At 36.2% G+C, this 62942-nt stretch overlaps 16 protein-coding genes and 1 non-coding gene across 24 annotated transcripts in view; 8 read left to right on the top strand and 9 right to left on the bottom strand.

Annotated features, from left to right (window-relative positions):
- The window catches only part of LOC123308638 (resistance to inhibitors of cholinesterase protein 3), a 13140-nt gene extending 201 nt beyond the window's left edge, over positions 1 to 12939 (top strand). The window contains exons 1-11 of one of the 5 annotated variants that reach the window (XM_044891392.1): positions 1 to 334; positions 501 to 830; positions 1435 to 1559; positions 6443 to 6592; positions 6720 to 6849; positions 7008 to 7028; positions 8236 to 8336; positions 9387 to 9572; positions 10681 to 10828; positions 11663 to 12414; positions 12576 to 12939. The exon at positions 1 to 334 is cut by the window's left edge and continues 201 nt beyond it. In XM_044891392.1, the coding sequence (XP_044747327.1) occupies positions 124 to 334; positions 501 to 830; positions 1435 to 1559; positions 6443 to 6592; positions 6720 to 6849; positions 7008 to 7028; positions 8236 to 8336; positions 9387 to 9572; positions 10681 to 10828; positions 11663 to 12414; positions 12576 to 12665 (2244 nt within the window). In that variant the 5' untranslated portion in view covers positions 1 to 123 and the 3' untranslated portion in view covers positions 12666 to 12939. Of the gene's footprint in view, positions 335 to 500; positions 831 to 1434; positions 1560 to 6442; positions 6593 to 6719; positions 6850 to 7007; positions 7029 to 8235; positions 8337 to 9018; positions 9099 to 9386; positions 9573 to 10680; positions 10829 to 11659; positions 12415 to 12575 lie in introns of all 5 variants that reach the window. The other 4 variants (XM_044891391.1, XM_044891396.1, XM_044891393.1 and 1 more) reach the window with 4 other exon arrangements.
- On the bottom strand, positions 3090 to 6253 carry LOC123308640 (major facilitator superfamily domain-containing protein 9-like). Its single transcript, XM_044891398.1, has 6 exons — positions 6106 to 6253; positions 5390 to 5584; positions 5024 to 5155; positions 4834 to 4963; positions 4565 to 4774; positions 3090 to 3803 (listed from the first exon to the last, which is right to left on the bottom strand). The coding sequence occupies exons 2-6, from the start codon at positions 5429 to 5431 to the stop codon at positions 3133 to 3135; spliced, it is 1185 nt and encodes a 394-aa protein (XP_044747333.1). The 5' UTR covers positions 5432 to 5584; positions 6106 to 6253; the 3' UTR covers positions 3090 to 3132.
- A 194-nt stretch (positions 12940 to 13133) lies between the features above and the next one.
- LOC123308643 lies at positions 13134 to 13861 on the bottom strand. The gene has a single exon (XM_044891402.1). It carries the CDS (start codon positions 13775 to 13777, stop codon positions 13241 to 13243), a length of 537 nt encoding a protein of 178 aa, XP_044747337.1. The 5' UTR covers positions 13778 to 13861; the 3' UTR covers positions 13134 to 13240.
- A 221-nt stretch (positions 13862 to 14082) lies between these two features.
- On the top strand, positions 14083 to 16375 carry LOC123308639 (beclin-1-like protein). The gene is made up of 7 exons (XM_044891397.1): positions 14083 to 14306; positions 14361 to 14524; positions 14576 to 14727; positions 14814 to 15059; positions 15113 to 15386; positions 15556 to 15770; positions 16006 to 16375. The coding sequence occupies exons 1-7, from the start codon at positions 14195 to 14197 to the stop codon at positions 16127 to 16129; spliced, it is 1287 nt and encodes a 428-aa protein (XP_044747332.1). The 5' UTR covers positions 14083 to 14194; the 3' UTR covers positions 16130 to 16375.
- Positions 16376 to 16583: 208 nt separating this feature from the next.
- Positions 16584 to 16656, bottom strand: Trnaa-agc. The gene has a single exon. It is a non-coding gene; the product is annotated as a tRNA-Ala (tRNA).
- A 335-nt stretch (positions 16657 to 16991) lies between these two features.
- LOC123307206 (cyclin-Q) lies at positions 16992 to 18155 on the bottom strand. Its single transcript, XM_044889427.1, has 3 exons — positions 18068 to 18155; positions 17685 to 17914; positions 16992 to 17616 (listed from the first exon to the last, which is right to left on the bottom strand). Exons 2-3 carry the CDS (start codon positions 17904 to 17906, stop codon positions 17080 to 17082), a joined length of 759 nt encoding a protein of 252 aa, XP_044745362.1. The 5' UTR covers positions 17907 to 17914; positions 18068 to 18155; the 3' UTR covers positions 16992 to 17079.
- Positions 18156 to 19641: 1486 nt separating this feature from the next.
- Positions 19642 to 27964, top strand: LOC123306435 (cAMP-dependent protein kinase type II regulatory subunit). Its single transcript, XM_044888432.1, has 6 exons — positions 19642 to 20111; positions 20167 to 20412; positions 22578 to 22857; positions 23392 to 23721; positions 23789 to 23979; positions 24721 to 27964. Exons 2-6 carry the CDS (start codon positions 20199 to 20201, stop codon positions 24849 to 24851), a joined length of 1146 nt encoding a protein of 381 aa, XP_044744367.1. The 5' UTR covers positions 19642 to 20111; positions 20167 to 20198; the 3' UTR covers positions 24852 to 27964.
- Positions 27965 to 29300: 1336 nt separating this feature from the next.
- LOC123308030 (CCR4-NOT transcription complex subunit 2) lies at positions 29301 to 32240 on the bottom strand. Of its 2 annotated transcripts, XM_044890553.1 has the most exons (6): positions 31776 to 32240; positions 30808 to 31187; positions 30400 to 30682; positions 30210 to 30317; positions 29816 to 29991; positions 29301 to 29518 (listed from the first exon to the last, which is right to left on the bottom strand). In XM_044890553.1, exons 1-6 carry the CDS (start codon positions 31925 to 31927, stop codon positions 29499 to 29501), a joined length of 1119 nt encoding a protein of 372 aa, XP_044746488.1. In that variant the 5' UTR covers positions 31928 to 32240; the 3' UTR covers positions 29301 to 29498. The 2 variants fall into 2 exon arrangements, with proteins under 2 accessions (XP_044746488.1, XP_044746486.1); XM_044890551.1 differs by lacking the exon at positions 29301 to 29518 and having other exon boundaries at positions 29537 to 29991.
- Positions 32241 to 33165: 925 nt separating this feature from the next.
- On the top strand, positions 33166 to 34795 carry LOC123308174 (arrestin homolog). The gene has a single exon (XM_044890739.1). The coding sequence runs from the start codon at positions 33253 to 33255 to the stop codon at positions 34462 to 34464; it is 1212 nt and encodes a 403-aa protein (XP_044746674.1). The 5' UTR covers positions 33166 to 33252; the 3' UTR covers positions 34465 to 34795.
- Positions 34796 to 35432: 637 nt separating this feature from the next.
- Positions 35433 to 38032, bottom strand: LOC123307993 (farnesyl pyrophosphate synthase-like). Its single transcript, XM_044890509.1, has 4 exons — positions 37603 to 38032; positions 37249 to 37549; positions 36019 to 36447; positions 35433 to 35957 (listed from the first exon to the last, which is right to left on the bottom strand). Exons 1-4 carry the CDS (start codon positions 37737 to 37739, stop codon positions 35622 to 35624), a joined length of 1203 nt encoding a protein of 400 aa, XP_044746444.1. The 5' UTR covers positions 37740 to 38032; the 3' UTR covers positions 35433 to 35621.
- A 484-nt stretch (positions 38033 to 38516) lies between these two features.
- LOC123308675 (RNA 3'-terminal phosphate cyclase) lies at positions 38517 to 40040 on the bottom strand. The gene is made up of 6 exons (XM_044891441.1): positions 39877 to 40040; positions 39701 to 39818; positions 39496 to 39644; positions 39024 to 39445; positions 38693 to 38954; positions 38517 to 38633 (listed from the first exon to the last, which is right to left on the bottom strand). The coding sequence occupies exons 1-6, from the start codon at positions 39916 to 39918 to the stop codon at positions 38577 to 38579; spliced, it is 1050 nt and encodes a 349-aa protein (XP_044747376.1). The 5' UTR covers positions 39919 to 40040; the 3' UTR covers positions 38517 to 38576.
- A 368-nt stretch (positions 40041 to 40408) lies between these two features.
- On the top strand, positions 40409 to 44919 carry LOC123308671 (RNA polymerase II subunit A C-terminal domain phosphatase). Its single transcript, XM_044891437.1, has 7 exons — positions 40409 to 40727; positions 40796 to 40949; positions 41002 to 41372; positions 41485 to 42593; positions 42841 to 43118; positions 43447 to 43856; positions 44308 to 44919. Exons 1-6 carry the CDS (start codon positions 40510 to 40512, stop codon positions 43831 to 43833), a joined length of 2517 nt encoding a protein of 838 aa, XP_044747372.1. The 5' UTR covers positions 40409 to 40509; the 3' UTR covers positions 43834 to 43856; positions 44308 to 44919.
- A 168-nt stretch (positions 44920 to 45087) lies between these two features.
- On the bottom strand, positions 45088 to 46818 carry LOC123308676 (ras-related protein Rab-2). Its single transcript, XM_044891442.1, has 4 exons — positions 46657 to 46818; positions 45993 to 46308; positions 45757 to 45937; positions 45088 to 45627 (listed from the first exon to the last, which is right to left on the bottom strand). The coding sequence occupies exons 1-4, from the start codon at positions 46700 to 46702 to the stop codon at positions 45529 to 45531; spliced, it is 642 nt and encodes a 213-aa protein (XP_044747377.1). The 5' UTR covers positions 46703 to 46818; the 3' UTR covers positions 45088 to 45528.
- Positions 46819 to 47082: 264 nt separating this feature from the next.
- LOC123308673 (testis-specific serine/threonine-protein kinase 3-like) lies at positions 47083 to 49732 on the top strand. Of its 2 annotated transcripts, none has more exons than XM_044891439.1 (7): positions 47083 to 47352; positions 47495 to 47664; positions 48049 to 48198; positions 48862 to 49135; positions 49186 to 49359; positions 49412 to 49529; positions 49617 to 49732. In XM_044891439.1, the coding sequence occupies exons 1-7, from the start codon at positions 47191 to 47193 to the stop codon at positions 49649 to 49651; spliced, it is 1083 nt and encodes a 360-aa protein (XP_044747374.1). In that variant the 5' UTR covers positions 47083 to 47190; the 3' UTR covers positions 49652 to 49732. The 2 variants fall into 2 exon arrangements, with proteins under 2 accessions (XP_044747374.1, XP_044747375.1); XM_044891440.1 differs by having other exon boundaries at positions 47134 to 47352; positions 47499 to 47664.
- An 87-nt stretch (positions 49733 to 49819) lies between these two features.
- On the bottom strand, positions 49820 to 52275 carry LOC123308672. Its single transcript, XM_044891438.1, has 3 exons — positions 51639 to 52275; positions 50552 to 51583; positions 49820 to 50265 (listed from the first exon to the last, which is right to left on the bottom strand). Exons 1-3 carry the CDS (start codon positions 52138 to 52140, stop codon positions 50072 to 50074), a joined length of 1728 nt encoding a protein of 575 aa, XP_044747373.1. The 5' UTR covers positions 52141 to 52275; the 3' UTR covers positions 49820 to 50071.
- A 422-nt stretch (positions 52276 to 52697) lies between these two features.
- On the top strand, positions 52698 to 55999 carry LOC123306675 (bromodomain-containing protein 8). Of its 2 annotated transcripts, XM_044888780.1 has the most exons (3): positions 52698 to 53184; positions 53450 to 55033; positions 55100 to 55999. In XM_044888780.1, the coding sequence occupies exons 1-3, from the start codon at positions 52788 to 52790 to the stop codon at positions 55786 to 55788; spliced, it is 2670 nt and encodes an 889-aa protein (XP_044744715.1). In that variant the 5' UTR covers positions 52698 to 52787; the 3' UTR covers positions 55789 to 55999. The 2 variants fall into 2 exon arrangements, with proteins under 2 accessions (XP_044744715.1, XP_044744714.1); XM_044888779.1 differs by having other exon boundaries at positions 52699 to 53184; positions 53450 to 55999.
- Positions 56000 to 57353: 1354 nt separating this feature from the next.
- On the top strand, positions 57354 to 58643 carry LOC123306677 (ejaculatory bulb-specific protein 3-like). Its single transcript, XM_044888781.1, has 2 exons — positions 57354 to 57582; positions 58318 to 58643. The coding sequence occupies exons 1-2, from the start codon at positions 57393 to 57395 to the stop codon at positions 58524 to 58526; spliced, it is 399 nt and encodes a 132-aa protein (XP_044744716.1). The 5' UTR covers positions 57354 to 57392; the 3' UTR covers positions 58527 to 58643.
- The last annotated feature ends 4299 nt before the right edge of the window (positions 58644 to 62942 follow it).

Below are 62942 nucleotides of genomic sequence, written 5' to 3'. Positions count from 1 at the left end.
TGCTATTTCTGTATTTTGCTGTCCTCTTACGTCAATAACTTCGTAATTTCAGTTCGAGTGTGTTTTTGTTAGTGTTAGGTTGTGTGGTGTGTCTTGTTTATTTGAACGTTTTAAAATTTCATAATGACTGAGCGATACCATCGATCGAGTGTAGTGAGTGATTCCTACATGAATCCAACGAAAATGGAAAACGATTTCACTCCTAAGAAAACGATGATCATCATGGTGATAGTGGTAGCATGCTTTGCAGTGTTATGGCCCAAGATATTTTATCCGATGCTTGTTGGCTCAGCAAACCAACAAATAAAACCTAGTGCCATCGACAAGACAACAGGTGAATGTACATCTAGTATCTAGTATATCACTAGATATCTAATGTCACATATTATATTTTTACGTGTGAATGGGTATAAAAAATGTGTCATATTACACTGTTTATATAAGGAAAAGTTTAATTGCTGCAGAGATATGTCTTTTCATGCACGATTCTGCACCTCCAGGTTGCTGCTACGTCCTATCCGAAACCGATGTAGACACCATCAAAATAATGTCGGAACTCTGTGGAGAAATCATAAGACAACAGGTGGGGGTCACAGCACCCCTTACCGGTCGGCAGATAATAAACATCTGCCAGGATGAAGTATACAGGACTTGTGGCATAGACGTGTCCATGGTCCTGCAGGAGCAGGTCCGTCTAGGACACACAACCAAGCAGATTTTGGACGAGATCCGATCTCTGAACGGCTCTCTCTGCCTCAAGTATAATTTTGGAGTGCAACCTTGGCGCTTGGGAGTTCCCCATATGGTCACCCTTAGGAATGTGTCTGACAGTAAGGGAGGGGTGGTGTTTTAAGTGATTAACATTTGTGCTTTTTTTTCTACTAACCTCGGCTTGTGTTGCTCAGATGAGATTTTCTGTATGTTGAACATTCTCTTCAGTGATACATGAAAATTTCTTCAGGTCACGGTGTTGACAATGATTGGGCAAAGGGTTGAACTCACAGAAAAGAACAGAAGCATTTTTAGCTGATACAGACTATTTTTTCCTTCTGTGTCCAATGATTCCATGTGTCATATTACTTTAAATTTACCTAAACTTACCTACACTCCTTTATCAGGAAAAAACTAATAAGAAATTTTTTAATATAAAATAAGTTATTCTTCGATTCTTTTCATGTTTTGTATCAAGCCACTCTTACGCCATTTTTCATCTGATTTCGGATGAAAAGCTGATTGATTTGGTCATATACACATACAGTGTAAACCTAAAAGTTCCATATCATCCAAATATTTTTAACACTCTGTGGATGTGTCTTTGAATTTAATTTTTCAAGTGTCCTCTCTTCTAAACCACCTAAACATGTTGTTTTTCTCTTGCATGTTTATCTCCATCCCAAACATAATCTCAGAACTGAACATATTTTCCTATTGTAGGTGTTCGTCAAGAGAGATCTCCCTTAGTGCGGTCTGAGATGATCCATCCAGCTTTCAGAGAAAGAGGAAGGGCAATACCTCAGGCAAAGCCTACTCGTCCACATCCGAAAATAATCGACGGAACGGTGAGTTTCATCTCTGTGGAAATTGTTTTTTTAACCGTCAAAATAAGTCGATCGGGTCAAGGGTTGATCGTTGTGATATGAACCAAATGTCTGCGACACTATACGAAATTTTAGTTAATTATATAACTTTAATATATCGGACTTTTCGTGAAAGGAATGAACGCATGATTGAAATTACTGGAGGGCGGGTTCCATGGAATGGCGGAATCAAAAAAATAATTTAATGTTGCATTTATTACGATCCGTGGAATTCGGATCTAAATTAGCCTGTCCAACTAAAAATATTTCACGGTAAAAATAGGAATTAGGACAAGGGCAGCAGCTGAACTTGTCTCGGTGTCAACTGGTTTTATTAATTGTGATATCATTTGATGTCGATTCAATCGCATTAACACGATGACAAATGAAAATTATTTCGATAAAGTTGAACTGATAATATGGGTACGTACGTGGTACTTATTTAATAAAAAATGATTGTACCTAAACCAATTTTCTCTCAACATCGATAGAATTTCGGGAAATTTTCCATAAAGTGGGATATAAACAAACTGAAATCCAAATCCATCGATTAATATAAAAAATAAGTCTATGACCGAATCAATCTCGATGACTTTGATTACAATGGCCCCGAATGCTGATTGCTAAATTTTTCGGAATTGAAGATACGGATATTCCAAACAGGATGTTGTACGGAATTAAATCAGTCAAGAAACTGTTTGGTATAAAAATAATCTAAAATCAAACGCATCCAGAAGGTTCGCATTTTCCTAGAACCGTCGTTTGATCCTTTATGGCGGCAATAAAATCTGCGAATCGTTCCGCGTTGCATGGATCCTCGCAAGTCCTAGACAAGATGCCAATTATATAGATCAACGAAAAATAATAACCACCTCTAACGTGGCGTTCCCGAAATAACCAGTTTGTTCCTTGCTGACCGTCTATTTTCGGAAGGAAAGCAAGTTTCCCCTGTCTTCGACGAATAATTCGAATAAAAATACATTGCGTTAAATTGCGCTCGATTTCGAATCAACTTCCCACGGAGGCTGTCGTAGTGCAGTCAATTACACCATATTTTATAGGGCCAAAATGTTATTCGGCATATAAAACGGTGAAAGTAAATTTGACTCACCGAATATGGGTCTATGTTCAGGTCCCTATCATTTCTGTGAATGATTTAAGATGATCTATGGGCGAAGAGAATAAAAAGGAGAATCTTTGGTCTATGGTTTAACCTCTCAATGCAGGTGTCATAGCACATTATTCTATGCCTCCTTTATAGTTCTATGTGTCATAGTGCATAGTCTATGTCACAGACATAGACATAGATTCTCCATGTCTATGGTCACAGATTAGCTTACATTCTTAGATAGATCTATGGAAAGTAGAAGTGTCCATAGAGAGATCTGTCACTCTTGTTTTTACTAGAGTACAAAGAGTGTTACTCTTCGATAGAAGCATTCTTTTTATGCGGAATGTTCCAAAAAAGATACGGTCCCATACTCTTCGATATGTAATATGAACGCAAATTAGTACGTAACAAAACTAAAAAATACTTTATTTATCACAGGCATTTTTATAATCTTTTGTAAGTGAGCCAAAGTCCCAGGGAGCTGGGCAACAACGCCATCTGCAACACGAATTTGTTACCGTACCAATCCGACAGGAATCCGGCTGCCAGTGGCGTGGCGAGCCCGCACAAAGAGGTGATGCTCTCGAACGCCCCGTTCACCCCGCCCCTGTCCGCGTCCGACGCCTTCGCCATCAGGGCCTCCGTGAAGGTGCTGCCGGAGATGGTGTTGGCTACCGCCATCGGTATAAGTCCGGCTGTGAAGAAATACAGGCTGTCCGAGAAGCTCATCATCAGAGCGGTGGTCACGTAGAGCGCGGCCGCGTGGAACAACCTCTTTCCTCCCAGACTGTCCCCGGCGTATACGGTTTTCTTGAGGCTCTCCACCACTATGTTCGCGACTATGGTGCACACGCTGAGGAGGGTGAACACGTAACCCATGGACCTACGCTGCACTCCGTACTCTACGAAGGTCGGCCCGATGGAGCGGATGAAGAGGGAGCAGCCGAGCTCGAAGCTGAGCTTGACGGAGAAGATGTCCGAGTATTCGGCCCATTTGACGTTTTTCAGCTTGACCACGATGTTCTTCACCTCCCTGTCGGCGATCTTGAGGATCGAGAGGGATTCTTCTTCTTTCTTTTGCGGTCTGGTGGTGTCGGGCAGGGTCGAGACCACGCCTGGAAAAAAAAACCGAAAGATTAATTGGTTTTACAGCTGAAATGAACACCGAAGCATTATCGTGAATGTTTCACTGGGTTATATGGTTTAGTGTTCGATTATAATTTTAATGAATCATTAAATTATAACTGATTCCCTACAACTGGGTGACAGTGGCTGTCAATGTCATTTCCAATGTAGCATATTGAGACTAGCAGGCAATTATTAGAACCACCTTTCGGGCTGAACTGTCAAAAAGCCATAATAAAATGATTTTTTTATATACCGAGGCCAGAAACACTACTCTTCGCTCTATGAGTCGAATAGGTGCTAGCCATAGACATATTAATATGTTTAATAGGTCTATGGTAGCCTTTGAGTATAGTATTGTATATTCTATGTTGCTAGCCATCCCCCTTTGTTCTATGTTCTAACCTCACTCTTGTTAAACTGAAGTTAACCTGTATTTGTAAGAAAAATCTGGCGGGAGTTTATTCTGTGATCGTGAATTTGTTTGCCTTTGTGTTTGGTAAAACGTAAAAAAAAGCTTTTTCCGGTCGTTTCCCATAGCTCTATAGGACAGTACTCTATAGTTATTCGTCTTCCCTTATTCAGATGTAGCTGTTTGCTCACACGATAGTGTTAGCAATTTCCCAACCCTCTAAATCAGCTTAATTTTCCCTCTTCTTCTCGGTAATTACGAAAGTAGTGTATACCGATATTCTCTACTCTCCAAATATGAGCTGATGAATATGACATACTATATACAATTAAATCTCACCTATATTCGTCACATTGGATACAACCATCAGTAGAAAACATAAGGTGAAACCGTTCGGTAATTCGCTTATGAATCCACCAACCAGTGATCCTCCTATGAAGGCTATGGCCATGACAGCGGGTAGTTTTCCGAAATAAGACGATTGCTCTTCCTTGCTCAGAAATTCGCTAGCGGCAGTTGCCAAAACAGGTATCAACGGTCCCCCAAAGGCTGAAATAGCGACAGAACTCTGGAGTGGATCAAATCATGCAACGTTCTATTCAACTTACCTGACATGACCCTGGCCACGAAAATCCAAGCGAGTGAATCGCTCACGAGGAGCATGGCGTTCGAAATGGCACTAATCATGGTCATTCTTCGGAGGATGATCTTTCTGCCGTAGCTGTCGCCTAAACTGCCCTAGTGAACATAGAAGCGGTTAGATCAATCAATATGCACAGGTCTAAATGTACTACTTACAATCATAGGGTTCCAAATCAGTCCGATGAACGACATTACCGACATTATAGATCCCTGATAGAGCTGAGATCCGCCGATGCCGTTAATGTAAGGAAAAAACAATACAATCATCATGGTGAAGCCCACGTTGTCCTTGAGAACAAAATAATTTACATTAGCAAAAAGGTGGAATTGGAACGAAAACACAGACAAATTTCGACCGTGACAGTTTATCTAGAATGTTTCCCAAATAATTCAGATACATCACTTCCCCAAGATACAGTGAATTTAATTGCCGAAAGTAGAATCACTGTAATATCTTAAAGCGTATAGCCTAAGGAAAATACCTTCGGTACGTCCCTGTGCAATTATCAATCCAATACTCACCAACACCAGGCACAGCAGTAGCTTATTCTTCGTCGACAGCATCGTAATTTCTTTTCTTTAGGATAATTAATCGTCAAATTGTAAATCAACAACATGCAATGATTAAAATCGACTGAACATTCCCTTGATGGACAATCCCCGTCGAATACGATTTTTCTTCTTATCTTATCACTGCCATCGATTCGATTCTAGCACCTGGAATAGGCGAAATCATTAATTTATAACTACCTCTATCTGCTATTGTTGCTTTGTCATGCTGCGAATGAAGGTGATGTGGGAAAAATTGAACAGATTCTGAATACTTGAAATTTTGTAATCTAGTCATCTTGTTATCGTCCAGGTATCGCAGTTCGCTTCTTACAAAATAACAATTTCATTTAACCAATGGAAAATCAGATCGAAAAAGCCGCACTTTGAACCCTGAAAAGCTAACTACATCCCTGGTATATTTTAACCGAATAACAGAGACGAACGCTCAAGCTTGTCTCTGCTAAAATAAACAGTTTGTTGTGGATCATTGTGCTGAACGACAACGCATCAACGGTTTTCGAAAACTTGGGAATATGAAACACCGAAAATACTCACAAATTTTCGCAATGCTGGTGGTTGAACGATGAATGATAAAACCCCATTCGATAGGCTAGCGATAAACCGAAAAATAATTAGCTTAGAAACCTTATCGTTCAAATTAGTTCATTCATATTAATTTAACTCACCATGAATACTTGATGTTGCTACCATTCATTCGACTCTGTTTGTTTTAGAGAGCCGAATGAATTTTGTCGTGTATCTTGTCGTAAATCGTATAATTTCAGACGAGAACAGAACACACGTCCAAAATTACGTCACGTGAAGGTTAGCATGGTTAGATCAGCATCGTTGGAAGACAGGGACGGGTTAGCGTAGTTTGATTATACGAAAATATTGGTTATCATCAGTTTTTCTGAATCTAAGAAAATCTGATATTTCGATCTAACCTACTGCTTGGACTTATGACTGTATGGAGTTTATATTTTCAAATTGTAGGACTGCAAATTCGTTTTATATTTTCAGCCAGGTCCACTTCCTGGTATGCGACCTACCATGGGAGGCCCTGGGCACATGGTCCCTCCTTCTAAGCAGCAGGGGAGCGGAAGCATGGGAATTATAATGCCGATTTACACCATAGGAATCGTTATTTTCTTTACTTACACACTTATGAAAGTGAGTTTCGTTTTAAATATCCCCTTTACTCTTTATTTTTTTTACATGTTTTTGTCTATTATTTTTTTTTTCCTATCATCTTCTGTTATTTGGAATATCAGCCAAGGGGAATTATTATATGTTACAGATAATCTGCAAAAAGCATCCAGAAACTGATACAATCTATAGCAAGATGGATCTAGATCCTCGTTTCCGGAAGGAAATGTTGACTGAGAACGGTTCTAGGGGTTCCAGGGACGCTGGTTCCTGTAAGCTCGGTAAGCTAACATTTCTTTATTTTTTATGGATATATATCTACAATACATATATGTACAAGTGTTTTAAATAGAATGATTCGGTGTAAAAACAATGTAGCAAAAAGTGATTAATTTTTACTCCTTTTATATTAAAATTCAATTAATTCATGCTGTCTCAGGATGGAAAGAAAGAGATACAAGTAAGTTTCGCTTACGATTGTTGGCTATTAACATAATTACCCACCTCTATGTTTAATATGACACTTAGCAATCATCTTTCATTTAATTTTTCTACAAACAGGTTATCCTTAGACGATTTATAACAGTTTTTTAGTACTTTAGAATCTGTTTTTATATGTGATATTTGTTTCCTTTTTTAAATTAATCCTGTGTCCTCTAGGATAATCTGTTGATTACTTGTCACTTGTCATAATAATTTTGTGACTTATTCCTTCTTCTGAATTATCATAACATCTTACTACGTGTCTTTCGTTTATGATCATATCAAAATTATACCCATAAGTATCATAAGCATCACTGCTCCCTTTATTTTATTTTTCAATCGGCATCCCATTCGTTATCAATTTTTTTTACTCCGCACAAAATCAGATTAATCTTTATCATTCACATGTCCCTTCAACATCTTCATTCTGAGTACACGAATTTTCATCAAACGATTTCCTGGATTTCATTCTTGTATCGGCAGATCCACCTCATCGGTAGGAGTAGGGGATCGTATATGGTCCAATAGTCCATATATTTTTATAAAACCAGTCGGTTGGCCCGGAAATTTGACACCTGTCACACTGTATAGTTCAAAAATGTGAGGTTGTGACGCTTGTCAAAACATTTTTAGGTTTTGAGAATCTTCCAGGAAAATTATCGTAGATCTAAATGTGATACATATCCTGAAAAAGCAACTCTTCTAGTAGTACATCTGAAACATTCATCCATCTCGGCACAACCGTTCGGTCATGAAGAATTTTTAACTGACACCATCTTTTTGGTAAATTTTCGAAGATTCCAGGAAAATTATATTCCTTTGCTTTCTAACAAGCACTTTCGGCATTTTTGCAGTGTTAAAATATGAGTTGGTTGTGGCAACGTCGTTTTGATATTAACGACATTTCATGTGTACCAACCTTACTCCGTACCAATTCCGAAAACGTAAGAAATTATTCCGACTGCTTTTATGAAAGTGAATGGGCTATATTTCTATGAGATCCGAGCAGGTGAAATGGGAATGTTTAGTTCTTGCTTAGAATATTCAGTAGAAGTCCAGGAAATCGTCAGGTCACTGTCTAGTGTTGCACAGGAGGGATTCTATGATATTTTTCTGTTGTTGAAACGAGAAGACAGTTTCTGCCTTCAGTAGAGGTTGTAGTGCAGTTTGTGTTTGTTCCACAGGGGATGTGGAGCTGGATCAGCTGCGTCGACGTCTGCAAGAGACCGAGTTGGCTATGGAAAGGGTGGTGGCCCAAATGGCCAAAGTGCCCCTTAAGTTACAGGTGCGACCTTGTGACAGGTTGCATTTCCCTCCTGCCCGCACTAGCAGCTTGGCTTTGCTTTTCAGTAGTATCCCAACTCTCCCCTCCCGCCCGAAGGTCTTTTGGTTTTCTTTCTGTTTTTTTGTTTGCCGTTGAACGCTCAAGGTAAGACTCTGATATGTTAGCCGCGCAATTTGAGACGGATTCGAGGTTAGAATTAATTCAGCGAATTGTCAAAATCGTTGGTTGCCGTTGGTTACCGACGGTAACCAATGGCAACCAATGATTTTGACAATTCGCTAGTGTTTCGTAATATGAATAGGATAGTTTCGACAGTTTGGCAACAATTTCGCATCGATAGATTCAAAATTACGAACTGTAGCGTGGCCACAACTTTTGTTTCATCAATTTGAATAACTCGAAATAGATAGAAACATAAGATCAAAGCCAGTGGGAAAAATAAAGATAAAAAATATGCATGAACATCATAGGTTTGGCGGTACCACTACTCTCAGGCAGAACAAGACACCTCTTCTGCCATTTCCTGCAGTAACCAGTGTTTCGGATGATTGGAAGCTTGACACCTGAATTTCCTCATAAAATTTGCTGTCATCTTTCAATCCGCATACTTTATCGCTGATAAATATCGAATATTCCCTTTGACTGATTGTGATCATTTAGCAGTTCAATTCTTTCTCCGTAGTTGTAAATGCCATGTCAGCCCTATTGGAAGAGGTTGACCAAGAAATCGAGGCCAGACGAGGGTCTAGCGAGGTCGCACAGGTAACAACCTGTCGTTACCCGTTGTCACTTGAAACGTATCCCTAACCCGGAATGAAATTTGCCTACTTACCCCTTGTTTAGGCTTTTGCTGTAGTGGGCAATTTTTGAGATTTCTTTTTCATTTCTATGGGCGTCGTTTTTTTAATTTCGTATTTTCGCCATGCTAGATGTGTTGTTCTGTTCGTTTCATTTTTTTTTATTCGTAGTGATGGTATATGTTTTATTAGTGGAACTTTCATCAATTCATTTTCCGTTAATTTCTTCGATTTTTTCCCCATTGAAATATAGGAGGAATGCTTGAACAGCGCCAATCTTTCCAACGGAAGTGTGAAGAAAGATGAGAAACCTTCGGTTAAGATAATGGCAATGGAAACCAGCGAGAGCTGCGAAGATGGGAAAAAATGGCAGTCCGCCAATTCTTCCGTTCTTCCTTCTGTCCCTCAGCCAGTGATAGAAAAAGTAGATCCTCCCAAGGTTTGTATACATATCACGAATCCAAAAACAACTCGAATTAATTGAAGTATTAACCATATAAAAACGATGAAGTTGAAAAATTTATTCATAGATATAAAAAAAGAGAAATACAAAAAATAACAATGTTGGGAAACATCGATTCAGTAAATAATGAAATAAAAATGTTTCCAATTGAGAACAAATTTTCAATATTTCAATTCAAGAGATTCCCTTTTTTTAACTAGTATCTTTTCTCTCAATTTGAAACATTTTATTTCATGGTTTGCTCGAGATTCTCAAGATTGTGATTTTGTTGTGTTTCTTCTTTTTTTATCCATGAATACCTTTTTCTAATTTTCTACATTAAACTTTGTTTACCCTCAGGTAAATGTTGATAATTTTGTTCATATTTTTGTTTTGTTTGTGTGAAAACACCTTAGAGATACTGATTTTCGAGTTCTCATTGATTGTTTATTTTATCCTCTCAGAGCCCCGAAGATGGCATTTCAATAAGATAGTTTTCTTGAATTTAGATCTCTACCTATTAGCTAATTTTGAATTCGATACAGGTCCGGTCCAGTCTCTTGAAATGGCTCAATAAACTCAATTTTATCACTTGATTAGATAGTTGTTTCAAGTCATGAAAATTTTAGTCGGATATCAAGGTTTTCCAATGGGATTTTATAGATTTATCAACTTGTTCAACCCTAGAAACATTACATGTTTGTAATAGATACATAAAAAAATTACTTGAACTCCATAATAGTTTATGTATGTACCACGCTGTCTATTATAGTCGAAACTGCCGAGGTAAGCAAGCAGGCGATGGAATAGACAGTGCAGAGGTGCATTTTTGCGTCGACCTCACGTTCCTTTATGAACATCTCGCCTGATTGCTGGCCTCGGCTACGTCGCCGTAATTGCCAATTCTCTTGGCTCTGGAGGAGTTTTACAGATATCCGTATCGCAATAACTATCCCTTCTCGACTATTGTGAACACTAAGACAATTTGATGGGTTATCAACCATCAATATGTAAAATTTCCGAAATTTTTTAACCTCGATATTTGGCAGCAAATTTCAATTGTTCACGTGGTACATGATGCCCAAATCCTGAATAAATATTTTAGGAAATCTACCTGGATAGAACTCTGCCGGCACAATCTCAAATTTTGGTGGCAGACTCCGCCACGGAAACGGAGAAAAACGCATCGAACGACGACACCGCTGTGGTGTTGGCTGGTAAAATGACGCTATCGCTGATAAGTCTCGAAAATGGTAAGTTTTGAAACGGGGATATGACCAATTATTGTATAATTTACACCAGTAGATATTCGAGATTCCCTTCAGATTATATCTTATTGTAATGTTAGTTGTTGGCAAAAATCTGCAATTATTATATTATATATGCTATAGATTTAAACCGTTTCCTTAAATTTGTTATTTCTAGAATAAATGCAAGATATATTTGATAGTGAGATCCTGTAAGTTGAAGCTGTGAATAAAATATCTGTTACTTTTATTTTTTTCATTGAATTATGTTTCGTCCGAGTGGTCAGTCAACAAGGTATGTTTTATGTGCTTTGAGTGTGGAATCCCAAGAGCTTCAAACGAAAAATCCTTTTTCCATATGTTGAACGTTGCTTTTTGAAATGACTGCGTGAATCAAACTAAAAACTGAATAACACGAACACATGTTTCGCTATCACAGTAACATCCTCAGGTGTGCGAAGGAAAACCACCTGAAGATGCTACTGCAACACCGAAACAAGTGTCAGTTTTTGGTTTCGTGGATAAATTCATTAAAATGAAGGTGCGTTGAAAGAAATTTGATACATGAATGTGGAAAATTATGTCCATTGAGAAAATGAATCAAATTTGTTCCGTTTGTACCCTAAGATCGCAACATACATTCTCCGGTATACACTTTAACAGGTTGTGCATTGCAGAATGGTAATACGGTAGTAAGATCATGTTTGAATTTTTTAACCCATTTACTCCACTGTCGCACTCTCCACAAGCAAAAACATAACTCATAATCGAACCAATGTCTACATTTATTCTAGAAATCGATCAATAACGGAAAAATCATTGATTGATTATTTACAGAAGAACTCGAAGTCGGGGATATTTTGAACGTTCAAAGTAACGAAACTAAAGAAGCAATCGAGGATAACAAACCAATCCTCGAAGAAGAAATCAACCACATCATCGAAGAAGCAATTGAATGTATAGATAGTAGTAGCGCCAAGACAGAAATTGTGCCAAAACAAGAAGTAGAGATGGCTTCATATAAAACGGTTGCTAACGATATAAATATCGTCGAAAAAGATGAACCAGAAGAACTAATATTGGAAATTATTGAAAAGGAGACTGAAGAAACGAAGAAAGAAGAGAAAAGTGTGCCAAAAAAAGAACAAGAAGTAAAAATCGAGTCGGGAGAAAACGTAGATTCGCTTGAATCCAAAAGAACTGAAGCTGCTCCTGATCTTGTTGAAAAGCATCGAACAACATCGGAAGTACCATCTTCTAGAACTGGTAAACCTTTGTTGAATACGAATGCAAAATCCTCGAGTGAAGACAGCGGTAGTTCTATCTTGTCTGGTTCCAACCAAGGCTCTGTTATTAACGTTCGTACCAGATCTTTCGAAGACGATGATAAAGAGGAGGAAGAAGAAGAGATTTCTGAGGAAGAGTCTGATGTTGAGTACGAAGAGGAAGAGATAGAAGTGTCGGAAGAGGAAGAAAATGGAGGCCTGGAGGTGCAAAGAGAAAGGCATAGCATCCAACCGGGTGAAATACAAAATCAGAATGGGGGCGCAGAATTATTAAATGGGGTCCTTACACATAACGCTGATCCTGAGGTATATTTTTTTGGAGGATTATAATTCAGTATGAACTAAATTTACGATCAATTAGATTAGGACAGACTTTTGTTGCAAGTACTCAAAATTAATTTCATTAGTGTTGTTTGTTCTCTTAAATAACAATTGTGATTCTGTACATTGGTGATTTAACATTTTAGGGTGAAGAGAGCGAGGAAGAAGAGGTAATAGAAGAAATCATTGAAGAGTATTCGGATGATGAGGAGAATTTGGAATTAAATTCCAATTAATTGCAGTTTGAATCCACAGACACATTCAATACGAGAAAAAATGGTTGGATTCATCACTGATAAACATAATTATATCTAGGTCATTTGTGCAATATATAAAGTTAACCATGACTGCAATTTGCCATATTTATCTTCATATAGGAGCATATATTTCCCAAAGTACATTATAAACCTGAAAAACTAGACCGTTTGTGCAATAATCAATATAACACTTATGTTCTGAATGAAAGTATCGTTTGTTGATCTTTGGAGAATAAACTCTATCCCCACAATAGTATCATGTTTTTTTTTTTTTTTTCATATTTAAATTCTAGATGGTGAAAAACTGACTATCATTGATATTATCAACTTTTAAGAAAAAAATTTGAGGAATGGAAATTAGAAAATTATAGGTTTCTCTTATAGAAACAGGGAGACAATTGTGAAGTATTTACTTCACTCCAAGTCTACCTGAAAAGATTTCCAGTATTTCAATAAATCTTTTACTAGCACGAGTGAACAGATTAAACAAAAACACTTGTTAATACCTTCAATATTTTACAATGATCAAGTCGAACTATATTTCACAAGGAGTCCTACATTTCTGCCTTTGCTGGCCCTTTGGTATAATTTCCAGGAACATCTTTAGCGAGAGTATAATCATACCCAGCTGATCTCAAACTGAAGTGGCTTCTAGTTTCCGGAAAGATTACAAAGCCATTATCTGCTCCATACTTCCTCATGTAGCCAAGGAAACCAAACGCTAATGCACACAAACATCCTGTGATCTGTTTTCTTCTCCATAAGCCAACGACTCCTCCAGCTGCCATACCTCCTACTGCCCAGTTCAATCGATCTGATTTCTGTCTTAGGGATCCCAGAAAATTACTTGTCAACACGAATGCTGTTGTACATCCAATGATGGGGAAACTAACGTAACCAAATCTCATCAAAATATTGACATAGCCTTTTGGTTTAGTCATTAACATTACATCTATAGTGGACAGTGCAAATGCAGATGCTGCGGCTGGCTGCAGGGTGTACCATAATTTCTTCGGTACATCTTCACCATCTGGCTTTGAAAAATAATCATATTTTGGAGCAGGAGTTTTCTCTCCTAATTTTGGATGCATGTTTTACTAAAATGGAAAAATACGAATGTTATGTAAAAGTAGACAGCCTCTGGCCAAATTAACCTTTTTCAATTTTTATTTTGACATGTAAATATAGGATACAAATGAACTACAGCAAATATGACAGAATAACTTTGCATTTTATTTACCAACAAAATAAAATTGACCATGTTTTCATCTGAAAATTATTAGAAATAACGATTCTTCAAAACACTTTCTTAGTGATGTGTGATATATTAAGCAGTGTCATAAAAAATCGGTCGATTAGAACTTGTTACAAGATAAAGAATAAATAACTTGACGTTGTCAAATCGTAGGTCGTGTGTAAAACATAAACATAAAAATAACAGCTGATTAGTATTTGCTCATTATTCAACTCGTATTTTTCTTGGATATCTCTACTATAAAAACGAAAAAATGTCGGAGGAAAGAACTTCTGTATGTTTCACGTGCCAAAGATGCTCACAACCCTTAGCTCTGGATGATTCATTTAGTAACATAAGTGAACATGAAAAGGCAGAACTGAATTGTGAGTCCATTGTATTATAATCTTTTGTTTCAATTTTACAATTACTTGTTCTAGTACCAGTACACAGCAATGCGGAAGTGGATTTGGAATCACAAATTGCCAGTTTCGATAATTATGTTCATCCCTTCAGATTATCAGAATCTGGTAACGGTGTTAATGGATTTTTATTGGTATCTGATGAAGATGATGATACCTCTCTTCCTAGTCATAAAGCAAGGGTAAAAATTGAAATTTTGAATATACTACTTCATTCTTATTGACATTTCTAGGTTTACACACAATTGTTTGATGTAATTTCTGGAAATTCTAATATAGACCATCCGTTGTGTGAGGAATGTGCAGATTATATGATGGAAATCATGGAACAGGAAATAGAAATGAAACAAACAGATCTGAAGGATTATGAGGCATATTTGAATAGGTTAGGCTTGTGCTTCAGCTTACTCCTATTTATTTATTTTACTATTAATTAGGTCTCTGATTCAAATTCTCAATTATCATTGACAGGTTAGAGAATGACAAGAAAGAACTAAAATTAGGTGACTTAGAAAAAGAATTGGCTGAGTTGAAGGCTCAAGAAGCAAATTTCTTGAAAGAATTGGAGTCTATAAATGTAGAAGAAATAGAATTAAAAGAGGCCATTGCTAAACAGAAAGAATTTGCTGAACAATTAGAGAAGAACGAAAAAAAATATTATAAAGAGCATGCCAAACACTCTAAGGATCTGATGCGAATCGAAGATGACGGAAGAAGGTAAGGATATTTCCTTTGTTCATCCATCTGTTTGATCAAATTTTTTTCCAAAGCCTTCAAAATTCAATGAACTTCACGACAAGTCATCTTGAGAAGTTGAAGAAAACAAATGTGTTCAACTCTACATTCCACATATGGCATAAGGGCCATTTTGGTACCATAAACAATTTTTGTTTGGGAAGGCTGCCTTTAGTTCCTGTAGCTTGGTCAGAAATTAATGCCGCATGGGGTCAGGCTGCTCTCCTGTTATCAGCGTTAGCCAGAAAAATTAATCTCAATTTTGACAGATACAGAGTTGTGCCGTTTGGTAACCATTCTCGTATTGAGGTAAATATGGTTAATGGGGTATTTATATACAGGATGTCCCATCTAGAGAAGTTTATGGTGAAATATTGGATTGGTGTGAAATCGAACTTACATTTCTGTGTAAACTTACACTTTTGCTGGGACACCCTGTATTTGAAATGTAGGCAGCATTACAGAATAATCTTTTAAGGTGATTGGCAAACAGCAAGAACTGCCTTTATATGGAAATGGAGGTGTGAGATATCTGTGGGACACAAAATTTGATAGTGCTATGGTTGCTTTTCTGGATTGTGTTCAGCAGTTCCAAGATGAACTAGCAAAACAGGGAAAACCCTTTGTTTTCCCCTATAAGATACATAGCAGCAAAGGAAAGATAGAGGATAATGGAATATGTTATTCAATCAAGTAAGTTACTTATTTCTGTCTTTATGAATTTCTCAAAATTCAAATTAGGGAATAGAAATAATCCCTCTAATGGAACCCTTATTAGCATTGAAATATTTTTTGCCAAAAACAGTTAAAACTCTCCCAAAAAAGAACATTTTTACGAGTATGTACTTGTATAAATCCTGAATGTTGAAATTTTTTGTTAGCTTAGCTGCAGATTACAGTTTTTACCAGTAATACGAACTTTTCGCAGGATTCAACTCAATTCTGAAGAACAATGGACTAAAGCCTTGAAGTTCATGCTCACCAATTTGAAATGGGGCCTTGCCTTTGTAACATCTCAAATTGGTACAGAAGGCGAGGAAAGTTATAAATAAGTACATTATCTCCGAACAAGTATTATCATCATTTAAGATATACTGGTATTATCAACTTGAAAATATACTTTTCATTGTTTGTACCTCATAAACAGTTCGAAATAATTAATTCTGAAGTAAAATTAAGTGTTCAAGAGATAAAACTATGAATAAGATGAAGTGTTACTCATTTTGTAATATTTTTTGAGTTAGAAATGATACCTTTATACTCCCTCTTTTATCCAAAATAAACGGAGTTCTTGATAAGCTCGAGTATATTTGTATAAAATATATTCGCCATCTAATACTTTTTGTTCTGCCAAGAAAGATTAAAGAAAATCTTTAATATTTGCCTTCTAAGTGGCAATTTCTTTGAGACAATACAACAAGACATACTCGCCCATTATCTGAACTTCAAACTCTGGAAATTAATACGTCTTATTGCAGGAAAAATCTAATCTGAAATTAAAAGTTTTGGAGGCGCCGGGCATCGATCCCGGTACCTCTCGCATGCTAAGCGAGCGCTCTACCATCTGAGCTACGCCCCCTGTGTTGACGGCTGTACGTAATATTGCAACTTAACCTATTGATTTCCTTTTTCAGTATTTTTTTCTCTCCATCACAGATTTTTTAACAATTACCTGGTATACTGTTTTCAACTCTTTAGTGAAAATAATTTACAGCATTGAATAATGTACTGAAAGGAATTACTTTACCTTCTTTTCACTAGGATGAGTAGTTAGCCACCACACATTTTTTGCATCATCTTCAATAGGTGAATGTTACTTAATCCTAGTGAAAGTCAGGTTTTTCTTTCTTAAATTAATGATGTGTTCTCATCAATATGATTTTATCATATTAATCATGAATAAAACGAAAAAAATGGTAGTGAATGAATACTGCATATATTTTCAAGACAAATTCATGTACATATGTTTACAAAATAAAGTCACAATTAGCCTATTTCTCGCTTATGCCAGTTCCAGTTCCCGATTGTAAGATTCCATGATTTTCTCCATAATTTCCCAATTTTTATCCTTCTGTAAGTCTTTACAGAATATGGTGAACCAAACTTCATCATTTTCTTCCATCAAAGGAAGTCTTATACCTAGGACTTGTAAAGCCAGAGAAATACATGCAATGGCGATGTGTTGAGGTTCATATTCTAAAATACTAGGATCATGATGGAAATCTTGCAGGAAAGCAGCAGATGTTCTAGCTAGGGGTGAACTGTTCCAGCTTTCTTTTCCAACCCAACCTTCCAAGGATTTGAGATAATGCAACATGTATTTGTGTGGGTGCACTATGGATACTTCAAACTTTAATACTCTCATCAATAATAATTCAGTTTGAACAATGCCATCTCTCATACTCCAATACTCTTCACCAATTTCTAGGGGACTGCTTCCTCTGTGTAGTGTATTATGAGCCACATTTATTATATCTCTTATTTTGAGTGGATCATCCTTTACTTTACCAGCCAAGTACAAAGAAGAGGCAGCAATCAGCTGAATACAAAATATATGGTTATTTTCACTATTTCCAAAAATTTCTAAATAGGGCCAACAGTACTTACAAAACAATCATAGTTTGTGTGATCAACCGATTTGAAAAACCTATGCATAAGTACAGCAGCTGTTGCGAGTGTTAGTGGTTGTGCATGTAATTTTATTCCACACTCGAAAATGAATCTTGCTGGGGTAAATCCTCTGTCAAAATCCAATTGTCGGTAGTCAGTAATTGGAGCTTTTTTCTCCTTACCCCTTTGCAATTCCATAACGTCTATTACGTCCTTCATTTTAAAATCTGAAAAACAACTTTAGAGTTACTTAAATCAATAATGTAAGATTTTTCTATGACTGGAACACATTTCAGTCGATGTTGTTAATTTAGGTTTTAAATTGAATAACCTAATAAGATAGGAAATGTTTTTAAACTTGACAAAACTCCTGGATATACCTTAAATTCAATTTATTTTATTATTACAAGAAATATTCAATATTAACCAAACAAAACCACACAAAACACAGAGTGTATGATATCATAGAATTATTGTTTATGTTTAATTGAGTCATAGAAATAAAAAAAAGAAGACGAAAAAAGGAAATTTTATGGCCGTTTGCACCGTTTCTCTAAACAACGATTAAATTCTTAAACAACGTTTAATTCCTTAACCGGGTTGCACCGTTAATAAACGTTGATTATAAGGCCCTTAAACGTCGTTTAAACTAAACGCAGAAATTTGCTCGATTAAAACGTTGATTGAAGTAATACTTCAAATTCGATTGACAACTTATCTATGTTGACAACTGTGTTTTCTATTTGTGTTGATATAAAATTCGAATTAATAATGGATGATTTGGAAGATGAGATATTACTTGATGATGATCTTGATGCACTTGGCAATATTGAATTTGGATTTCCCAGACGTTTACTCGGAGAAAAAATTATTTCGAAGTAATGGACAACCTCATTATTTTCAGAAGATTTCCTTTAACGAAAGAAACCGTGTCATTTTTGTTGCCATATATGGAGAATGATTTGGAATTTAATAATTAGTTATATTATAGAAATATAGATATTTCAGGAATAATAGTGTGGCAACAATAAATCAATTGATAACTACATTGAGGTTTTATGCTAGTGCTGGTTACTTGGCTTCTGTTGCCAATTTCATAAATGTAGATGTATCGACAGCATCAAGAATTATTGCTAAATTTTCATTAGCAATTGGTAAATTATATTCCGAATTCATTAAAATGCCAAAGATGAGGAAATAGTGCAAATTCAACAGTCCTTTCACACGAAGGCTTCTTTTCCTAGACTAATAGAATGTGTGGATGCTACTCAGAGTACTCATGTTCGCACTTCAAATTCGAAACACAACACCGAAACTCCAAAAGAAATGTTCGAATTTTCCACCTTGACAACAGAACTTTAGTCACAAAACCTTGAATTCTTTTTCTTTTTAATTTATCTTCTATGATGTGCTTGGCTGAAATTTTGAATTTTCTATGCTATAAATGGTGTTGCCAAACCTATCGATGATTAAAGTAAACAACGATTATGATTCCACGGTGCAAACCGTCAACCGCTAAGCAACGTTTAAATATTAAACATCGATTAGTTTAACCATGGTTACCAGCGAAACGGTGCAAACGGGCATTAGAATTATAAGTAATAATTGAACGACACAGTTACTACCAACTACCTAATAGTCTCTCGTAGTTCCCACTTTGAATTGTTGTTGATAATTCAAACAATGTTAAATGCAATATTTTATTGATTCAGAAATTTTTGTTTTGAAGCAGAGAAATTTATTTTCTATGGTTTCCAACAAATGAAGAGTAGAGTTTCGTTATATTTGAAAATTATACTAACAAAATAACGAAAAAACGAAATGTAATTCAAAAATCTTTTATACTTCACAAAAATTAAAGATCTTCAATCAATGGGTTAACCATCGGTTTGGCGATACTGGGGTTTGAACTCTGAAGAGTCTGGAGCCGGCTGGTTCTCGCTGATAGAAATCCGACGACCGACGAACGTTCGGCGCATACACAATTTTCTCCGATAGCCACCCTGTCAAATTTTCACTTATAAATGTAATATCGTATTGTGGAATTTTCATCTTGATAAAAATTTTTATTGCGTTCGGCCCAATGCCTCCTTTCCAAGATTGCTGTGAATAGTACACCGCTCGCGGACGAGTGAAAATTGAGTGCATACCTTACGACCTACTTATTTTCTTGGAAAGTAGTCCTTTGCTCCTAATCGTCCATTTTATCGCAGGGCTTGCCTGGGAAATTCAACGTGACTTAATTCGAGGAAAGGAACATTGCCTTGTGATCTCTAAACAATTGAAGGTTGTTAGGTTTTGACAGGTTTAGCAAATATGAGTGGAAATCCAATAAATTATTGAAATTAATGACAATTCTTTAGTGCTAAGCAGCTTATTCACTGATAAAACCAATCGAGTTTTCCACTTAAACACTCAGTTGTGGTAAGGTTTATATACTTTTTGTCCTAGTAAATTTTTCATTTTGGTTCATTGGCAGATAAATTGATTGTGTACTTTACGCCTTGAGACATGAGCCGCCCAGGTCAGAGAATTCAAGTACCTGATGATCTTCGTGAAGTTTTACTTGAATTCACAATTAGTTATTTGTTAGAGCAACCTGGAGATGTTGTTGAGTTCGCTGCTGAATACTTTAGTCGACTGAGGGAGACCAGAACCACTGCTTTGTTGTACGAAGGTGCAGCAATATCGCCTGATGAAGAGTCAACCATGTCTCGAGAAGAAGGTAAAATCAACTTCACAATCCGTATGTACAAATCAGATCCTTCTTTTCACTAGGAATCGTTTGTTTGAGCTTATGTGGCATATACAATAGGTATTCATTCTCCTAGTGTTTAATATGGAAATTTCTTTTCAGCTAAAAGACTCAAAATCAAACATTAAAAGAAGATTTTTCGGAACATGCTTAGCACTTGATAAATTTATAAACGTGTATCGATACCTTTGAGAATTAATAAAAGATACAACTTTCGTATGAGCTAGCTTCATTTCTGAGTTCGACAGAAAGTGCTCTCTCTTAATTTCAGTTCACTGAAGTCTCAAATTCTTGATCTCTTATCTTGGAAAGTTTGTGTCACCTGATTGTTAAGCAATTTGAAGTAATGAATACCTTATCGACCAATCTAAATCAGTGAAGAAAATTTGTATGCCACTATAGCAGCTGAATGATATTGACTCTTTCAAAAATTTTTTTCTCAGTTAATATATAGTACCAGAAAATTCAGCACAGAGAAAATGAAATCGAGTCAGACAGGTTATTTAGAGAAAAATCCGCAAATCTGCAAAAATTTTTTCAAATATTGGTACTGGGGTGAATTAATGTTTGAACTATTTTCCTAGAAAAATATAAAGCAGTGCATCTAACATAATTCTGGCCTGAAAAATATAAAGCTCCTGTCAGGACAATTCAATATCGAAATTGTGAAAACGGAATGTTTGTTTCATATTCAATTGAAGGATCTTTCATTGACGCTTTAGGAGATCGTATGAATACAAATCAAATAATGCGCTAGATCGAGATGTAAATACCTTGTCCCATGTATAATAACTCGTAAAATTGTTTAGGTAAACAGACGAATTAGGAATTGATGGCGATATTGTGTACACAGACAGAAATGCGCATAAAGAATGTGCTTGATTACTGTTCATGTTACCAAATATCAACTTATCTTCGCCGAATACCAAACATGTTTTTTTGTCGCTTACGTAAAATTTAGGACAGAGCGTTTTCCTAGGAATGTATAAAAACGATCGTTTCGAATTGACTAATGAATTCATCACAAAATATGTACATGTAGGATTAAATTAGGCCAATTTACATTTCCTTTATTAATATTTCTACCATGGACGTTTTGTTTCTTTTTCCTCGCGATTAATTATGCGGTCATAAATTTTTGCAGTTCACTACGGAACCGAATGTGAAAATAATTGTACAACAAACTTGTTTCAGTGCCGGATATTTATAGAACGACAATTATTTCAGAACTTGAATAGCTCCATTAATGACGTCTCATATTTGTGTTCCCTGTCGAATCTTCTCCGGGCTTTTGTGGAAATTCGATTCATCATGTGATTAGTTATTCTACGAAAACGTTACGTTATCTCTGTCGAGGCATTTTTAAATCTGGGGCACGAGTCCGAACAAAGAATTTGGGCACATAATGTGAAGTTTCTAGGTTCGCTATAGGAACTTTTTTCCTTGCAGTCTTGATTTAATTATTGTCAACTTGACGGACGATTTACGTGACTGGGGTCCGATTGCATTCTAAATTGGTTCAAAAATAAGTGTGAAAAAAAAAATCGAGGACATGATAAAATGGAACTGGGAATGTTCAATGAAAATTATGAATAATTTCATTCTGATAAACTGATAGTAATTGTAGTTATTACGAAGTAAGATTGAAATATTTGGAAAGAAAAAACTTTCTGAAAAGAAGATCACAGAACAAACAATCAAAATTAGTTGTGATCATAGGTGCTTTCCGGTCATAGACATAGAGACATGTCTCTATGTCTATGTTTCCGGTCAGGTGCGTAACACCTCGAGGTTTGACACGCCATCAAGGGCGTCAAAAACCATCGGTTGGTTACTGTGGGGCAGGAAAATCCTTTCTTAGAAACGGTACATGTAGAAATTTGACTGACCCACAGTAACCAATGACAACCAACGATTTGAAAATTCACTAAAGTGCTCCGACAGTAACTTCCGCTGGTTTTTTGTGAACCAATGGGATTGATTCATCTGAGCGCGGCCGTTTTGAACGCATTACAACTTTGATTTTTGAAAAATATTGGTTAGCTGTAAAATGAAGTCCAATAATGATAAAAAAACTCTCTTTAACCCTATTATAAAAATGTCTGCTCTTTCTATTTTTATTGTTGTTGTGGCAGAGCCTCCGATATCGAGATTTGCAACGCGACGCAAATCGGTCTTCGCCGAAACCTACGATCCAGAGGAAGACGAAGATGAAGGGGAGAAACTGGTTTATCCGAAATCGGACGAACAGAGGTCCAGATTGGCGGAGGCTGTTCGTAACATACTGCTCTTCCGCTCGTTGGACAAGGAGCAAATGCAGGACGTTCTAGACGCAATGTTCGAAAGGAAAGTGGAAGAGGGGGAGACTGTCATTACCCAGGGTGATGACGGTGATAACTTTTATGTTATCGAACAGTAAGTGATTTTTCTTAATTTTCCTCTATTATTTTCAAAAACGAATCGTTATTTTCAATCGTGAATGCCCTGACGAATGTTACGCCCATGTCGAGCTATCTTCACGTCCTCTCGGCGTTAGTTTCACAACGTGAAGTTAGCCGAACCTCGTATATTCTATGGTTTTCACCGATGACTTGTGAAATTTCGAATATTATCATTCTCGTGAATTTTTTTAGAATAATTCTGTTCACCGTTGATCGAATGGAACTTGCACTGGCGAAAATTCAATACAATACAGAATATGTAGAGAATTTTTCAACTTTTCCTGATGTTCGGCTACTTCGAGGTGTATCCATCGTAGATCGTGTAGTGAAGTTATCGAAAGCTTCGGATATTTCGCTACATCTACAACTTTCTAGGTCGAGTTTTTTCACGTCGGAATTCTCAGAATTTCCAGCATATCGTTCCAGCAAATATTTTGACGTTAATTTGACAGATTATAAAGAATTGTAAATAGCATAATTCATTCATCACGGTGTCGTCTATCAACAGCGGAATATATCACGCTTTGGTCGGAGAGCCTGGCCAGGAACCGAAACACATACACACTTACGAGCACAGCGGCAGTTTTGGGGAACTGGCCCTGCTGTACAACATGCCCAGGGCGGCTACCATCAAGGCGATCACAGATGGCGCCCTCTGGGCGATGGACCGTCAAACCTTCAGACGTATCCTGCTCAAATCGGCCTTCAAGAAGAGGAAGATGTACGAAACGCTTATCGAGAGTGTTCCGATGCTCAGCACTCTGCAGCCCTACGAGAGGATGAATCTCGCCGACGCTTTGGCTCCTAGAGTTTGCACGCCGGGAGAGAGAATTATTAGGTTTGTACTTTTGTGTGCCAGCCAGTCCGCTTAAAATCATCTTTTTTTTTTCCTTCTTGTTTTTCAGACAAGGAGACGCGGCTGACGGAATGTACTTTGTAGAGCAAGGTGTTGTGGTTATTAAAGTTTACGACGACAGCGGCAAGGAAGTGGAGATCAACAGGATCAATAAAGGTGGTTATTTCGGGGAACTTGCCTTGGTGACTCACAGACCGAGAGCTGCTTCGGCGTACGCGGATGGAGATGTTAAATTAGCATGTGAGTCTTTTTTCCCCTTGACAAACTTGATACGTCATTATATAGTGTATTCTCGCCTTAAAAACGATAATGAAATAAATTTCATAAATGCCGAAGCAAAAACACTCTGGATTGCTCAAGTAGTTGAATCTGATCTACTCCGCCTCCATGTCTGTGATCGGTTCTAACTTCAATTCAGTCTGCGTAAACGTCAAATATCTCAATTTTCTATGACGTGATCACAAAACATGTCAGTAATATCAAAATTCAAAAATTGCATAATCAGTTTTATAACATACCGCACTTTCAATCATTACCAACGGATAAGTACTATTAACCGTACGGCGAATCTTTCAGAGCCAGCTTATCCGTATTTTTATAGATTCTTCATTTTGCAAAAAACAATTCATTCGGATAGATGTCAACATGACATAATTTATGATGACAACTATAAACTATCGACAGTTTCCATGACAACGCTGAGAAATCGCACATTTTTGTGAAAATCGAGTTCGAGAAATGTCACATTTCGAATTTATCGTAAAATTCCATCGAATTCGAAATCGACTTGGAAATACTTGCGATTATTATTCGAAAATTTTGATAGCTTGGCCCAGTGAGCGCACGTTTCGCCCGCGTTTTTCAGTTATCGCAAGTTATGCTTGCGGATCATTCCCACGAATACCTGATGAATAGTTGCGTTCATTATTTATTGTCAAAATGTTGTTTCGTATGTATTTGATGATAGAAATCTTGTTGCAGTTTTGGATGTGGAAGCGTTCGAGAGATTATTAGGGCCGTGTATGCAACTAATGAAGCGCAATATCAATGATTACGAGGAACAATTGCTCAAAATATTCGGCTCAAAGCAAAACATGAGAGACATCCGATGAAGTGGGAAAACCAACCGAAAAAGCTCCCCTGGTTCATAAAATCCGCCTTTTTATTAATTTTAAATGGAATTCAACAGTGCATGTCTCTGGTAATCTGTCAAAGACGCTACTATAGATATCTAAGTCAAATGATGAAAAGTACACACAAACACACACAAAGAAAAAGCGCCAAAAAAAAAAAACGGGGTGGAAAGTTCACTAGTCATGTGTATATATAACATATATAAATATATAAATATGAAACGAGTAATATATCGTTGAACACGAGCCAAACGCTTTGTTGTAACGCCATCGATGGATGTGTTCCGTTGGTATATAGAGGAGTCCCCCTACTGCTGGACAGTGTGTTATCCTCCTTCACTAATAATTGTGCGTCCCTGTGTACTCATTCGAAGATGTAGTCATGTCCCCTCCAATCACCGACTAAGTGGCTGTTCCCCATTCGATGTTTCATAATTGTGTTTCGTTTGTTTCTAAACTTGAGTGTCCTTTTTGCGTGTTTGTTTGAACAATTTCCACAAGAATGGTCCCCCCCTCCCCCTAAAATTCATCTTTTCCCACTGTCAAGTTAATATTTTGTTGGTGATTGTTAACGAAAATGCTTGTAGATACGATTGACTAATTCAGTAGTTTGAGTTGAAGTTTTTTTTTTTTTAATTTTACCAGTAAAATTACCAAACTTTTCTCTGGTTTGAATTAGATTTTTTGAAGGAAAATTGAAGGGTGATGCGTGTGTGCCTTTAAAGGGAAATGTTCAATAATTTGGTCGGTAGATAATTGGAAAGATCCTGAATAACACTTTTATGATGCAGATTGCTTTGAAGAAGTCCGATTAAGGCATCATTGAGAATCCCTTCAAAATTTATACGGATGTACTACGTTGAAGTAGTTAAAAACAAATTGATTGTAATTTATTAGAATAGTCTTTTGAAAACCACCTTTTTGTAAATTTAGAACAAACACGTGAAAATAAATTATCTATTGTAACTGTAGGTTTGAAGTACCTAACGCTGCTAGAGCACACGGCTGTAGCAAATGGACATTTTTATTCAAATATCTCTGTACTGAATGTTGATTTAGTGTAAAGAGTTAGTTCATATTGAGACTTTCTGTCCAATGGTTTTTTTGGCATTAAGTTATCACTGATTTTAACAATGAAACTTAAAAATTTGTACTAGTAAAAATAATATAGTTTATTTTCATCTATTTATTATTTTGTTTTCGTTTTATTGTATATGGAAATTGATGTTTTTATTCCCTTCTTATTTAATTATTTAGTTGTTGTTATGATTTAAATTTTTATCAAGTGGAGTGATTCATGTTGTTTCATCGAACAAATATAGCCAAAGGATTAAAGGTCAGTGCCAATTAAGTTCCTGCCCCGAGGAATTTCTTGAAATTTCTTTGGTTATTTGCTCAAATGTATTAAAGTTCCATAACTTGTGAATGATACTTCTTTCACTATTGGCGATATACACGTTCATTATTTTCTGGATTGTTCATTGAAACATGCTTTAATTTTCGCGGAAATATGTCAGTACTAAAACTGATTTTTGTTTTTTTTGGAATGTTTTATTTCAATGCTCATTTAATGGAAAAAGTATGATAATAATATCTTAACATATTTATGCAAGAATTAAAGCATGAAATCCGGACAAATGAAAACCAAATCATTCCATTTTTTGAATCACTCAGTGGTATGTTCCAGAGTATTTATTATATTTATTTTATTGTTAAACGATTTATTTGCTCATTTTCACTTTGTTCCTCGTCTCTAGATTGTGTTCCCAGCGATGAAAATTCTTGTTCAGATCGAGAAAGGCTGAACATTAACAGTTATAATCCATAGTAGAAAGTTATGTGAAATTTATATGAAATATTTCATATGGAACAAGGATATTTTCACGATTATGGAGAAAACTATGCCGGATGGTGTCGTAGGCCTCTTGAAGTGGTGTTTTAAAACAATTTTCGCTGAAAAAAAAACAGTTGAAAAATTAGTTTTTTTGATCAAACTTTGAAGAATTTTTCGAGGATACCTAAATTTAAAACTACTTGCCCCTGCAACCTGAAAAGAATACAATTTTCTCCATATGTGTGAAGTTGGCCCGTCACTTTGATTTTCGTTTTTTTTTTGTGCTAGGTTTGTGCTGCTTTGTGCCGTTTAATTTTTTTCTATATTTCATACTATTCTCAAGATATTTAAGTGAAAAAAATCTCCAATTCAGTCAGAAGAAAAAAGTAAACGTTTGAATATGTGAAATTTTGTGATCTATAATGCCTTTACTAGATTTTAGTGGTTTTAGTAAATTCAGAATGAAGAAACAATTTCAACGGCGAAAACCAATTCAGCACAAAAAAATTTCGAAAATCTAAATGTGATTGGCCACGTTTTCCAAGTTGGCAGCGTCACTCATATCACTTAATTCGAGGTTAAGGTGGAATATACAATTACAGTCTTATTTTTAAGATGAGTATTATATTTCTGGAGGAATTTGTTGGACTAGTTAGATTTAGAGCCTTGGTAGTATAGAATGAATGTATCGTGAAGATTTTTAATAAGAAACAAGAAGAATTTATGCTGGATACTACAGGGTAATATTCGTTTTGTGTAATCCACCTGAGGAGAATTTGAAATTATTGTTCGGGCATCACGTTTCTCCATTATCCAAACTGTGATGAACTTGAATCTCCTAGTTCCATTGTTAATTTAAGTTATTCAAAAATTATTGTAGGACGTAACAGTATTTTTTTCAAGTATTAGATTCCAGAGTCTGACAAATTCTTCTTCGAATACATGTTAGATAATAGATAGATGGTAGTCTAAAGGCTTGTCTGTTAACTGTTCTCAAAAAGGTAGTTCTATGTTTTTTATGTGTTGTTTGTAAATTTGGATGTTTATTGTAACAATCTACATCCTTCCTTCAATCGATAGCACAATTCATATTAAAAGCATATTATAGAATTTAGCAGTTTACTTCGAAGAAGTAGCTGGTCGATACAAAACCTATTTATGGTAAGTTTTTGAAATTAAAAGACTGTCTCCTTGTTTAAACTGATGATCAAGCCTATGTCGATAATTCCCAAGTGGAATAATATATTTTCTTGCATTTTATAGTAGTTTACACTATAGACCTTCCATGATTATAAAGCCCTGTGTCATCGGTGCTGTGAGGAAAAATACTAGCACAATTGATGGTTGGATATTATGCTAAGTTCAATGAATTGTTAATCTGGATGTTTCGACTTCATCATAACTATTGGTGGTTAATACTTTATTATTTCAGAAAAATTTTAGTCTCTTATTGCTGGTTCATAATGGGAATTGTTAAGTTATGATGATCTCAAATAATCCAACATGCTGCACAATTAGAAATTAAACTTTAAGAATTATCGAAGATGTAAACATTGAGAAATTGGGTTCACATATCACATCAACGCAAGTAATTTCTCATTGGACCAAAAGATAGTAATCGGTGATAAAATTCAAAACTATCCCATCTTGGTATTTTTGCTATAAATTGAAATGGAATAGTTTATTGATTTCGCAGAGTTCTAGGTAATGCTTTGAATTGTGCTTTTACTATCATAGAACTCCACACTTGATGATTGCCTTCTACTATACATACCTAAAATATAGATATTTTTTAGAATCTCTTCTGTTCGTTCATTCGAGGAAATTGTTATTGATAAATGTTGCCATTTCACAAAATGCCATATTCTAAACTTACTGAGCTAAGTGAATCTTTTCATGTACTGCTTCCACAAGTATGACTAAATGAGCTTATTGAATAATTCTAATTTTCTCTTCCCATCTATCCTCCCACTCAATCTACCACCTTAAGATTTGTAGAAAATTCCAAAAAACCTTAACTATTTAAATAAATGAGAATTTTAATTTACCATAGAGTATGATATCCTTTATTAGTCTATGGATTCAACCATAAACTCAAATATTATTAGTCTATGGACTTGTCCATAGAGGAAATATATTATTAGTCTATGGTTTTTATCATAGAGTAATATTATTATTAGTCATTGAACTCCATAGAGTTCAATGTTATTAGTCTATGGATTTTACCACAAACTTCGCCAGCAAAGTCGGTCAAAGATTTGAGAATGTACCCTGAAAGTTTTTCATTTAACGCATTTTTCGAACGTATTTCATTTTAGGCTATAGAGGAGGAAATATTATATAAAAGCGATAATTTGGGAGTTTTTCCGCTACGAAAAACTATATTTCTAATTTTGAATTAGAATACTACAGTGACTTCTAGAGTGAGAACTCATTTGTTTACGGAGTCTTTTGGTGTTTCACTTCAACTTTAAATAATATCTGAGGGGGCTATAAATTCAAAAGATGAATCTACAGGAGATTTTCGAAATCAGCGACACATTGAATTGAAAAGAATGGAAATGGGTCAAAAAGTGATTATTCAAACAAATTCAAAGTATATAAATTTTTTACTCATCGAAAGAAAAGTCTGAATTATTTCGTCTTCAGATGCGAATATAATTCAGAATTTTGATTTGGATGTCAAAATAATATTGATAAAAAATTCTTCAACTCTTGGTAGTAGTACCCGACTACTGCTGTAGAAACATCCCAGGAAATCAATCTCTCCAATCATGCATACCTCATAAAATTCAAGATGAATTCATTGTAACTGAAAAAAAGTCAAAAGTAAGTAATCATATCATTATTTATTAATATTTTACAGTTAATTTACAAATAAAATGAAAACGTGTATAGATATTCAACTTTAACTCCTTTCAATTTAATACTTATCCAATTCCGTAATGGAACAATCATAGTGTGGTTGTTCCATTACAGCCACATTTCTTATCACTAACGAATTAATGCATATCATTTATACACATTTCATTTATTTATATTGGGCAGAGTCATGGAAAATCAGCCATTCATCCGTATATGTGGCTGCTGAAATTTGAGGATGGCCTACTTTCGAGTTTGTTGTATTCTAGATGGAACTCCTTCGCGACTTTCCGCCAGTTTTGCGCGTCAAAGAAGTAGTAAGTACCACGTTCGTACGTAGAAGTTTTCTCTATCAAGACCATGCCCGGAACTTGCGTTATCCAAACTTTTTCCTCTATGTGATACCTCCACTCTCTTGAATATCTGCAAAGGTAAGAGATCTTCAGTATGTCGGATTTGATACGATTTTCGTACTATCTAACTGTTGAATTATTCAACGCATGAGGGAGCTGATAAGAGAATAGATAAATTCCCAGTTTTGTAGATCGGGAAAGGAGAACTTGACATATTGAGTTTTTAATCCAGTTCTGGTGAAATTAGTATTGCAGAGCACTTAAAAACAGACCATTTTTTTTACTCACAGTTCACTAGCTGCCATCATTTGAAGTACTTCACCAACGTTGTTATAAAATATGAAAAACAGTAAATCATCTTTATATCGGCTCAACTTCAATGATGCTAGTTTATCCCTGAAAAAAAATTCATCATATAAAGATTAAATACTCATTTATATTAAAATGATTCGAGGTTGAAATTTCTTTCGTTCTTTACCTGATGGCGTGATTGATAATGTACTCGGGAGGAACGTTAAAATCAAGGTCTTGAGGCCTGCAGGGGTATTCCGCCCAAGGTCCACCAAAACTGGGGTAAAGGTTCTCTGGCGAGTTGAGATTCAGTCCTAACGCCGTCAAATCCTGCCCGAGCGCCAACGACACCAGGTCAGGATCCGTCTCCGCCGCCCTGATGAACGTCAGCAGACCGACGATGCCAAATTGATCATTAACCATACTGGCAGGAATATTCGTCACCCTCCCATCGGGATATGTTTGGATGCCTATAATATTCATCATACGTTTATAATTGGAGGAAAATATCACAGATCAGAGATGATCTGTTGTTGATTTAATACAAAATAATCAGTCCACTCGTAATTTTTTAAAAATACTCGAATGGTCGTACCTGTCTTCGAACTCCCTTTATCGTTCTCTCTCGTACTAGATCCGTCTCCGCCGCCACCGTTGTTCTGTTTATCCATCGCCGTACTGCCTCCCGGTGAAGCACCTTCTCGGTTCTGTGTACCTGGTAGTGCTGGGAAATCTTCCGATGACATGGTGAACTCACTAGATTCTGACGTGGGCTGTTTCACCATGCCTACGTAGGGTTTGGCTCCTGGCATCGGACTCGGTTGCGGTACGTTGTCGCCAGAACTCCTGTTCGTCAAAGAGGGAAATTCACTCAAATCTAACAGGGATGGGGTATTTGCATCACCGGAGCCAAACACTGCGTTGAAGGAATTATAACCTCCTAAAGCATTGACATTGCCCATTTGGCCAGTGGTCCTAGAAAATAAAGAATCTGTTGAACTTGTCATAGTAATGCAATCTTACTTTACGGAGAAATGCCAATTTGAAGGGAAATGTCATATGATGCTTCAGGTTTCAAGATATCTTTATAAAATAGATTGAATTTTTATGAACAATCTCATAAGACATTAGACCATAATTATATTCATATTTTCAAAACCACAGATGAAACTGAAGATTTGAAAAGAAGGCTTTCTAAACTAAATGAAAACCACAAGGTATATAATACATAATAGAAAAAATATGCCACTAGTTAAATTCCCAGGAATCATGTTTCAATATATATTCCATTTTTAATGGGTCTAGTCTAGTGATAGGGACTGTGACCCCAAATCGAATGGTCAAGCCCCCAGTTCGGAAAGAACTTTTCAAGCCTAGAGGAATAATTCAACTATCGCTTCTGGGTAAACAATCAGCAAAGCTGTGCACAAGGTGGTGTAAGAACACAACCACGAAGCCTACACAAAACAACCGATCTTTAACTCACACAAGCTCTGAGGGGTTTCCCAGAAACCTAGGAGAATCAAGATATCACATCAATGTAAATATGAAATGTATATTTACCCCATTGAAGGTATTCCTCTTCTGTCAGATGGGGCCCTCTGACCAAATACTGGAGTTACATGCCCAGACATAGAACTATTTCCAAAGCCAACACTAGCTGGTCGACCGAGGCTGTTGCCTCCTATGTTCCTTGTGAAATTCAAATTCGCCATAGCTATCTATCTACACTAAGGTGGCAATTTTTCATCACGGAACAAGGAATGAGCTATTGTAAAAGTTTGTTTTTTTCTCAGAACTTCTATGTGAAAAATTCTAGGATAAAAAAATACAAAACATTATATACAAGACTGTGGAAATGTAAGTAATCGAGGTTGTAGAAACTAGAGCCCACAGGTAAAATTATTTTTTCGTTAAAACACAAATCTCGTATAGAAAAAACTATCTACTGTAACTTAAATAAACGAAGTTTTTGGAAAGTGAAGATGTTATTGTCCAACTTTTCTCCGCCATTACTATAATTACGGTTTTGTGAAATGTCAAAATTAGACAGTTGCGGAACCTGTAATTTGGCATTCAATTTTATAGTACATCCGCTGGTCAGCAGGTGGCAGTTTAACAATTGTGCTGTATGTATGTATATAGTCCATAGTATGTGCAAAGACACTACTACTCTGTAATCTGTGGTGCAAAGAGCAGTGACTCAGCATAAAACCATTGAACTAAAGAAAGAAAGTTTAGTTCAATGCATAAAACGGGAGACCCCATTGATAATTGAGGTAAAAAAAATATATTTTCTTGGATGGCGCCACCATCCAGGTACAAAGTAAAAGAAGAAAAGATCTCTGGTTGCTTGACGACATCTATGGTGCATTTCACAGATAACAGTAGTTGCAGATGTTCTATGTTTGTTTGTCTGTGTGTTCTATGCATTAACCACAGACTCAGATCAATAAATAAAAAAATAAATCTGAGTTACAGGATGACTTCTTCTTGACTATATCATAGACATAGACTTATTTGGACATACATAGTTAATAATTTAGCTTAGCAGATACCGTTGATTTGAAAATTTCTAGAGATTTATGGCCATTTAATTGTTGATCAGAGGATATGTTTTAAAAAAAGTATTTTGATCATTCAAGTGAAATTTCGAAGACAGGTTTAAAATCAATAAAAGCAACTCTACTTTTTAAAATGAAAATTGTACAATGGCGTATTATTGAACAATATGTTTTAAATTCTTTTGGAGCAACGCAGTGGAGAAATAATTTTATTGTATCCCTTCTGGATACATCCAGAAAAAAATCAATTCAACTCCTCAAAGAATAAGCGAAGACATTCGAGAATCCTTAGGAGCAAATCCCTTTACGAATCCTTAATTTCATTAAAGGATTAAGCGTTATGCAAAGGCGAAGCCCCTGGCCGACATTTAAAAGGAAACCGTACCACCCAAACGATCCACTTCTGTTAGAAGATTCAATAATTCCACTTCAGTCGAAACGGGCAAGTTTGTACATTTCGTACAGTTTTAAATCCAATGGTTGTTGCCGTCAAAGTATTCAAAAAAACTGCACCTAATGGTAAACTCACCGTCTATCTTGGCAAGAGAGATTTCATCGACCATTTGGATCATTCCGATCCCATCGATGGAGTGGTAGTCGTCGAAGATGGATATCTGCAAGGGAGAAGGGTCTATGGACAGGTCATCACAGTCTACAGATATGGCCGCGAAGAGGATGAGGTCATGGGCCTCAAGTTCAGCAAGGAAATGGTGGTCGCCTCAGATCAGTTAATACCCCCCAAAAAGACTGTGGAAAAGGAGACTTCCACCCCAATACAAGAGAAACTGATGAAAAAAATGGGACCGAATGCTACCCCTTTCATCTTCAGATTCCCGGACATGTCGCCATGCTCAGTTATCCTACAACCAGGCGAAGATGACGGTGGAAAACCCCTTGGTGTCGAATACTACGTTAAAGTGTACGTCGGTTCCAACGAAGAAGACAAGGGACACAAGAGGAGTACTGTGACTTTGGCCATAAAGAAGCTTCAATATGCTCCCTTCAATCGTGAAAACACTCGCCTTCCCAGCTCTTTGGTTTCCAAAGGATTCACCTTTTCCAGTGGAAAGATCAACCTGGAAGTGACCTTGGACAAAGACTTGTACTACCACGGCGAAAAAATCGGCGCAAACATAATGATCAGCAACAATTCCAGAAAACAAGTGCGTAACATCAAGGTGTACGTTGTTCAACATTGCGAGGTTACAATGGTCAACGCCCAGTTTTCCAAATACGTGGCCAGCTTGGAAACGAGAGAAGGATGCCCGATAACACCAGGTGCCAGCTTCACTAAAGTCGTATACTTGGTGCCACTGGCTTCAAGTAACAAGGATCGAAGAGGTATTGCTTTGGATGGACGTCTGAAAGACGACGATGTAAACCTAGCTAGCTCCACCTTAGTGCCTGAAGGGAAATGTCCGATTGATGCCATTGGTATCGTAATATCCTACTCCTTGAGGGTTAAACTCAACTGCGGGACCCTTGGAGGAGAATTGGTCACAGATGTGCCATTCAAACTTCTCAACCCAGCCCCTGGAAGCATCGAAAAGGATAAGGCCAAGGCATTGAAAAAATCAAGATCCATAGAAAAATCGAGGTACGAAAACAGTTATACTAACGACGATGACGACAATATCATCTTCGAGGATTTTGCAAGATTCAGAATGAGCCGAGAAGAAGCTGATTAGACCCAGGCAACATGAGAACCTTCGCAAATGGCTTTCACTTACGCTTTCGAAAATTGGAAAAAAAATGAAAAACTAAAAATTTCCACAGAAATGGGATAAAAAAAAGTAGGAACCGAATAAGCAAGCTGAACTAATATTGGAGATTCTCTCAGAAGTGACTCTACTTAAAATTTGTTTCAGTTGCAAAAGTCTTTAATCGAATACTCTTTATGGAATATAATCATGTATTATATTATAACCAAAGAGTATTAACTCTTTGCTATTACCTTCAGATGTAGTTTATATAATTTAGCTTTGCGCATGAAATAAAATAACAAGTTGCTCCGAAAAATTTATTTTCCTAGTATCACTCTGCAATTTTCCAGACAGCAGCCCTCTATACTTACTACATTGAAGTTGGAGTGAATTGAACGAGTTTTCTGTAATCTGCCTACTTTCATTTTAGCGGTTCCGCTACTAGATGGCGCCTCCTTAAAATTCATCATGAAATTTCTATGGAGTAGAGACCTTCCATAGAAATTTCTTAAAAGCAAAGATTATAGAGTTAACTAATTCTTGAACAAATTTATTTCAGTATGGGAATTCTTGGATATATTATTTTTTCGATAGATGGCTTATTGGAAATATGCATTTGTTGATGTGTTTTGAAGCATGAAAGAAAAATGTTCTACTTTCAAATATTAGTTTATTCCGTTTTCTCCAATCATGAATCAACATTATTCCTACAACAGTATAAGTATTAAAAGTAAATAAGTTAATATAAAAACTAGATAATACTGGTAAAAACATTCACATTCACCATTAAATAAGAATACTAAAGATTTGGATGCATTATTACTATAATACCGATATTTGCGACATGACCAATTGATACAATTTACATTTCATTCAAAGGTGATTCAAACATTGTTACAATTTTGATAAGTTACGATAAATTACCCTTGATGGGTAACTTGTTTTTGCAACAATCTCGGATAGCTGTCAGTCTTTTTTAGCAACAAAGTAAAAACCTTTACAAATCAAAATATATATTACATGTCATTGAGGTAGATGTTAAAATAAAACTGGTTCCTTCTGAGACTTGGTTCCTATATTTACCAAGGAACAAATATCTAGATTTTGATTCAACTATGGAACTCCTCAAAACTTCACCACTTTTAAGCATTCCTTTTGTAAAACACCGCAACAATCTTCTGCAACAATTCCTGGGGCGCCTCTTTCGGTAGGTCTAATATCGAGGATTGAATTTCACTGTAACTTTGTTCCTCATACTGAGCATATAATTCTGCTATGCCTAACTCGTTGTACAAATCTTTGATTTTCCTCACATTTTCTGGATCTTGCTTCCCGTAATTCTCTTCCATGATCTTTTTTTGATCAGCTGAAGCTATCTGCAAGGCCTTCGCTGCAAGCCAGGTACATTTTCCAGTCTCGATGTCAGTCCCGATCTTTCCAGTTATTTCCGGATCACCGTAGCAATCTAAGTAATCATCCTGAAATTTTCGATTGAAACTTTATTTTTGTGAGATTTTGGGTGAAGTTTAGAATATTTACCTGAACTTGGAAGTATTTTCCGATTTCCAACAGTACCCCCTTGACTTGTTGATGGACCTCGGGTTCAGTGTAATTGGCCAAATATAAGGCTAAAGAAACAGGTAGGAAGAAGGAATAATGAGCAGTCTTATTGTAGGCAATAAGTTCAAATCTTTCCATGCTTAGTGTATCTAGATCTACTATGTTGCAATCCAATATTTGACCAATTATAGTCTTTCTAGTAACATCCAAGAAAGATTCCATCAAATAAACATAAGAGGGATGTTGTCTGAAATATTTCTTCAGTAATAGGTAAACGGAGTTTTCCAATATTATACCATCATTGATTGCGCTAATGCCTATGTTTTCGAGCTTGTACCAACAGGGCTGCCCCCTTCTAGTTTCTGAACCATCAGTTACATCATCCATAACCAGCAGGAATGCTTGCAGCTTAAGAAGAATAATACTATTCATGCAACAATATATGTAACATATCTATTCAATCAAATGAAATGGTGATTTCACACAAAGAAGTGGGTTGAGATTTTTTCATTTATAATAGATACTGAACTGGTGATTTTATAGCTCATGATTTTGCAGTAATTCTTAAATATACACCAGTAATCAAAAAGGAATTGCAGTTTAATTTTTTTTTTTTAGTTTCATTGAGAAACAGAAGTTAAATACTCGATGATATTGCAAACTTGCAACTTGTCAGTAGGTACTTAAAAACTAACATCCATAAAATTTATATTTGCTTGTTACTGGTTCAACAGTGGATCATTACATTTCCAAAGGACAATATTCCACATTCAATCTTCAAAGGAATGCATTTTTCCTCTATAGGAATCCTCACATTGTTTAACCTGAATACATAATGCAGGCCTTTACAAATCCATAAATAACTCATGAATAAATCCGCATTTGTAATGAACACAGAGACTTGAACACACATTCTTTGTTACTTTTGATATTCCGAAAATATTATGGATCACAAAATAATGCGATGGAAAGGAAAAAAAAATTCAAATAGCTATATCTAGTACAGTACGGTATCATTGAGAGAAGAGAAACAGGGAAAAAATAAGAGATTCTTGTTGAACAACGGGAAATAGTTGGTAGAATTGAGGTTAACATTGATTTAAAACTATTATTTTTCCCTTATACATAGGGAAAACCACCAGATAAATGTTTGAAATGAATGAAAGTTTCGGAATCAAATTTTTAAAAGGTACCAACAGTTCCACTTACCATTTCGATCAGCCATCCAAGAATATTCGCCAATTTGATATTTTCAGGTGTTAAATTTTCTGGTTTTTCCAAAATCTTGTAGGATGCAACAACTGCCAAACCTCTGTTTTTCTTACCGTGGGGTACATTGTAATTTAGGGATTTAGCGAATCTCGACGTAACTTCGGTCAAATTTCCGAAGTGCTCGTTTGTAACCAAGTCGTTTACTAGGCCAGGAAATAAATCTTCAAACTCCTCGATTTCCTTTTTACTAACTAGGTTAAGTTTCTTTGGTTTCTCTTCGGGAAAAGTGGAAACCGGCCTAGGAAAGCTTGGGATTATTACCTATTTCGACCGAAATAAAAAAATAATTACCTTGAACTATCCATAATAAGGCCCCGCTTCAAATTACGGAGAGTTGCTGACTCTGAAAGCGTGTGCAAACTAACTAGATTCGTCGAATTGCACGATTTAAAAAGACTGACACATTTTCTTATCGTTCCCAACGTCATTCTTTCGCAGCAAATCCAACTCCGATGTTTTCAGTTTTCGGATGTTGGAATAATACTGTTTGAAGAGGTTTGAGAGCAAGTTGGATGATAGAATAGATTCCAAAATACCGGTATTCCTAGGAATTCCGTTAATTAAAATCATCCAATTGAGACTGTATACAGACACTGTTGTATGTCGAATACTTTCTACTTGAAATATTGGATTGATTGGAATTTTAATTATTCTTTTCACGTGGCTCGCATAAGTATTCCATTCGATAGTGTGTGATTCACGGCATGTTTTAAAATAGTGTTGTTGAACACTTGAACAGAGATTTACAGGTTAATGTTTCCAAAGAGAGAGATAAAAAAAGAATAATCTGTAGGTAGATAGAAGGAAGAACATTCCCTTTTTCAAATTTCCACGGGTTAATAATCTTAATCTCTAATCTGTGATAATGAACCTATTGAAAAATCAAGGACATTGCCAAGAAACACTGAACCTACCTCAATGTCCTAATTAAAATTTATAAATAGGGAACCTATATCTTTGAGGCGGATGCAGTGATTGGTGATTGGGAATTAAGGAGAAATGGATACATTCTTTATAACCTGTTAGGAGGCATTAGTGTCCGTTTTCGGTATTACTTCAAATTGATTGAAATAATGAAATACCTTACATTTTCCACATACAGGATGTTTCACTTGCCCACTTGATATTATTCAACTCATCTTGTTTAACTCGCGTCTTCATATCGAAACTAACCTTGAGAAATTTCAGGAAAATAACAATACAAATTTCGTTGGAATATTTTTATTCTTTAAAATTCGTCACAGTAACAATAATCATCAGATTATCTATTTGATGCATTCGATTATGTTGGACTTCCCTTCAGGAACAATATTAAATTTGCACTGAAAAAAGAGGAAACGATTAAAAAAGTCATTATAGAAATTATGTGTAAAATCCTTACAGATTTGATGAATTTCTCAATAACGTAAATAGCTGTTTTTGTGTGTAGGGTCACCTCCCCAACTCTAACTCTCGATGTACCATTGGCTAAGGCCATCAAAATTATTATTTGGTCCTGGCAATATTCATCGACACAACCGCCTTCTGTAATAGATTTTATTAGAGAATCGGCTGCTCGATTTCCGGCAATATAAGCTTGCTCTCCCCTCTTGACTAAATCAGAACTTCCAAGTATACATCCTGTACTTGTTTCTGCAACTAATCTGTAAATATGATGTATAGGTTAATTCATATTCATTTCCTAAAAAGACATTGTGAAACTATCGCCTTACATAATACCTGCTCCGTTATCAGGTGCTATGTTTCTGTCCTCTTTGTAGACATCTATTTTAATATCATTCACAACCCCTCGCAATTTTTCATGAGCTGCATCTGCCATTTGTTCAGCCAGTCTGAAAGGAAGAGATCCGGCAACAAAAGACCATCCATGAATTGAAATAATCTCTCCTCGATCCAGCAAAGTGACTGGTTTCAAATTATTTACTGGCTTGATATTAATCAGTACTTTGCCTCCACCTTTGGGGAAATAACCTCTCCTAATTAAGTCGAAATCAAAAGTCGCTCCAAATTTCTCTAAATTAGGTCTATAGACCTCCGTTGTGTAATCTATTTGTGGGGCCATATCAGTATTGGTGCCTCCGTGTAGTTCAAGCTCTGTTTCAGTTGAAGCAAATAAGCAACAAGGGAGAGCAACCTTAAAATGTATAGCATTAGTTTGAATTGAATGGAAACGTTCAATTCTACCTGTAGTAGTAGTGTGACACTACCAGCAGTTTTCACAAGTGCTTGGTAACGACCTCCATTTAATTTTTTTGGGATAAAGTCTATAGATACTGAACCCAAGTGGGCACCTCTAACATCAGCTTGTGCTATATAACCCATTAATTCAACGCCTGTTAAGAAATAACCGTATTAATTATCGAATGGTGCTTGTTACTCAGATAAGCACCTTTTAGATGTTGTTCCAGTAGGCCCGATTTTGATCTACCGGCTCTTATATTATTTATTCTTACAGGCAAATTTTTTAACACACTCATAGAAAGCGCTAACCGCAATATCTGTCCTCCCTATAAAAAAGGAGATATATAGTTTGTCTCAATAATTCAAATTTTTTTTCATCCATACTCCTTCTAATTCTGAACCATCTATTTCTAGTGTATTCTCCATTTCGTGAATTGTAAATTCAGTACTTATTATTATCTATATTCAGAGTTATGATTATAATCTTTTCAGCCAAAGATTATTTTTTACTTTTCAGAGGAAAATCAGAGGAAATGAGGAAAATGTCTTTGTTAGAAGAGCTCTATATTTTTGTAGGAAATGCCGTAGCGTCACCTATGGAGGAAAACCTGAAAGATTACCACAGTTTGAAAAATAGTCAAATTTTCATACATCCTGGAACATAAATCAAAATTTCTGAAAGAACTGGGAAATTATTTCATCTGAATCTTTTTAGGTATCTTAATTTTTTTGTTGATCAGTTGTAGGCGATTAAAAACGATAATACATTCAATTGGAGAAGAGCATAGATGTAATAGAATATACCTCTATGGTTACGTGAAGAAATCTGATATGAATCAAATTTATTTTATCGAATTATATTTCAAAAAATCTACGTCCGTTGTAAATAAATTATTCGATATTAAATTCCAAATCGAATATTCACATAGATAAAATACATCATATGACCATTTTCGCTGCATTCAAGTCGGAATCAATTCAAATCTGAGCAGTATAAATTTGTTTATTTCCGTCAAGATGGCTGAAGAAATGTTGAGTATTTCATGTGATCAAAATAAGCCTATTAAAGTGTTAAAATGGAAAGTACGAGAAGGTTCGACTGTTTCCATCGGTAAAGTGTTATTCCTTTATCTTAATGTGAAGGAGAACACCACCATTCAACATAAGTTTAAGTCCCCAAAAGCTGGAATATTAAAGAAAATTGTCCCGCCGGAAGGCGCCATTGTACAGCCAGGGTATGTTGATTCAAAAAAGCGCGGGAACTTCTCTTGAGAGCATTTATGAATTTTCATTTTATTTTAAGGGAATTACTATACTGGTTGAAACTATGTAATCATCCGACGATTATGAATGATATGTGTGCTGAGTGTGGAGCAGACCTTAGAAATGAAGAAGGTGAAGTTGTAGCATCAGTTCCTATGATTCATGCTATACCGGATCTTAAAGTCAGCGAAGAAGTAGGTAGTTGCAACAATCTCAGATTCGATTCGTCAACGAATTCTGTTTCAGCAAGCACAAGTTATTGGAAGGGCAGACTGTGATCGGTTATTGAGGGATAGGAAATTAGTGTTATTGGTAGATTTAGATCAAACTTTAATCCATACAACGAACGATAACGTTCCTGCAAACATAAAAGATGTTTACCATTTCCAATTGTATGGACCCCATTCCCCTTGGTACCATACCAGATTGAGACCTGGCACACACAAATTCTTGGAAAATATATTTCCACTATTCGAGTTACATATTTGTACTTTTGGGACAAGAAATTATGCTCATATGATAGCGACATTTTTAGATCGAGATCAAAAATATTTTTCTAATAGAATTTTATCCAGGGACGAATGTTTTGATCCAACAAGTAAAAAAGCCAATCTGAAGTAAGTTTAAGTGTCATTAAACCTTTTTAATTTCGAATTCTTATGAAGACGAAGTTCAATAATTCCCCAAATTCAATTGTATTTCTCTCATCAATTAATCTTTATTTTTAAGGGCTCTTTTTCCTTGTGGAGATAATTTGGTTTGCATCATCGATGACAGAGAGGATGTTTGGTCAAATGCTTCCAACTTAATCCATGTTAAGCCTTATCATTTCTTTCGACATACAGGTGATATAAACGCTCCCCCAGGTCTTGACAAACAAGAAAATGATGAAAGATCAGGTGTTGATTTATCTAACCTTAATGCGAAGAATAATGGAAATAGATTATCTAATGGAGTCGAAAATAAGGCTAATGGAAACTGTGACTTGATATCAAGTGAGCCCAAATCAGATGGAGAACAAAGTGAAACGAAAGATTTAGCTAAAAATGACTTGAAAGGTAATGGGAAAATAGAAGATTCTGAAGTTGATGCCAATGGTGAAGAAGAAAATGCGGCAAGTGAAAATCTGAACAACTGTGGGGCCAAAGAAGAGGAAACCATAGAAAATAATGTTTCAGTTGAAAAATCTTCAGATATGGAGGAGAAAATAGAAAGTACTGATGAATCTGTGGATAAAAACGAAGCGACAAAGGAAGACTCTACAGAAGCTGATGAAAAAATTGATAAGTTGTCAGATGATTTAAAAGTTAACAATGAGATTCTTGATAAACCAATACAAGATGCAACGGTAACTGAAGATAATTCGGAAATCAAAACGTCGGTCACAGATGCGGAAAATGAAGATACCGAAAAGGACAAAGAAAGTAGTCAAGATAAAACTGACATAGAATCTGACATAATTGAAAACAACAAATCTAAAGATGAAAATATTTCAAACAATAAGGAAAAAGAACAATTGGAAGTTGAAGATCCCGATAGTTACCTCCTTGATCTCGAATGTATATTGAAGAAAATTCACAAGGAGTTTTACGAACGGTACGACGTAATGGAATCCGGACAAGTTCCCGATCTGAAAGAAGTTATACCGATCGTTAAGAGTCAAGTTCTGAAGGGAACCAAACTGTATTTTAGCGGTTTGGTGCCTACGCATCAGAAGTTGGAGCAGTCCAAACCTTATCTTATTGCGAAGAGTTTGGGCGCAGAAGTTACGCAGGATTTGGAGGAGGACTCCACCCACTTGGTTGCGATCAGACCTGGAACTGCCAAAGTTAATACAGGTAGCGTAATAGATCTTTCTTATTTCTATTTTGTTATTCTGAATTTCCTAGTTGTTGGTTCCAGTCTTTTTCTCATCAATGTCACTTGTCATTTGTCACTTGTCACTTGTCATTTGCCACTTGTCATTTATATACTTACATACTCTATTCGACAAGGTCAGTGGTATTAGTTTGAGAATTATATCTTGGTTAGCTTCTTCGCTTTTGTTCATTTAATCTCCCTTCTATGAAGCCATTTTTTTCCCAGGTAAGAGGAGAAAAAACCTCAAGATCGTAACCCCGGATTGGTTGTGGTGTTGCGCGGAGCGTTGGGAGCACGCCGACGAGAAGGTGTTCCCGCTGAACAGCAAAGGATCCAAAAATAGACATCCTCCGCCTCATTGTAGCAGCCCTACACACGTACCGGAATATCTGAAACCGAGTACTCCTACGCTCAGGAAAAGGACTCCCAGCGGGCGTTTTATGGACACTATAAATCCTTTGATGTCCTTTTCGAGCGACGATATAGCCGATATGGATAAGGAGGTGAGGTTATTCGATGAAAAAAAAAAAACATGAAGCCGATTTAAAAAATTCAAACAAAATACGAGAAATGGTCGAAAATTCCCTTTCAAAATATGTTCGAATCGAAAAAAGATGCGAAATTAGCACGTCATTGGTAATTTTCAATCGTCAATGCCCAGCCGTATGTTACGCCCATGTCTGTGCGTGAAGTTAGCCGAACTCAAATTCTATGGTTTCTTCTGATGACTTTTGAAGTTTTGCATTGTTTTCGTTAATGTTTTAATGCCGTTCACCTACCCATCTCGTAGATTAATATATGAGTACCAATCGTGCTTCCAATTTTTGTCAGGTAGAGGATATTCTCGACGACGACACCGACAGCAGCGAGGAAGAGGAGGGCCAGATCAAGGAGGAGAGTCCGGAGCTCCCTCTGGCGGAGGAGAGTTCGAGTAGCAGCGCGGAATCGCTGGACACGGAATTTCCGCGCGGTTACAAGAGGACCTTCAAGGACATGATCTCGGAGGAGACGCTCGACGACGCGGAAGAAGAACACCAAAATTCGGAAGACGAGGAATGGCCCTCGACGAAGTTCAGAAGGGGAGAGGCGGTCGAGGGGTTGGAGGAATGGGAGTCGCAAGATTCTCAGAACAGCGTCGACGCGCCCGACGAGCTGACCGACGGGGAATGGAATATGATGGGAGCGGCGCTTGAGAGGGAATTTTTGTCCAACGATTAAGAAGCAATAATAATTTATAGAAGGTTAGTTGTATTCGAATAATTAATGATGATATTTATCGTCTAGATAAATTCTCTTTGGGCTGGAAATGACAGAGCTAATTGAGACCATAGAAAAAGGAATGATTGAGACTAAAGAATACAATTTTTCGGGTTTCACAGAAATTTTTCTTCTTCCTTTTCTATGTCATTTTTGTAATTTTTATTTTCCAAAATGGTGAAATATTCATAAGTGAGCATTCTATTTACATTTTTCTTTAAATTTCTGAGTTTATGATGATCGTAAAAGGATGCAGGTGAATTTTTTTGTTTGGAGAAGCTTCATCACATCCATTCAATAAAATTGTTTGTGGGATTGATTTTTTTTTTATGTATACTCAAAAGGCCTGCATCTTTTCAACCGAGCTGAATTGAAAAGTTTTTTTTGTCATTTGTGTATTGACTGTTATTTAATAGTAATAAATTTTTTTTTCAGAAACATTCTCTCAGTGAGCCAATGAAGAGCACTTCATAAGCGAATTAATTTATTTAGGAGTAGTGATATGTACATATAAACGAGATAATATGTTTAATATTGATATTTTCACTAGATTGAATCATATGTTGCATAATTTGGTTTATTATTTTCAACAACTGAAGCACAAAATTTGTATTGAGTAATTTTTTTTTATTGACTGGTATCTTTTGTAAATACTTTATTGGTGTATGGAGTACAGTTCGAACAATTATTTTATGAATATAGGTACCTTTCTAGAATTGTTTCATATAGTACACAAATTATAAGGCGCAAACATTCTGAGGCGACAGAAACTAGTATTTCCTTGGATATTGCCCGATTGTTGCATGCTGTATGTCTCTTTCGCTTCAGTGTTTGCTGTTACGGTAGGTTTAGGAAACTTGAAAAATATAGTTTTTTAAGTGAATTGTTTTATTGAAAATTTTTGTTATGAATGATTGTTATGGAATTTGAGGTGTTCTTTTGAAGGAACACACTTTAGTTGTACAATAATTTCGAATTTAAGAAGGAAACATGAACAGTGTACGTATTGGAATAAAAAAATGGATGTTTTTTTTTTTTTCATGAAAATTTTCTTTGGTTTATCATTCCCTTTATTCCCAATCAACACACTAAGTCCTCTCTATCTGTTTATTTGAGCATTATGACATTCATAAATCTCTTGTGATTTATGGGCCTGTCAAACTTCATGGTCACACCACACAGTATATTTTACTAATGAATGAAATGAAAGAAATGTTACTCATAATTTGTATTGGGTTATGCTGAAGCTTACATACAAAAATTACAATTCAGATCATAAATACCTCTTTTATAAAACAATCAAATTTTTTCAAAAATAAATTTAGATCGAATTGAAAGGAATATATATAATTGAAGATATAGATATTGGGGAACATTCAAACATATCTTTGAAATTCCTTCTTGTATCGCTGAATTTCCTTGCATGTTCCATGGTAAAATATCTACTCACTTGTTCTTCAGATTGATTCTAAGTGGTAAATCATCTACACAATTGTCAATGTGATAAAACAAAAATCTTCAGACCATCCGCTAGAATATACCACGCACAGAATTACACAGTGACAGAATAAATAGAACAAGGTACTCAAAATAAAATGACCGCCTCTTTATTTACTTGGACTTAAGAACGTTAAAAATATGGGTTAAAGAATTATTTTAACAGCAACCTCCCCCCTGCGATCCACTGGATCCTGTGGCACCAGGAAGAGAAGGGTTGGTGGGGGAATGTTGGGGACCAATCTTGATTCCATTTGCCTAGAAATAAAAAACTCTTCATTTATAACAGGAAAGGATTAAATTTCTTAGCTGCGGCTAGATTTCAGTGAAAAACAACTAAATCAATAATAAAAATTGATTCCATTCGGAAATAAAATATAAATTCACCTCATTGTTGATGTCAAATACTCCTTCTTGAATTTTCTCATAAATTTCCTTAGCAGTATTGATGAAAGCCTCTTCTACATTAGCAGCTGTCTTTGCAGATGTTTCCATAAAAACTAAACCGTGTTCTCTCGCAAATGCTTCACCTTCCTCCTTTTTAACCTCTCTCCTACTCTCTAGATCACTAGAAAATTATTTTAGGTAGAAACAGATTAATTAAAATTTGATTGAAACCACACCTCTTGTTGCCAATTAACATAATGACCATATTGGAATTGGAGTGTTGTCTTGCATCGTCTAACCAGGTTGTGAGATGATTGAAAGTTTCTCTCCTTGTAATATCGTAAACCAGAAGGGCACCAGCAGCTCCCCGATAATAAGATCTAGTGATGGACCTGAAAGCTTCCTGGCCAGCTGTATCCCAAATTTGCAATTTGATTTGTTTACTATCGATGGTTATCATTCGAGCACCAAACTCAACACCAATTGTCAAGTCATGAACAGGTTGAAATCTCTTATCTGTGAACTGCAGCAAGAGACAGGATTTTCCAACTCCTGCAAATAAACAGAATAACACCCAATTTCTAGGGGTTGATGCCTATCTGAAATACACTCCTTGACAAAGCATTCACATCAAAGAGCAAAGATTACTTCAAAATCAAATTCTTTTGTCTTTAAAAAATAAATACATATTCATTAAATTTCGAATTTTGGAAATATCTCTCAAATGTGAAATACTATTCTCCGAACACGTAATCGGTAAACGTGACTCGACCACATTTTAAAAAAATATCGATTTTCGGATACCCAGGGCTATTATCAATGGGAAATATCTGTATGGAATTATCCTGTCGATAACATATTTCAGGATCGTTACTATATGTTAAGTATTGAGTTACTTACCTGTGTCCCCTATGATGATATATTTGAATAAATAAGCGTACGACATCTTTTTATATTATATTAAGGTGATGGGATTTATTGAATCGCAATATCTCAACAATAATAGAACTTTATTTGTGACAGTTGTCTACTGAACAAACGTCATTCACTGATCGCGCAGAAGTGAACAATGCGCTCGCTAGCAACGCGCATGTTTTAATTTATCTCCGATAAAGTTGAATTTGATTGGAGGGAATTTCGGCGGATATTTTAAAAAGGAAAAGTAATGGTCATTATCTCATTTGAGTTATCTTATCGTTGTTGATTTGAAAATGGATTGATTTCTCACCACGAATTTAAATAAGGGAAGAAATTCTCACGTTAATTGTTCTTCAATTCTATGTTTCCAGAATATAGAAACGAATAGTATTGGCAAATTATTTCAAATCATGGCAACAAAATACAAAATTCAGTTTAATTTTCATTTGTCAAGGACTGTCACGAATAATGAACAACCTAAAATTCTTGTGAAAAAAATGCAGAACAACTTGAGATATGCCATCTTCTGTAACAAACTTACCTAAACAACCCCCCGTTCCTCCAGCAGCGGTCACAACACCAACAGAACCGATTAAAGATAAAAAACCGACAGTTCTTGAATGCCATGGCTATTACCTTGGAAAAACTATAGGAACAGGTTCTTACGCCACTGTTCGGGTAAAAAAAGAAAATTTTCTAATGCAACACGACACGAGGTCCTTCTATATACACCTAATTGAAAAAAAAAAACAATAATAAATAACAAACTTGGATGAAAACTTACGCATGTTTCATTTAATATATTTTTATGCTTTTCTAGGTAGCTCATAGCACCAAACACGAAGGTGATGTAGCAATAAAAATAGTTAGTAAATTCTCAGCTCCAGCAGATTACCTGAAAAAATTTCTACCAAGGGAAATAGAAGTTGTAAAAGGCTTGCGTCATCCAAACTTGATAAGATTTTTACAAGCGATTGAAACTACGCATAGGTATGTGTGAGTCGTATAAAATAAACTATATTTTATTTATTTCATCTCTGCAGCAGTAGCTTCATAACACCATTAACCAAGTTTCAAGTTGTTTTTGTGAATACTAAAGGGGATTTCGGATCAGCTGACTTCCATGGGACTACTGAGGGGCACATTAGTGTTGGTTAAATTCAAGTTTTTTTTTCATTTCGAGTAGTTTCAATCGTTCAGTAAATATTATTTTATCCATCAGTGCGGTATGATAGAACTTGAAGTTTTGTGCTGATAAATGTCATAGAAGGTTCGTCAATCCGAAATGCCCTATTGTTATGGAGAATATCAACGAAAAAGACGTATTTAAAGCCCGACAGGGAGAAAATAATTGATATTTCTCGACTTCAACAGAGTTTACATAATAATGGAATATGCGGAAAATGGCAGCTTACTCGATGTAATCAGGAGGGACAGTTCCATAGATGAATACAGGGCGAGAAAGTGGTTCCGCCAGTTGGTAGAGGCCGTTGACTATTGCCACGAAAGAGGTGTCGTCCACAGGTCGGTCCGCAACTTTCCAACCCTTCGAAATATACAAAGTGACATCTAAAAGAGAACACTCAGTAATAGTTGTGATATTCTGATCGTTTCCGGTATATATTGATGAGGAACCAGGGCGTTATCAATTCAGCCCAAATGTCTCAAACTCGTCTTTAACTTCCAAAAGAATAAAGTTAGGAACTTGAAAGGGCCAAAATCTGTCCTGTGGTTTCGAAGTACATTCAAGAATTATTGATATCTCGGGTGGCTATAGAAAATCGAATTTACGTTGGTAATAGCCCATAAGTTGAGATTTTGTGTTGCGGATTTCAGGTTGGTATTGGAAAAAAATATTGATGTGAATCTATGCACCGATGAAGATATTTCGAATTTTGTACTGCTCTTTATGTTATTAATTTAATCGAAAAGAAATCGGGAATTTAAAGTCATTAAGTTTGAATGCTGATTAATTTGATCTGAATTTGAATATTTCGTCTTTTCAAATACCTTTCTAGGTTATATTTGAATATTCTTTTGTGACCAAATATTAAGCTGCGTTTACACTTTCGTTCGATTTTTTCAAAATGATCGAGCTGTTAATTATGCCTATACAGGGTGATATGCTCCGATTATTACCGAGTATTCTCATTTGGAAGCGTATAGTTACGCATTTGTGTATTCTAGAGACATAAAATGCGAGAACATGCTGATGGACGGCGATTATAACATAAAATTGTCCGACTTTGGGTTCGCCCGTGGCCATCTCAAGCCCAGGAACGGTCAAATGCCCCTCAGCGATACGTTTTGCGGCAGTTACGCCTACGCCTCTCCGGAAATCCTGAGGGGTATACCCTACCAGCCTCAACAGGCGGACATATGGTCCATGGGCGTGGTACTGTTTGCCATGGTTTTTGGAAGGCTTCCATTCGACGATTCCAACTATAGGGAGCTGATTAAGGTAAGGTCCATTTTGAAAAGAATCTTATTATATTATTCTGCAACTTGCAGCAAGTCAGCAACAAGGTAGTGTTCCCCAAGGAGCCGAGAGTTTCCCCCATATGCAAGACCCTGATCAACAAGATATTATCGCCCGCAAAGTCGAGGGTCAGAATTTCCGGCATAAGGAACGATCAGTGGTTCAGTCATGTGCAAGCTACAACGACGGCGCAAAATGACAATATAGTATGGATCACGCACACACCGAAAACCCCGTATATTAATTTTGAGATTTCAGACTGAAGAAACTGCTGGTAATCAGAACGAACAACCCGCGGCTCTGATAGGTAAAGATCAAATTCCGAGAATAGCAAATAGGAATCCCAGACCGGACGATTCCGATTCTATACTGAAAAGTAAGTATTTACTGAAAGATTGATGGTTTGGTTTTTAAAAAGCCATCAATATTTGAAATATTAATTTTTCAATGAAATAATCTTCAGATGCTGCAAAGAATACAAATGAACAACAAAGCTGAGCAAAAGACCAGGATACTTATAGATTATTGAAATTGTAATGTTGATGGCCACTGCATGATATTAAACGGCATACAAACCTGTCCAAGTCTTTGAAATTCCTTAAAAAAACTTTTTCCCAAGCTGAAGGAAAGTTTTATAGATGTTGGTCTATAATTAGCACACTTGCATAGGTCGGTATTAACTTTTATTGAATCTTTCGAAATTATGTTGCATCAGAAAAGCATACTTCATTACAATGAATTCAAAAGATTTTCATTAATGAGGATAATATTATTACGCTTCGAAAATGGAAAATAAAGGTTGATTAACCCATAATAAAATATTATATGTACATAAAAAATGCAATTAGATAATATAAATTGATATGATAATATTTTGTATACGAATTCAAATACTACATCACAATATAACAAATAATACTACTGCTTACAACTGTTGAGATTCAGTAAAGGCAATTCTGGACTCTCCAGCAGAAGCGGGTAGGCTTTAGAATTTCTATCGATAGCCAAGGTGACACCAGACCTGAAGATGGTTGGAATTTTCAAGTGAGATGTGATGTGAGAATTTTCTCGCTTTGCTCTAGAATCTTCCCTGATTATCTTTGCTACTTGACCTAAAAAGAAAATATTTTTTTACCGAAAGAAAATATTCAAGATAGCAGAGTTTAAATTTAAACTAGGGACCCCACTCTCCCTCTGAAGTCACAAGACCACGCCCATATCTCATTACGTGACCATGTGACATCTGAAAGGTGACAGTTGACATTTGACCTTTCAAAAGTGACTTTTGACAGTTGACATTGTAAGGTGACAGTTTCTAGGCTACTATTCAACTAGTTCAATATCTTTGATAAAATAAAATTTCAATTTCAAAAACAGCATATTACAAGATCAACTCACCTAAAACATTCAATTCATCATAACTAGGATCCCCGACTGCTCGCAATTCACTCAGACTATTATTAGACATGAACTTATTAACTATTTTTTCCCTCTTGATCAGCAAGACCGATTCGGAAACGAGCTGATGCCACAGAACACTAGAATTCACACACTCAATTGGATTTGTCAGGTATACGTTATCCGGATCAACACCGTAGATCATTTGATGGCACCAACTCTCGGAAATGGGCTGTTGGCTCTTTTGCAAATTCAAAGTGGCGATAGGAATAGCCCCATGTTGAATCCAGAAGCCTAACCAATCGTAAATATTCACACAACGTTCTGGATACATAGAAAAAAATCTTGCGTATATTCTACCATTGGTTGCTTTATGCAGGCCTGAAATTATTTCTCTATGTCCTTGGCCTTCTATGCTTCTAGAATGCAAATATGTCAGGAGTTCCGAGTTAGCATCAAGTTTTCCGCAATTGCAGATTACTTCGATAGACGGGACTGGTAGACGAAGAGCTATCAGAACGTTCAGTACTGCGGTTGCACTACACGATAATGGTCCAATTTGGGTTATTTGTTTTACATATGCTTCTTCGTGACTCCAAATCATTATTTTCTTCTCATCCATGTTCTCATGACCTACAATTGAAGCTAAAGATTCTTCCCCAGAACTAGTATCTGTTCTAATAATTCTTAATTGTTTAGAAGCTTTTGTTCTTTGTTCAGGTGTGCATGACCAAGGCATTTTGATCTCTTTTCTATCCTTTTTAGGATGAGCTTTTTTCTTTGTTTTCTTATCTATATTTTGGGTCAGTTCAATATCAGTATTTTCCTTGTCTAGTTTATGATTTTCATACAAAGTTGGATTGTCTAGATCTTTAGAGCTACATGGTTGTTGATAATCTAACACATTTTCATCCAAATGGATTTCACTTGCTTGCTCAGTGGGTAGGGTAACAGGGGGTTCTGTTTCAGTATCAACTGAAGGCTCTGGCTCGAAATCCATTTCAAGAAAATCCATTTCTGGACTGGACGTATCTGAAATGAGCATGAGGTAGATTTAATCATATAAGTAATCCATTATTATACTCACTTTCTCTTGGCTCATTTGGTTCATCACCAAAAAGAGGTATATCTAAATTGTTCAATATATCTGGCAAGTCAGGAATACTGTCTGCCTTGTAGGTGTATATACATCCATCATCAGAGACTGACAAGTCATTATCTTCACTGGAACTCGAGTCCGATTCATTGTTGAGGTAAATATCTGTGTTGGATACCTCAAATTTTGGTTCTGTGTGTTCCCAATTATTCATTGCTTTCTCAATATGAATACCATTAATAATTAAAGGACTTCCGGAAGTTTTTGAAAATCCATTTTTACAGATGTTTGTACTTGCAGGATCATAATTAGGCGAGGTTACACTTTCGAAATTGTTATTAAGTTTGACATTCTTTCTTCCGTTCTGGGAGTTCTTGAGATAATTTTTTGTTTTCGGAATTGCCCCTTTACTTACATTAATTTCATTATTTAAATTTGCATTCCTATCTTCGTGATTACTAGAAGATGCCCCATCGCAGAGCTTTGAATTCATTTTGCTTCTAAAGAATTCAATCAATGAAAACTTTTCAACATCTTTCTCTAGTAATTAATTATTTTGAGATCTAAGTAAATTCGACTTCGAACATAATAAAATTTTTTTTGATTTCAAGTTCTGTGATATTTTTTTACTACTCTGTGGTGTTTGATGGCATATACTGTAGACATCTATGAGTTTGTAGGCGAGTTATTATCATTCATCAATTCAGAAATAAATATTTACAGTTTTCTGACAAGAGCATTGGAATAATTTGGAAAATACTCATTTTTTTGCATTCTTTTGTGGAGGATACTACCCTCTATACATTCTTTTAAGAAATTATTTTTATAATTCAATTAACTTTTTGTGAAAACAAAATCAATAAAAAACATAACTAATCTGACCACGGTCTACTCTCCATAGTCGGCATGGTCGCTTATGTCAAATTATCAAAACAATCTTGGGGTTGGACTCTATGGTCCTCTTTGGTTGTTTGTTTTCGTTTCATGATGCATGCACATAACGAAAATAATGTATTCTAGGAGAAATCCCAAAGGATTTTAAAGGACTACTGATTTTTGTGTGTTCAGTATAATCATTTCTGAATTGGTATCATTCACTTCACGTTGGAATATCACAATCATAAATAGAATTGATCAGATATGGCTTCTGTTGAACAACGTTTACAAATGAAACGAGAACCATTGGATAAATGGTCTGTTAGGGAACAGTTATGCTTAGCCTCTGCTGTAGCTAGAAGTGGAGATCAAAATTGGATGTCCGTTAGTCGGTCATTGAAACCTTTCGGAGATGCTAACCGTCCCTCAGACTGGTTTCATCAAAAGAATTGTGCGGCCCAGTATGGAGCACTATTGGCAAATGTTGAAACCCCCAAAAGGAAAAAGAGACAATCTGGCGGAGATTATGGGATTGAAACTCCCGCAGAATGTATCTTGAGACAATTGAAAACGGAGAGAATTGCTGAATTGAGGAAGTTACTGGCGGAAGAGAAAGCTGAGTACTTGAAGTTACAAGAAAACATGACAGTATTATCATCAGGTAATAGAATGGGCTGCCTTTGGTTGTGATATTGAAAGATGGCTATACTTGAAAACATGATGAACAACCTTTTTTTTATATCAAAATGGGTAAACATGGTGTTTAAACAAGTGAGGGCTTTGGGGCGATCTGTAATTCAAAGCTACTTGGCCATATCAACTTAATTTCAATTCAAAATGGTTGGAGCAGGATTTCAAAACTCAGACTTGTTTAATCAGTGTGTTTTTCCTTAAAACGTTTCGTTTTAATGCTTCTGCTGTTCCAGGGAAATTTACCGAAGACCAGTTAGACCGATGGTGTAAAGAAATTGATGAGGAAGAAAATAGAAAAGACTTGGAAACTCTGAGACACTCCCAGTGGCTGAAAGAAAGGGAAACTAGAAAAATGGAAATAGAAAGGGCATGGAGACCTGTAAAACCAAACACACCACAGATAACGCCCCAAAAACGAAAAAATTCAGATTCATTCGACATCTTACTCGAGAGTGAACAGCAACAGGAAGAACACAATTCTAATCCAAACCCACCCATTCAAGAAACTCCAAAACCTCAACTATCCTTATCCCCTCTTCTTACTAGTTTATTGAAATCTCCTTCGCAAGTTCAAAATATCAACCAAGCGTCAATATTACACTCGGCAATCACTAATCAAAGGACTGTGGTAACTAATAACGCTCCAAATATAAACGCGAATATAAGCACGAGCACTGCTACGAACCCAATGATAGCAAGTTTGTTGAATTCGACAACAAATGTTGCGGTATCTCCGGTATTGCAACATTTGGTCAGTACGGCCATTGGACAAGAAACTGATAACGTCGCTTTGGACCTGCAAAATGCCGATCTTGCAACACCTGACATTTTAGATGATGAAACTTTGAGAAATTTGAAGATCGAAGACATCGCCAATAGTATAATAGTGCCCGATGGTCCATTGCCGGAAATGAAGAATGACGTCGACGTCATTATCTCCGACCTCATCGCGGACCCTGAGCAACACTTACAATTAGACAACAACGGAGATATAAACATAAACTTAGAACTAGACGATTTAGACGATGGTGACCTAGATGTCGATACCGAACAAAAACTGGAAGAACAGATCGTCGAACAAGAGCAGGTTATCGAAGCGCCTGTTGTTCCGGAGCCGGAAAAACCCGCGGAGAAAGTGGAACCCCCGGTGGATCCGTTCGAGTTCCAGGAAGATCCCGAGTACGAACCAAAGATGCCAATGAAGCAACTGGATCAGAATAAGGTGCAAACTGCCACGTTTACTTCGATTACGCCTCCTCAAGTGGAGGTCCAGGAGGAAATAGCCACTGTCGTCGAAGAGAATGTTGATAATCAAGTTGAAATAACGGAAACCACTCCGGTACAATTGGAAGATGAGGGTTTGAATAAAGAAAAGGAAGACGAGGAAACGGTAGCTTCTGGTTCTGTTGAAATTGTTGAGGTTGCAGTGGAAGAAGAAGAAGTGGGGAAGGTGTTGGATAAGACGCAGATTCAAGACATAGTTCACACCAGTGTATCGGAGAGTATAGATGAAAACCAGAAAGAGGTAGAAGAGGAAAAATCGGAAGAGGTTGAGACTGTCCCGGAGGTTAAAATAGAGGAGCCTGATGATAACGAAGAAACTAAGGACACTGCCACTGAAGAATTACCGGTAACCGAAGACATCAAGGTGGAAGTTAAAGAGGAGGAACGTCAAATCTCCCCCGTGGATTCCAAGATCGAACAGTTGAACATTTCCCTCGAAATCGATAAATCGTCAGATAGCACCACCGTAGAACAGAATTTCTCCGATGAGCTATATGACGACATTCAAATGGAGGTGAAGATAGACAAAAGTGGTAAGGCCAAAAGGGATTATTCTCGTACGAAAAAGAAGGAAGAAAAAGATTTTGATATTCTTTTAGCGATTGAGAAGGCGCACATGGAGGAGAACGAAATGATGGAAGATTTTTCGGACCGGGAATTCTCGGATAGGAAAGAGGAACCGAAGAAGGAAGACCCCAAGAGCGAGAACGAGAGATCGAACAGTCCTTGGACGGAGGAGGAGGACGTGTTGAGCGTGCAATCGAAGAGGAGAATGTCGACGCCCGCGACTCCCTCCGATTCTATACCGAACTCGCCGGCTTCGAGTTCTGCGTACTACGACGATGATAAGGAGTACAGAAATTGGAAAAAGTCGATAATGTTAGTTTACAGCTGGTTGGCTGCCCACAAGTACTCATCTTTGTTCCTCAAACCGATCACTGACGAACAAGCTCCCGGTTACCACAACTTGATATACAGACCTATGGATTTTCACACTCTTCGAAAAAATATCGAGAATGGCGTCATCAGAACGACGCAGGAGTTCAAACGAGACGTGATGCTGATGTTGAACAATGCCATAATGTACAACAAGACCAACGGAACAGTTTACAATATGACTCGAGAACTACAACAGGAAGCCGTCGAGTCCATACAGCTACTACTGCAGGCACAGTCGAGTGAAGACGCGCCTCCCAGAAGAGAAACGAGAATGAGTGAACCGGGTTTGAAAAGAAAGAGAGTATCTGATGATAGTAATACAAGGACTAAAAAGAGAAAGGAAGATTAGACCTTATGTCGTTAGAGAAAATTCTTGAGAATATGCTTTATTTTATTTTCAAAGAATGGAAAAAATATTCCATATCTTCTGGAATGTTCAACAGGTTTTAAAAAAACATTTTTCTTGATTGGTATCTGGGAATTAGAAACGAAAATTATATTATCGGTTTTTTGTACTCAGATATCTCTTGTAAAAAGTGTTGAAAAACATCAGAGGAGCATTTATTGTGTTTTTTTTTAACCGAATTCAGAGGATTCATTGATGGAGCAACCAGAAAAATTGAATTTTATTAATGTTATGTTGATTATCGCACTTTGTTGGAGAAAAAAATTTCATTATTGTGACAAAGTTTTTTTTATGCCGGATTTTCTGCAGATTTACAATCAGTTTCGAGATTCTTTGGACTATCATAAACTATACATGCCTACTTTGTTTAGTTTAAAAAAAATGAATTAAATTATTTCTTAGCAAAATGTCTCTTAATTACCCTATTTTCAAACTATGGAAAATGAGACCAGTCTAGTCTTGTAATTTCTGATGTCACGCGGTAGATGGCGAAGAATGAGAATGAAAACAGAAAACTTTATTCAATATAACTACATTCTGTAATGAAAACTGCAATTAGGTAATTTAGTTTACTGTAATACCGACCTTTTATTCAGTTGGCAGACCACAGTAATCTGTGGGTAACATACAGAAATCTTTACTTACCGTACGAGCATAGACATTTATGTAAAGTAATTTATGATCATAGCAAGAATTTCATAAATATCGAGACAGTATTTTCAAACTGACGTGAATTTGTTTAAGTCAAAAAATCACAATTTTAGCTGCCTTTTTTTACACTTTTCCGATCTTGCTCCCGGATCGTGAGTATTTGCTGGGCACGCTCCGGTTATTGGTTATTCGTCTTTCGTTTGGCATTTTTCTTGGTCCTCGAGATGTAGTGATTCGCTGAAGGTTAACACTCTGCGATTGTAGCACAATCATACCATAAAATGGTATAGCAGACAATAAGCAAGATGTTCAAGCACAGAATATCGATAATAATCGATATTTAAAATTCCATAGCTCAGTTGAAGACGAATTTTTTTGAACGTACTTTCCCCTCATTGAAAAATGACCCACAATGAGGGTGCCACCTTGCTTCGCTTTGATATTTTCTCCTCTAGTTTCACCTACTACGCTTTTTGTTACGTACCCACTGTTCTAATAAATGCGCATAGAATTCATGTAGGTAACTCGACAATCCCTATCTTTGAATCATAAAATGAACAGCTTATGCAATATTGGCTACTGCGTATAAAAAGCGAAAAAAATCAATACATTCTTTTCATCGATTTTTGCACTGTTATGACTCACTGATAAACTATCGTTGATGATGATAATAATGAATAAAATAGGTACATGACAAAATTCTGTTTTTTTACAAATTGCAAATACCTCATTCGAATGGAACATGACACGTAATTTCGAATTTGTTCTTTTTGAACCTTGATTCTTACAAGATTATTCACTTAAATTAATTGACGGAAAATTAATAGAAGGAGTGTTAGTTGAGTATTAAAATCTGAGCATTCTGGCGTTTGAAGCATATTACGAATGAAAGTAAAATGAAGCTTGTCTTTCTGTTGATCGTTTTGGTGGTGTACGTTTCGGTTTTAATATCAGGGGAGGAATACAAGTCGCAATATGATGATATGGACGTCGATGAGATTTTACGCAGTAAGAGGTTGTTGAAGAACTATGTTGACTGCTTGTTGGACAAAGGAGGATGCCCACCACCAGCCAGAGAATTGAAAGGTTAGATTTATAATAAGAATAATCATCAAAACATCATGCACACGTCTTCGACCATTTCTTCTTGCCTATAGCATCAAAGAGTATAACACTCTTTGGTGGCATATATAGAATCAGTTCAAAAATAAAGTAACAACGCAGATGTGTTTCGATTTTTCTGTGCTACTGCGTACTGACCATAGACATAGAGACTCTATGTCTCTGTTTGCAAATGAAAATCATAGAATTTCAAAATTTAAGATGTTACAATATTGAAAATATTGCTTGCCCTGCCGAAGATTGATTTCAGTATCCTCTCATTATAAAATCCCTTTTCGTTTGAAATAATATTATACCAAAACTATCATAGTCATCGCCATGTGACTTGTGCATGGCCATAGTCTATATGTCTATGGGCTTGTAGCATCGAAAAGGTGTAACCCTGTTTCTGACAGCTGAAAGAACCACAAACCACAGAAATAAAAGTAGATGCATGAACTTCTGATGAATTCTCTTCAAACCAATGAGATATCAATCACGGGATATTATGGACTCGAACTTGAAATTTTTTTAACCGCTACAAAACATGAGCGTAGCGATGGTGTGAATTTTTTTCGTTGTTTGAGGTAGATGATTCTGTGGGTTAAGAAATAATCATAAAAAATAATTACCAACAGACCAGAGAGTAATAACAAAGAATTGCTACGCTTTGCTAGTATATGTATCATTCTTCAAACTTGGCGATAATGTGAATTTCAGATCACCTCGATGATGCCCTCAAAACGGAGTGTATGAAATGCACCGAAAAGCAGAAGAGTGTGGGCACCAAAGTTATCAATTTCATGATAGAAAACCAACCAGATTTGTTCAGTACTCTGCAGGAGAAATATGATCCAGAAGGAATCTACATGGCGAAATGGAAGGCACGCAAAGAATCAAAGAAAACAGAGGAAGAAGTGCAATCTTAAGAATATTCGTAGAAAATGTTTCATTTTTGTGCGAAATTTTTTCAGATTGTTGCTTTCACATTTTGCTAATGAAAAATGTCTTAGGTAATTGTTATGCAATAAAAAGAATGACTTGAATTATTATGATCATTTGGAAACGTTGTAAAGACATGCAGACAGATAAAATAATGAACATAAGTATTTTTTCTGGGCTTGGCTCGAACTATGGAGGGTCTCTCTACCCTCCATAGCTCGAACCCACACTTGACACTTGACTGGACCACACACAGAGACACAGAGACAGACACCCTTTCTCTATGACCACACACTTGACTTTCACAACCATAGACATAGAGTACTTATATCTATGTTCACAACTGAGCCCATAGACAAATGTCAGTATTGTCACCTCACGAGAAGTCATTTTTTCAATAATTCGTCTGCACGCCGTTAATTTCCCCTCAATAATGTATAAATCACAGACATCAAACTTTCTTCTTTATAAAAATTTTACACCGACATCAATGCACACCGAAGACCGAGGGCTAATTTAACCTTTGCCAAAATCCTAATTATTTAGAGTCCTCCAGAAGCATCAATTTAAGTTTAATAGACACCAACAGAAAGCCACTGACTCACCTCGTTTCAAACTAAGAAGTCATTTCGCCGAAAAGATCTCTCCTAAAAAGACTTTCTTTCGGAGCACATCGCAATCATCAGGTAGTCACTTAATTTTTCAGTGCGCTCTCGATGTAATTTTACCCAAGAGCGGACTTTAATCGGGCCTTACGTTCCCTTTGAAATTTTAAACCTCTCAAATTAAAAATATGAACAATGATAAAACCGCCTTTTTGTCGCTGCCGAGTCCATTATTATTGCCACGATTTAATGGGTTTGGGAAGTCGGATTGAACTCCTGCCGAGGAGAAATTCGCGATCGGAACTTGTTGAAACTATTTTCTGAGCCATGGAAGCATTCTTCGATTTTTCACAATCAGGGAAAACTTCCCCGGTTTCTTAGTTCGTTTTATATTGAGCTATTCCGTTAAATTTCAGAAACTTCCGGTGAAAAAATTTTGTATGAACAATGATGATTGATACTCACTGGATATTTAGGTATACTTCATTCACTTTTATTTTAGCAGTCGGTTGGCCATGGAAATTTGACACATTTCACTCTGTATAGTACGAAAATGTGGGGTTATGGCGCTTGTCAAAACATTTTTGGGTTTTAAATCAACGCTATGTTGCCCGTTCTACGTAAAAGTTTCTGTTATTACGTATTTTATCACAATGTCGAATCTCTTCGGAAAATATGTGATGAACATAATTGAAGTTTATACAAACTGATTGAAGGTTGAAGGCTTGGTATGCCTTCCAGTTATTTGCATGGAAAATACAAGAGATCAGTATAATATCATAATATGCACTAGCTTGAGGAGAGTTAATGTTCGTTATCTTCTTTGAGTTAGGTACATCATTTGCAGATTTCAAAAATATTAACTCGATGCAGTGGTTGGGAATGGGTATCTCCCGAAGAAATTAACGGATAATTACAAGAATGTTAAATTCTTCAACAAAAATCATCTTGCATCAATATAAGTAAAATGAATTGAAGGAAGTTTCAAGTTAAGATGAACTTCACCTTTGAACAAAAATTTCACATGAATAAACAAGTAACAGGGCAACTTGCGCGTATTTGTGGCTATTCATCTTAATACATTGATGTAATAATAATAATTATAGGTATTTATTAGTACTCTAAGACATTTACATTGTATAGGACAAGTCAAATGAAAAATACAAAAATCCATTTTAGGAAACTTATTCTCCGATAACATTTATCGAAAATCCTGTAGTAAACTTTTCGCATTAATTCACTCAAACATAACATTCACAAATGCCACCACTTTTTTGGGTCTCCCAATAGAAGGAAATTATTTGTCATCCTCTTCATTCACAATCTTTCTTATTGTGGAAATATTCAGCTCAAATATAAGTCGTTTAGATTCAGATGAAACATTATATGAATTCTCTTACATTGAATATGTTCGCTACCGTCTGACGTATTGTGGATTTCAGAATATCAGGGTATAACTATTTGAATGAGCGGACTTGAATTCTAAATAGCACCTCCTGAAACCCAGTCTTCTCTCTTTTTAAATTCCTTTCGGATTCTTGTAATATTAATTGTGGCAACGGCGTTATGACATTAACGACATTTCATGAGTGCCAACCTAACTTCGTTCTAGTTAAAAAAACTTGAGAAAATTATTTCATGGCCAACCGACTGCTAAAATAAATTTGAATGAAGTATACTGGACCGGATTGAGTATACATTTGGAGTGTAATTGAATACAAAATTGGTTTTCTTCAGTTTCTTTAGTCTCACATCAAGTAGGAAATGATGACATTTACAACAGAACTCTATGACTGAACCTTGAAACATCGATATCAAAAATATCAATACATCGATGGTTTGAAATATGTATATTAGAGTTCTGTGGTTTCCACTATAACCATAGAGTTCAATAGATACTAGAAGTATCAACACAGAACACTAATCAACACTTTGGTTCAACCAAAGAGTATCTTTCATGTTAATGTAATAATAATTCAATGATGATATAATAATAATTGCGTTAAATGTGTGTAAAAATCGAAACAAAAATCCAATTCGACTACATCCTACATCTACATCATAGCAGATGGGCTTTTGAGATGCTTCCGAAGACCCTTAGCACGAAATCCCCCTTCTTTAAAACATGAAACTAATAAACCCCTTGAATAATTTATATATTCCTTTACGTTACGTCTACGAAAATTTGTATTCAAAGAACGATTTTCGCAATTTCATCTCATCACTACGATGTCTCGCTCATTTCAAAAATTAATTTACATTCATAAACCCCGGAAAAAATCCATCTAGAAGCGAAATATGGCGGAACCGAATGCGTATGCATAAAAAGGACACGGGTATGGAAATTTTACTACTCCCCGTCAAAATAACGTCTAGGGTACGTCGAGAAAATAGTTACGCTACACTGGATTAAGATCAACATAACTATTAGTTATTACGTCATTTAAAATTATGCTTGTTTTAATGCCTTAAACGACTCTGTATAGTCAGAGGCTCATTAATTTACAGCTCTCTTTCCTCTGCTTATGCAGCGATTTCATATGTGCTTTCTTTGGGAAAAATATGGACCAAAATAATTCGAATAATTGCGGAAAATTGAAGGTTATAAATATCATAACAAACTAGATAATTACCTACTTCATTTTTCGATCCATCGAGATGAATTCCAAGTACGTTATCTGTTTTCTATCATTCTTCTATAATAATGATGATCCACAGGAAACTTTGAAGAAAAAATCAGAGATTAGTGAGAAAGGCCAAAAGATATATGTAGCAATATTCTCTTGATAAAAGGTGTCTGTCATCTGTGGAAAAAATAAGGAAGGATACCAATCTGTGGTCCAGCTAGGGGTGGGTGAATCTTGTCTATATGTCTATGGTGAATCTATAGACGAATCCACAGACAAGGTAAATCTGTCATTAATGAGAAATTCTATGATATCTCAACGGTGTCATTAGATGTGATTCTGCAGAGTCTTCCAGTGACGTACCAGGTACCGTGACGTAATTTGTTCAAGAACCATAGAAGAAAAATCGATTCAGCCAGTTGAACAGTGCTGACGACATAACAAATGGGGATTTTAACGAAGCTACTCCTCGTCAGCCACAAGCGAATTTTCTTCGGGAAACGTTTCCAAGCAAGCGATCCGAATGAGGAGGTCGTTTCATTACGTATTCGTCAAAGTAACCACAAATTTGTAATCTGTCTATGACACCGTTTCGTTCGTTCCAGAAATATTATATCGGGATGGGCCCCCGCGTTCGGCACGGAGTTCATTTTACATCTAATTATTTCGCGCCACGAAATCGAAGGCGTAGACGTTTTGATTGACGTCGCCTATTAAAAAGAAATTAAAGTGGCTTACGTGCATTATTAGCGGAATTTAATGAATTATGGAAGCTGAACGGGGGCCATTCGATTAGGAGCTGAGCCCTTCAGTGTTCCCTCTCGATGGTTAGACATTAGATACGCGCATAGACTCATTATCCATAGACCTTAGAACATAGCGAAGAAACATTTATTCTATATTCCGAGCCATAGACTTATTAGACATATGTCTATAGGCGTTTTCGGAAACTTTCTCTCGGGTTGACAAGATCCCTAACCTGTAATTGTCAGTCATAGACATAGAGTCGAGAGCCATATTTTCGCGATTAAGACGCGTGAAGCGTCTTTAAGCGGTGCTATTCGAGCGAATAAGTCATGACGTCAGTCTTTAAGACGCTTTAAGCGGAACCTGGCGGTCTGTGGAGAGCGCCTGTGTCATAGAGTCATCTTGTCTCTGGCCTGTGCAGATA

The sequence above is a fragment of the Coccinella septempunctata genome, chromosome 2, assembly GCF_907165205.1.
Source record: "Coccinella septempunctata chromosome 2, icCocSept1.1, whole genome shotgun sequence".
In the NCBI taxonomy this organism is placed as follows: Eukaryota; Metazoa; Arthropoda; class Insecta; order Coleoptera; family Coccinellidae; genus Coccinella; species Coccinella septempunctata.
Note: the sequence above shows the minus strand (reverse complement) of the source record. Positions and strands in the feature narration are given on the sequence as shown.

Excerpts from the sequence above, each read along its gene's own strand:
- LOC123308640 (XM_044891398.1), bottom strand. The coding sequence starts at position 5,431 with ATGCTGTCGACGAAGAATAAGCTACTGCTGTGCCTGGTGTTG. Across the intron at positions 5,156-5,389 it reads TACTGCTGTGCCTGGTGTTG|GACAACGTGGGCTTCACCAT; the intron begins GTGAGTATTGGA and ends TTTGTTCTCAAG. Across the intron at positions 4,775-4,833 it reads CGTGGCCAGGGTCATGTCAG|CCTTTGGGGGACCGTTGATA; the intron begins GTAAGTTGAATA and ends TCGCTATTTCAG.
- LOC123308030 (XM_044890551.1), bottom strand. The coding sequence starts at position 31,927 with ATGGCGAATTTGAATTTCACAAGGAACATAGGAGGCAACAGCCTCGGT. Across the intron at positions 31,188-31,775 it reads AGAGGAATACCTTCAATGGG|GACCACTGGCCAAATGGGCA; the intron begins GTAAATATACAT and ends TTTATTTTCTAG. Across the intron at positions 30,318-30,399 it reads ATTATCAATCACGCCATCAG|GGATAAACTAGCATCATTGA; the intron begins GTAAAGAACGAA and ends ATTTTTTTTCAG.
- LOC123308643 (XM_044891402.1), bottom strand. The coding sequence starts at position 13,777 with ATGCATCCAAAATTAGGAGAGAAAACTCCTGCTCCAAAATATGATTAT.
- LOC123307206 (XM_044889427.1), bottom strand. The coding sequence starts at position 17,906 with ATGAAGGACGTAATAGACGTTATGGAATTGCAAAGGGGTAAGGAGAAA. Across the intron at positions 17,617-17,684 it reads ACACAAACTATGATTGTTTT|CTGATTGCTGCCTCTTCTTT; the intron begins GTAAGTACTGTT and ends TTTTGTATTCAG.
- LOC123306677 (XM_044888781.1), top strand. The coding sequence starts at position 57,393 with ATGAAGCTTGTCTTTCTGTTGATCGTTTTGGTGGTGTACGTTTCGGTT. Across the intron at positions 57,583-58,317 it reads ACCAGCCAGAGAATTGAAAG|ATCACCTCGATGATGCCCTC; the intron begins GTTAGATTTATA and ends TGTGAATTTCAG.
- LOC123308675 (XM_044891441.1), bottom strand. The coding sequence starts at position 39,918 with ATGGAGAATACACTAGAAATAGATGGTTCAGAATTAGAAGGA. Across the intron at positions 39,819-39,876 it reads ATGGTTCAGAATTAGAAGGA|GGAGGACAGATATTGCGGTT; the intron begins GTATGGATGAAA and ends CCTTTTTTATAG. Across the intron at positions 39,645-39,700 it reads ACTGGAACAACATCTAAAAG|GCGTTGAATTAATGGGTTAT; the intron begins GTGCTTATCTGA and ends ATTTCTTAACAG.
- LOC123306675 (XM_044888779.1), top strand. The coding sequence starts at position 52,788 with ATGGCTTCTGTTGAACAACGTTTACAAATGAAACGAGAACCATTGGAT. Across the intron at positions 53,185-53,449 it reads CATGACAGTATTATCATCAG|GGAAATTTACCGAAGACCAG; the intron begins GTAATAGAATGG and ends CTGCTGTTCCAG.
- LOC123308676 (XM_044891442.1), bottom strand. The coding sequence starts at position 46,702 with ATGTCGTACGCTTATTTATTCAAATATATCATCATAGGGGACACAG. Across the intron at positions 46,309-46,656 it reads TATCATCATAGGGGACACAG|GAGTTGGAAAATCCTGTCTC; the intron begins GTAAGTAACTCA and ends GTTTATTTGCAG. Across the intron at positions 45,938-45,992 it reads ATGTTAATTGGCAACAAGAG|TGATCTAGAGAGTAGGAGAG; the intron begins GTGTGGTTTCAA and ends ATAATTTTCTAG.
- LOC123308673 (XM_044891439.1), top strand. The coding sequence starts at position 47,191 with ATGCCATCTTCTGTAACAAACTTACCTAAACAACCCCCCGTTCCTCCA. Across the intron at positions 47,665-48,048 it reads GCGATTGAAACTACGCATAG|AGTTTACATAATAATGGAAT; the intron begins GTATGTGTGAGT and ends CGACTTCAACAG. Across the intron at positions 49,530-49,616 it reads TTCCGATTCTATACTGAAAA|ATGCTGCAAAGAATACAAAT; the intron begins GTAAGTATTTAC and ends AATAATCTTCAG.
- LOC123306435 (XM_044888432.1), top strand. The coding sequence starts at position 20,199 with ATGAGCCGCCCAGGTCAGAGAATTCAAGTACCTGATGATCTTCGTGAA. Across the intron at positions 23,722-23,788 it reads CCGGGAGAGAGAATTATTAG|ACAAGGAGACGCGGCTGACG; the intron begins GTTTGTACTTTT and ends CTTGTTTTTCAG. Across the intron at positions 23,980-24,720 it reads TGGAGATGTTAAATTAGCAT|TTTTGGATGTGGAAGCGTTC; the intron begins GTGAGTCTTTTT and ends ATCTTGTTGCAG.
- LOC123307993 (XM_044890509.1), bottom strand. The coding sequence starts at position 37,739 with ATGACGTTGGGAACGATAAGAAAATGTGTCAGTCTTTTTAAATCGTGC. Across the intron at positions 36,448-37,248 it reads TTGGATGGCTGATCGAAATG|CTGCAAGCATTCCTGCTGGT; the intron begins GTAAGTGGAACT and ends ATTCTTCTTAAG. Across the intron at positions 35,958-36,018 it reads GAAAATACTTCCAAGTTCAG|GATGATTACTTAGATTGCTA; the intron begins GTAAATATTCTA and ends CGAAAATTTCAG.
- LOC123308639 (XM_044891397.1), top strand. The coding sequence starts at position 14,195 with ATGTCGGAGGAAAGAACTTCTGTATGTTTCACGTGCCAAAGATGCTCA. Across the intron at positions 14,728-14,813 it reads TATGAGGCATATTTGAATAG|GTTAGAGAATGACAAGAAAG; the intron begins GTTAGGCTTGTG and ends TATCATTGACAG. Across the intron at positions 15,771-16,005 it reads GGAATATGTTATTCAATCAA|GATTCAACTCAATTCTGAAG; the intron begins GTAAGTTACTTA and ends AACTTTTCGCAG.
- LOC123308672 (XM_044891438.1), bottom strand. The coding sequence starts at position 52,140 with ATGAATTCAAAGCTCTGCGATGGGGCATCTTCTAGTAATCACGAAGAT. Across the intron at positions 51,584-51,638 it reads ACCAAATGAGCCAAGAGAAA|ATACGTCCAGTCCAGAAATG; the intron begins GTGAGTATAATA and ends TGCTCATTTCAG. Across the intron at positions 50,266-50,551 it reads TGATGAATTGAATGTTTTAG|GTCAAGTAGCAAAGATAATC; the intron begins GTGAGTTGATCT and ends TTTTCTTTTTAG.
- LOC123308174 (XM_044890739.1), top strand. The coding sequence starts at position 33,253 with ATGGTTGTTGCCGTCAAAGTATTCAAAAAAACTGCACCTAATGGTAAA.
- LOC123308671 (XM_044891437.1), top strand. The coding sequence starts at position 40,510 with ATGGCTGAAGAAATGTTGAGTATTTCATGTGATCAAAATAAGCCTATT. Across the intron at positions 42,594-42,840 it reads AACTGCCAAAGTTAATACAG|GTAAGAGGAGAAAAAACCTC; the intron begins GTAGCGTAATAG and ends TTTTTTTCCCAG. Across the intron at positions 43,119-43,446 it reads TAGCCGATATGGATAAGGAG|GTAGAGGATATTCTCGACGA; the intron begins GTGAGGTTATTC and ends AATTTTTGTCAG.